The following is a 61468-nucleotide window of genomic DNA, read 5'->3' on the forward strand; positions in this document are numbered from 1 at the left end:
GGCCGGCCCGGGTGCGTTTCCCGCCTGGCTGTCCGAGGGAGGGCGGGTCACCCTGCGCGGCTCCCCATAGGGCACAGCCGAGCAGGCCATCAGGTCACCTCCTCTATGGGGTCCCTAACCCCTGGCTATGCAAGGTGCATCTTTACTTTGATTTAATAACTTCACTTGTCTTCAGTGGTCCAGGAAACCACATCGTATTTGTAATTTCTGGAGCTGTAGTTGAGTCCCGCTGTGTGGGAGAGCTCAGTGCAGTGCCATCCTCTCCCTGCTCCCTACGAGCGTGTGTCGTGTTCCCTGTGTTGCTCTGGTGAAGCTGCAAAATGTAACGGTACTTGTGCCACTTGTTCATGCTCTTGTGACCTGCTGCAGCTGGGCCACATAAACTGGCTGTGAGCCTTATCATAAAACAGAAATGCGTATCACTGTGGAGTTATTTAGTGAAAAATCATATTAATCTGCTCTCAAGGAAGAAGAACCTCTGCTCATTCTTGGCTAGGAAGTTCAAAATACATTTAGTTAATGTTGCACACTGAAAATCAGTGCACTGGTCGGTTTCTTCTTACTCTGTTCCTGATTTCTTGCTGCTACACAAGCTCACAAGCAATACATACTGCAAGGAAACAGCATTTTAATTACTATTGACCTGTTGAGGAGGAAGCCGGTGTTTTGTCCCAGGAACTGGGTCTTCTTGGTAGAGGCCCCAATGTAAGAGTCTGAGTTGGGCTCTCTGCTATGAGTGTACAGTTTCCTGAGCAGGCTTACCCTGGCTGGTAGGTAAAGTGAAGGTGGTGGATCTTGAATCTGTGTGTGTAGAGGTACCCATAGATAAGCTGGAAAGTTGCGCTGGGCTCTTCGTTTGGCATTTGTTAATTTATAGACGATAGCCCAAGTCACGGTTACATTCTAAGGGCCAGAGGCCTCGATCCTCTGGTTGTGGAGAATTCGGTTGATCAACATTGCTTCATGCCATTTACTATCCTTTATGTAAACTTATGTATATATTGTGAAACATATTTATATTTTGTGAATAATATTTATATTGTGAAACACAGGGATAATGACATATGTAAGTAGGTGTTGATTCTGCTGCATTCCTCTGCTCTGTGGCCTTTATGAATGTTCCAGACTGACAGCTTGCTGATAGTTACTTTTTTTCTGGAATTATACGAACACAAAACTACTGTATGTAGGCATCTCATGGCTTTCTTATTGAGAGTTCTGGTGTTTTTCACAGCAACTTCCTGCTAAACAAGCAAATTGTTGTAGAATATAGCAGTGACAGATCCAAATTAAGTATAGTGTAAGGAAAATGTGTGTTTGAAAAACTAGAAGCAGGAGGACAAAGTTCTGAAACAACTGGCTCTTTCCACACCGAAGTGTTTTTTCTCTGTTCCTTTTGCCTCCCCTTTGGGGCAGGTGCATGCTGCTTATACTAGTCTCAGACTCTTGTGTTAACAGTTGTACTATTAAGATGGTGCTTTGAGGGCATCAGAGCTGCTCAAGTACTTCTGGGCCCTCCGACAATTTAATAAGCTTAAAACAATAGCACCTCATGTTTTACCTGTCAGTCACAGGTTAAGTTGTGTTCATTTTCTTTTTATAAGTAAAGTAATATGTAGGCCTCTAGTAGAAAAATACTGTCAATGCTCCTCTATTTTTGCACAGCAGAAATGGTTGGTGCTTATTTTATTAATCTTGTACTTCCCTGGATACACAGATACTTACTGTGACTTAAGGTAGTACAAATCCTTGTTGCAGACCTGTCCCCTGAATCATTCTTTAAAACAGAATTATGATATTGCCTTGGTTTTCCCAAAAGTGAATCAGCGTCAAAAGCAGTTATCTGCCTTGAAAATAAAAAATACTTTTGCCAGTGGGTCGTGGCCTTCCTAGCTTGTCTGTATTATGTGCCAGTCCCAAACAGAAACTAAATAATGTCAAAATCACTGAATTTGTTCATATGGAAGATTTTTCTGGGGGGGGGGGAAGGTTTCTGGGATCTTGCCCCAGTACCTAGCACACTTCTAGATTTCCTGAGACATTGCACAGACGCAGAGAATATTTCATTCTGGTACCAAGAAGATATAAATGTCCCGCAAATGTAAGAATATTTGTGAGGACGAAAAATGGTGTATCTGCAAGGAAAAAATACCACTTAACAGTGACACTTGTTTTAGTAGTGTCTTATCCCCATATCTGTGGTTGTGAATACTGCCTTTCTGTTGCATATTTGTGGAAATGTCAGAACGATTGAGAATTTTTTCCATGTCCATAAAAATGAAATTTGATTGTCTTGTCATTGAGGGTCCTGTTCATGGAGATGGTCGATTTGTCATGGCAGTTGCAATGAACTACTGGTGCTCTAACATGTAACAGCTATAAAGCATGGGTCTTTGCATGTAGGTGTTTAAAGACAATCATCCCAGATTTTTCTAGAAATGTTTTAAAAGCTGAGAGGAGAGTTTTGGTAGAGAAGAGGGTTATAACTTTCTTTTACACACTGACTTGCTTGTATATGTATTATAATTTTTTTTTTTTTTTAATTACTACCTGTCTTCATCTTTCCTGCACCTCGTGCATTTGCTTCTGACATGCCTGTTCACTGTTTCGGCACAAACTGAAACACAGAGAATACCATCTGAACATAAGAAAAGCTTTTTTTTACTGTGAGGATGATGTAACATTGGACCAGGTTGCTCAGAGCAGTTGTGGTATCTCTGTCCTTGGAGGTGCTCAGCACTGAACTGGAGATGGCCCTGAGCAGCCCGCTGCAGCTGACCCTGGACTTCCAGAAGTGCCCTCCAACCTTGGCTGTGCTGTGACTGTCAGTTGCTCAGCCTGCTTGCACTGCTGCAGTAATTCAGTACCCTCTCTGTGCAACATGCATTCACCTGAACATGCTGAGCATAGCCTGCTGGTCTAATGTATTAATGATTAAATGCAAAATGATGACTAAATCACTTATGTGGAGTGAAACACTTGCTTTAGTGCCGTTCAACTGTTGGCTTATCCAGAAATATAAAGAGGTTAGTACTGTGTCTCAGGGAATAAAAAACAAATATTTCCATAGCTTTATGAATTGCAAGCATATTATGTCACCTTTTAAATAATCTATATCTGAACTGTAGAAAATATTAATTGGATAATATGGTAGAGAATTTGTTTAGAGTAGCTCAGCATCAATCACATATTAACAGGATAGGAAATGAGTGTTTATACTGTAAGAAGAATTAGAGTGCCAGCTTTCAAGTGGTCCAGAACATTAATCTTTCTAACTCTAGTAGTTTTGAGAAGCTGACTGCTCAAATCATCTACAAAAGATTGTTGAAAAGATGTTTAATTGATCACTAAATTACCCAATATGCTTTATTTTTTTTTCCCCCAAAACATTAGTTTTAGATCAGTGATCAAAAGGGAGAAAATAATATCCTCATTTGTCCTTTGATCTCTGGAAAATTACTTCTGTTTATTGCCGTTGAGTTACATCTGAGGGTCTTAGGCTAGTTTTAATACTAAGGGAAATTAATGCAGTTTGAAAACCAGATGCCCTTCTGCCTTTAGATATTTTACGTTCTTAGTGAGTCTACCTCCAATGTGACATGCCAGAGCAAAAATAAATCTCTGATGTGCATGTTTTATGTATTGAGACAAGCTGCAATTTGGCTGAGAACAAATCCTTCGGGAATGGAACCTGACCACCTAAATTGTTCCTGCACATAAAGACATAAAATTTAAACTGAGTATGCATTTTGTGCATCAAAATGTGCACAAGTGAATGTTAACATTTCCTGCATGTGTAAGGTGAAAAAAATAGTTATTCTTGCTTAATAATAGGTTGTCTGCAGCACAGATTGTTTAAGCCTGCTGCAGAGGTGCTTGTAGTCAAAAAGAGGTGATTTCAAAAACCAAATTTGTCATGCTGTATGATTTCATGTTGCAGTGTTCTTTTACGTGGCCTGCCTTTTTTTTTTTTTTTTGGTGATCAAACTAAAAGGAATCTCTTTAACTCTTGTTCGTTTTCAATAAACAAGCCTCTTACACTGCTCTTGCCAATTTGTGCTCAGACACATATGTTTTATGACTTGATTTGAACCAATCCTTTGGGTGGATTCCTGTCTCATCTTTTTTTAGGTTGGGAAAAATGACTTTCACAGTTATTATGGTACAACACACATTTCATTTTGAGATATTGTTATTGTTTTTAAGAAGCAATATAGTTACAGTTTATAATAGAGTATGCTTCTATAATTGTTTCTAGCTCCATTAAGGCTAAGCAGTGTTTCTCTAATCAGCATTTTATTGTTGCATGTTTTTTGCTAAAGTAATGTCGTCTTTTCTCATGCCAGAAATGAAATTGCCCTAGAAAGAACAGTAACAAAATTAGCAAATGAAAAGTAACACGTGTCTTGATATTGTCTGGTTTGAGTTGCAAGTGAGCTTTCACCAGTTGTAAAATGATTCAGACATGAGTGCTGTTTAGGAGCCTAACTGCTCAGCTTGCAAGAGGTCATAGAAGAACGTTGTTGGAGAGGAACCAGATTTTTCTTCTCTTATTCACTGCTTTTTTCTCTCTGATTCTTGGATGCTCTGTTCTCTGACTGTCCCCAGGCACTAACCTGGTCTCTTCCTGTAGATTTGGACCCTATGAATTGCTTCCTTTTCAGAACAAGAATGAACGGAAGAGCTTAGTTGCTGTCCTGCTTTGCTGTAGTTGAACAGGCATCGCACGTTGCTGTGTTGCTGGGCATTTTCAGCTGTCTCTTTTGAAAGTGAGTCAAAAACTGCAGGTGCACGCAAGCCATGGGGAGGACAGAGAAAAAGTCCACACCAGGTTGTGATATTTTTATTATTAGTTTTTAAAAATTCTGGTCTTTAGTTATTAAGAAGACAACATAAATGTCACGTGAACATGGATGTTTTCATACAAACTGGAAGAAGTTATATGTAGTAGTAAAACCTATGAAATGTGCAGGAAGGATTGGAAACATCAAAGGGAAAAATTACAATGGTGCTGCAAAGAATGCAGGAAAAATTTATACCAGTCTCATTTGGGAGGAAAAAGGTCAACCAAAAAACTGGAATGTGCATATGCAATTGGAAAGTAAAATTGCTGAGAGACGGTAATTTTTAACAGTTCTGCCTTCTAGCTCTTGTATAATGAAAATTAAGCCAATGTAATGCTTACATCCCTATCAGGAGCTTTCAGAGTCCAACTGCTTGTGTATTTTTTTTGCATTTGAATGCCGTATTGGAGAAACTGTATGCACTGGGATGAAAAGAAATGAGGAAGACTGTGAGGATATGATTAAGAGAACAGCATAAACATTTTCAGATTTTGAAGCAGGGAGTCTGCAGTGTTTCCTAGAGGTGAGGAAGAGCCCGATAAGTGCTATTGTAAATACCGCTCTCTCTTTTGGGCTGACTTCAAGACTGTGAGCCCTAAAGCAGCCTCTTCTCCCTTGCTCGTGGCAGTGCTTGGCTGGCTGACTGCACCAGTGCTAACTGCTTTTCCATCTTGCAGAGCTCTCCTGCCTAGAGATCTTGGCTCTTGACCCTTTTCAAGATTCGGGCACAGAGAGTCTCTGTTGTCATCATCCTGTATCTCTGGTACTCTGGGCTATGGGCAAGATAAGAAAGAGAGAATGAAGGGGAGCCTTAACGAAAGGACAGAGGGGCCAGGGCTGGGTGAGCAGGAATTGTGTGTGGGGAGCAGCTTTTGGAGCAGGTATGGGATATTTAGGTCCTGTCTGGTGAGACAGATGTGTAGGATCTCTGATGTGGATCAGAGTAGGGGTGCTGTGGATGAGAAAGTGATGAGTTCCTTGGGCAATTTGCAGAAGTGCTGTTTGGACTGCCTGCCAAATGTCCTTAGGGGAGGAAGAGTTCAGACTATTGCAGAAAAGAGGGGATATCAGTCTAAGAAAACTTTCAGAGGACTGATTTGAAGTACACAAATGTAGACAACATGGCTAAGAAATGTCCCAGTCCAGTAAGGCACTTAAGGCATTCATGAGTATCATACTTCCACTGTCCTGCTCTGCACAGCCTCTGCTTGAAGTTTCATTTCTTGAGTCAGGGCCAAAGCGGGGCAAGGGACTTCAGTAGCACAAAGGGAAGGGATTGATTTAGAGATCTGTAAAAAGCTATAATTAAGAATTACAGACCTTTTTTGAGATGGAGCGCTTACGCTGAACATCAGGAATAAGTAAAATAGCTCCAGCTTGTCAGGACTTTATAAATAAATCTTTTGAGATCACTTAGCTGGTGCACACTCTTGATTTTTGGAAGAAATCCAGATGTTGATTTAGGAACAACTTTTATTTATGGATTTGATTTTGTTGAGATTTTTTGGCCTCCTCTCCTGATGTGGAGGTGTGATTCTGTAAGCGTGGAGATGCTGAGCTCTTTCTCTCCTGTGGCTTCCCCTAGCAGTGAGAGCACTGAGCACTCTGGAGAATGAAACCGCCAATGTGTACGCTCTGGAAAGTCAACTCAAAGACAGTGATGGAATTGGACTAATGCTTAAATACTTGCAATTAATAGGTTTCTTGGAGGATGAAGAAGCAGATTGTGTCATGCTAAATGGCTGCTGCAGTGATGTCACACGTGGACTCTCTTAGTGGTGCAGCCACAGGAAACTCAAGTTTGAGAATTGCTGCTGAGATGGAGTCTTTACGTTGACAGTCTGCTGAACAGTCATGATTTATCTGACTTGTAATATCTGTATGAAGGAGGCCTGGGATGAATTTAAGCAAATGATGTAATTATTTGATAACATGATTTAATGCATACTGTTTAACTTGCATGAAAGTTGGTTTTCATTTGGCAAGGCACTATGAAGCATGTTTTGATCCTTTGTCAGCAGAGACAGGGAGTTGCTGATGCTTTCATTTTTTCTTGGCCCTTGTTAGTTTACAGGATCAGGCCAATTACGTGAAATTGATCTGTACTCAGTGTGGGTGGGTTGAACTGGTGGGTCTTAAGGCAGCTAATTCACAACTTTCTTCTACTTCCTTTATTGATCAGCGTTAATGTACGAGATGTATATTTTTAACTGCTTTGCTTACAAAGTGACTGCACCTTCACTATCAATCAAAATATACCCCTCCCTTATTTCCTGTAGTAAAGATGTAGAAACATATCAGTTGCTGGCATTTTCTTTTTAAACAATGTATTGCTACTTGAAAATATGACTAATTTGTATTATGAAAAGAGAATGAAGTGATCATCTGCTTCCTTTGGGTTCATCGCAATATTAAGTGGCTAATAATAATCTTTCCTTCAGGAGTCTGTGGGATAGCTTTCCGTGTGGTTTTCTTTGGGTTACTACATCTAGAACACAGTGAGCAGCAGGTCCCCTCATAGCACCAGTCCTGGGAAACCAAAAAGGGTAACTGTTTTCTTGCTAATTGTTATGATGTTTGCTGTATAATGTTTGGAGACTTGTAAGTAATGTTGTTGGATGTGGATGTTGCCAGATATAAGACTAAACTTCTTTCTAGTGTTTAGTCTTGTGAGAAAACAGTTTTGAGGTATCTCGTTATAATTTAATCAAGTTTGTACCTAGGAAGAGGCTGAAGGAAACTGTATGGAAATAATGTGTAAGTTAATCTCTCCAGCTGTAATATTGCAATACAGTGATTCAAATTAATGCCAGCTTTTTTTGTTTTTCATAGGGGTTATCTTGCCTCTTGGCTGTTTTAACAGGCCTTTAATGCCATGTGAACCAAATTGTTAAATGCAGATGTTTTAGTTTTCCTCCTTTTTATGCAAGTTTAATATCAAAGTGTTTAAGAAGAATATAAAAGAAAGGAAACTGATCCATGCAAATATGGTGACTTTAGAGAAGGAGTAGTCTTTATGCCTATACAATCCATAAACAACTTCTTAATGTTCCAGGAAATTGTTCTGTCTGAGAAGATCAAGTGTTCCTGGGCCAGGTCCTAGACTCACGTACACAACAGCACACAGTGAACTGCATGGGGGAGTTTAAGCCGACCGAGTACTTCATTTGCAGAAGCAGAAAGAAGATATCAAAGGATAAATTGCTGGCGTACCGAGAATTCAGTAAATTTTAGTTTATAGAGGATTTGGGGCAGAGATTGTCTTGATTTACTTCTCACTGTATATTTTCAGTACTTGAGAATTAATCAACAAGATAGTGACATTTGGTGTTAATTCTTTAGCCTAAATTCTTATTAGGCATAGGCTAGATTTATAACAAAACTATTTCTATCTGCATTGCCTTCCAAAATGTTTTTGCTCCACCAAAATTCTATGGTATTGCTAAGAGCTGAAAACAACCTAATTTCAAGTTGAGTGTTTTCCTACAAAAAACTTTTAACCTGTTGATAACTTCATTTCCTGTGCAGGAGGGAACATCTTGATGTGTGGATCTAGAGGTCTCTGGTGTTTGTCTGTGCCCGATATTAAAAAATGCTGCAGCTTGGAAACAAGTGCGCTAAATGAGTGGCAGACTAGCAGGGCAGACCACGCCACATACCTTACTGCTTGAAACTGGCTATTCATACTAGACTGCTGAAATTTCTAAATTGTTGTTTAGCATATTCCACAATTTCACATGCAAAGTATTTAGTGCCTTCTCATTTTCACTGAATCTTATTTTTTTTAAGTAACAGGGTTAAAGGCATAACTGTAAACAATTTATTTAATTACAACTCTTTCATCATCGTGAAGCTGCTTGGGGAAGGTGGATGAAAATGTCTGTTTCCTCCCATCCGTCCAGCCAGCTCTGACACAGGTTGAATAGTTTCCCAGTAATTCAGAGTGTAGGAGTTGAAACCAAGTTTTGTACGCTCATAAAAAGACTGAACAGCCTGGACAAAGAATTGGTGGGGCTGAGACACTGGAGAGTGTCTTGGGAATGTGGTGCTTCCTCTTGCACAGACTTCACTGGGGGAATGTTATTGCAACCTCTCATTCGTTGAACTAAAGTTCACCTCTGTGCAAGCATAATAATATGTCCTGTTTAGTTGGAGCTGAGATGTGCATAGGCCTCAGGTGAGCTGCTGATCCCCTGCTGATGGTGGGGTCCAGTGTTCTTAAGTATCTCACAGCATATGTGCATTCTTCTCTCTTGCTGTCCTGAAAGTATTTGGGTGGATAAAGTCTTATTGAAATGACAGTCTGAAACATCTGGAAATGTTGAAATCAAAATGCTAATTGAATATCTGTCTCTGGCCTTAATGTTTCTCAAGTAAAACATTTCACCACAAAATGTGAAAAATGCACCTAATGCAATACATTTTTGGTGTCAAAGAATTTGATGTGACTGTTATGCCTTATTCTGTGTTTTGGAATTTTTTCTTTTTGTAACTACGGAAATGATGTATTTCCTAAGTCTTTCTCTGACGTGACAGGTGAGGAGGCTAGGAATCTGTTGTAATAGATAGTTACAAACCTGAGTAATCAAAACTCCACTGGGAATGTGCAACACACCAGTTCACAGAATTTTCTTCTAAAAGTCTAATTTGACACCTAAGAACTCTGCAAACACTTTGAGAGCTGCATTTTGTATGCTGAACTGTTAATAAATAAACCACTTTGACTGACAGACCTGTTGAGCATAGTGAAATTTTCGTGCATTTTCAGTCATCCACAAAGCCAAATGTAGTTTGACCCTGGCTGGCAGCCAAACACCATACAGTCACTTGTGGGGGTGGGGGAGAGAATGAAAGGGGGTAAGGGAGAGAATGAAAGGGGTAAAGGGAAAAGAGACTCATGGGTTGAGATCAGAACAATTTAATAACTACAATAATATTGAAAATAATAATAGTAGTAGTATATACAAATATACAAATGAGTGATATGCAGTGCAGCTGCCCACCACCTGGTGACCAAAGTTCAGCGTGTTCTGGCCAGTGATCCCAGAGCAGAGAGAGTCCCGAAACCACAATCCTGGAAAAGAGGTAAGAACCCAAGTGTCTAAGAGACTGAGAGCTGACTGAGAGAGCAGGGTGACCCAGAGAGAAAGAGTACTTCCAGACAGACCCTCATCTATATACTAGGCATGATGTGCATGATATGGAATATGCCACTGGCCAGTTTGGGTCTCAGTCCTAAACCTAAGGTTGAACTCCAGGCTAGTAACTGGGGCTGTGCTTCCTCCCAGCTTCTGCACCTGCAGACACTGGCACAGCAGAGAAGCTGAAAAGTCCTCAACTGTCCTGGCAACAACTATAAACATAGGTATGTTGTCAGCTTTCTCCTCAGCAGAAATCCAAAACACAGACTCTTATTAGCTGCTATGAAGAAAGTTAATTCTGTCCAAGCTGAAACCAGGACACCAAAGAAGGTTTTATGTAAGTGGTCTCCTTGACAGTTAACTTCTCTGGTGGTTGTGGTGCTGCACCTGCCAAATACTTAGCTCCTAGGATAACAAGGCTTATGCAATGATGCTTTCTGTGTCCATCTCCCTTTAATTCTCACTTCCCAGTAACTTGTGAACTCAAAGCTCATTTCAGACAAATCTAACATGGAGGACTGTTCCTACAGATAGTTGTTTCCTGTAACTGGCATTAACACAAGCAGTGTGATAGGGGAGAAGCAGGGAGAGGCAACAGTATGAGGTTTGCCTGTCCTGAACAGCAGACAATCCATGTGAAAGACTAAATATTTGAATTCATTAAGTATGGGAAAAGTTTCAGTAGGTTGGGAAAACAACTTTTAGTAAAGACTGCAAGCCTCAGCAACAGACCCATTGAAAACCACACAATACTAATTCCTCTGATTATGGAAGTAGAAGAAAGAACCAAATATTTCCTTATTCCTAAGATGTGTACAGAAGCTGTTCCTGTAAGGCATACTTCCAGGCAGTTATTTCATCTTGTGAGCAGCTAATGGTAGAAATGTCTGTTGTGTAGGATGTAACATATAAATGTGATTCTGTGTTGAAAGCTTCTGAAACTGAATTGACATCACATTTGTTAATTGTTTTTTTATATACCTAGCACCACAGTAGCTGTGGTTAGCAGGGAAATGAACATCTACAGACCAGAAGATTATAGTTGCCGAAGGATAAACTGGATTTGACTTCATTAGTGCACAAATGATAAGTTTGTGAGGAGTTATTATAGCATTAATCAACTTGATGGATTGGAAATATGACAGAACTGAAGCAGCATGTAATATTAGTGCCTATTATTCTACAAATTATGTCTTCACCTACATTCATAAGGCAAGAGTCATTGTCGTACATTAAAGATGTTACACACTTTCTACTCTTGTGGAGGTATGTGATATCCCTTCAGTGATTCCTCTCTTCCCCCAACAGGGTTCTGGTCTCCCTTAGCTGCATGTTTTCACCTTGCAACTAATCAAAAATGTCTTGGGAGCTGATACTTGAGTTTAGCTTGCACCTTACAAACCTGAACTGCTCACGTAGCAGTGTGTATTTAAACTGCTTGCTCCATCAGAAAAAAGTACTTCATATTCTAAACATGGTGGAAGAAAAAGAACGAGTAGAAATTGAAAGATGTGGGACAGATAGTGACTAGGTATTTAATTGCATGATTCTAGAGAATTGCACAGGCTTTGTGTATGTTCCTCTGGTATCCTTGGAACACAATCTGCTGCGTGCAATTCTGAATGCATGCTGCAGAGTATTTTTTCTAGGATTTAAGTAATAATATGTGAATCTTAGTGTGAAGTTGTTTGTTTTAAAATCCAGCCTGTATAGCACTAGCAAAACCAATAATCTTTTATCTTTTAATTTGTCTCGAGGCTCGTGAGCATGTGTCCACCTTGTCCAAATGTGGACAAAATTGTGACCTCGCTCTGGAGACTGTCAGGTGCCAAGTGCAGGGGGTATTATTCATTCATTTTCTTAGAACTGCTGAAATTTGGAGTTAAGGTGTATGAATAATGAAGGCTGAGATTTTCATGTGGTTGGCTATCCTCGTTTCATTTACTTGTCAAAAGATGTATATTAGTACACAACAAAACTGAATGAGCGAATGCAAAGCTTTTAAACTGCCCTTGTCCTTTCCTTCCCTTAAGTTGGGTGTGGGGCAAAGACTTTGTATCATGAGTAATGAAATTAGGGTCAGCAGATAGGGTTTGTGAAAATCTGTATGTGATCAGTAGAATGTGGAAGGAAAATTTAAGCTGATAAGGGCAAACAAGTTACAAAAAATATTCTACTTGTGTTTTGGTTTATAACGTGGATATGGCATACCTTAGCAGTGGTGTAGTTTTGGATTCTGCGTGCCAAGAAGCTGTTTTTTATATATATATATCTTTTATATATGTATCTCTGTCTCTCCACAACTGCACATAGCTTAGAGCCATGATCAGACTGGAATTAGTATTTGAATTTCTTGAAATATACCTAGCAGTTTTGTTGGAAAATGAAAAGTTCACTTGATTTTTTTGGGCCTGAAATATTTCAGCCATGTGCTTGTGTAATAATAATCCACTTCTAGTTTGGGCTGGAATCCAGTAATTAGTTATACATCAGACATTTCAGTCTGAAGAGGTTCAGGCAAAAGTTTTGAGTAGAAATGTGCCCATGCAATTTGAAGTTCTCCGTACCACTTTGGGCATGTAAAAAAGATGTTTTCACTGGTTGTCTGGAGTATTTGCAAGATCAATGTACCTTTGTGACTTAGTTACTTCTGTAAGTATCTTGGAGGCCCCACTGATAAGTTTGCTGAAGTACAGTAATAACATTCTTAATTTCCTTATTCCAGTTTGCTCTTGCAAGACTTTAGTGGACCTGAAGAAATGTATGTTAGATAAATTATTTTAAACAGTTAAGGCTGTGGTACCGCCGACACTATCTTAGTCTGTTTTTTATTTAAAGAAGTAAATGTACTTCCACCTCAAGAATTTTAACTCCAGGGCAGAACTTTAACGGAGGGGTGTAAAACCAATAACTGCTACAATAAAATGTAAAACATTTTTTCATGACACTCCAATGTGATTAGTTGCTTTTTCATGCCCGTACTAGTAGAACTTTGGTAGACTTTGTGCCTTAATGTTAGAGGCAGTGACCTTTGCAAAACTGTGTACAGTGTCACAAGCTTTGCAGTTCTGTGACTTGTGTAAAGTTAATACTTCCTGAGTATCCAAAAAGAATAATAGAAAATTGTGCAATTTTTTTTTCTTTGAGTTCTGAGGGCAAAGACACAAAGAATGACGTTACTGAAGCCAGTAGCATATTTCTGTCTGAACGACACATAGTTATTTATAGATGTTATTGCTTTAAAAAAATTATTTATTTGATTAGAGCATTAATTTTGTTTACAAATAGCTGGTTTGGGTAGAACGCAAGGTTTAACTTGGTATTTGAAAACAGATTTTTAATCAGACATGAACAAGGAATGTAACGACAAAACAATGTGATGACCTGTTATTGTAATGCTGCTATTAACAGTAAATCAGTACTGATTATTGTTTTTACCTTCCCATAAATTCAAGTGGCTTATGATGATTAAGTGCAATGATTCTCAACTGGAAGATGTGATTGTCTTTTTTCTCCTTCCCCCCTCTTTTTTTTTTTTTTTTAACAGCTGTTCAACTGTTTTGAACAACTGATGATGCGGGTTTTTTAATGCGTATTGACATTCCCTTTTAGGGTTGACCAGTACATCATTTAAAGCAGTAGGTAGTCCCAGTTGTCCTGGTGGGTAGGTTTCTGACATGCCTGAGCACCTGGCTTTGTGGGTAATATATAGGACCAGTGAGGACACAACTGTAAAAGGCAGAAACCTTTTCCATTTCCCCAAAGCATTCTTCATGCTTGGTTGGGAGGTTTGTACCTCTCCTCTGTGTCTTGTTCTGTTCTTTCCAGAATTCTTTGTTTAGTACCTTAATAAATAGTTACTCTTGAGAGGGGACAGAATTGTGATGAGAATGTGCAGAAGGATGTCTTTATGCTGAAGGGAAAATAGCTGCTTCAGCTGCTTGAGAATTACAAGGCCATTCTGTAACATAGCTTGAACTTCACCTTTTCTTGCAATATTAAATTTTGGGATTTAGTTTTCTCTTCTGCATCGTCCGTCTGTGAGTGGGAGAGAAGTACAAGAGAAGAGAGTGACAGTGGGACATTTTTGGGGCAGGTTAAATCTTGCATCAGCATCGTTGTAGCTTGAGTTCCTGCTCTAGCTAAAGTTTGTGTTCATTTAGCATCTGCAAGCCCATTGTTTGGCTTGCTTAATTAATTCCTCTTCTTTCCACAGCCGCAGAGCCTTGGCCTGAAAATGCTGCATTGTATCAGCAACTGAAGGGTGGGTACACTGTTTTTTGCAATTAATAACTACTTTATTTTTAGAAAACACATTAAATATGCACTAAGATAATTAACTGCAAGGAAGCACAGAAACTGTTAAAAGAGTCCTTTGTGCTGTTTGTCTGGTCAGAGGTTTTAGCTACGCTTGCATCTGCCAATATAAACCAACTATTCGTGGCCTATAAGGTCCTTGGTTTATTATTGACTCATTATATTGGCTGCTGTAGGCAGTGTAAAATGATGTGGTTGCAGGCATGGTTGGCAGATTTACTGCACCAATAGCTGAGGCAGCAGATTTTTGAAGTCTTGTGGTAAAGTGGGCTCTCAGTAAAAAGGAACTGTTAAAATGTATAGGCTAGGATGGTTCAGGCTCCCTTTAGCAGCTCTTCATATATCATCAGATCACATTATGTCCCCCATTTGGGGCTCAGCAGCCTGCTACAGTTGTCAGAAGACTGCAAAGTAATGAAGACTAATAGGTAGCAGCCCTAGTCTTCTAAGCATGGAATTTTTATTGCAGTGAACTTGTCATCTTTCTTTTGTGTGACAGACCTAGACATAGTGTGCAATATTAACTGCAAGCTGCTTTCATAGGTTTCTGAATGCTTTTACTTTTTAGCCAGAGGAGTTATGAAGATGCGGTTTTATTTAACTTTGATTAGAAGAAGAGTAATTGGCATAAAACTCAAGCATTTGGTTTTTAGTTGTGAGCATTTTTTTTATTGTACGTTGTTGGTAATGTATGATAAAGGCAATTGCATTTGCAGGAGAAATATTCCTGGTATTCTTTCTTTTTCTCTTTTCTTTTTTTAATATTCATATCACAGGTTTTCTAGTCCAGCTGCATAATAATTATATATGTGCTCCTTGTTTTATGCATAAGAAATGCAACCCAGAATGGCTTACAGTTACAGGTCAGTAGCTAAATGGGCACTATTTTTTGTAATTGTGGTTTTTGTTTTTTTCAACAGAAGAACAAATTTTGCTTTCTGATAATGCATCTTCCCTTGCTGTTCAGGTAAAACATAATATTTTCTAAACTAAATATGCTAATTCCATTTTACATTTTGAATTATTATGTAGCTAAATTAACTGTATTTAGATAAATGAATAATTTAAGAATTATTTCTGTCAAAATCAATGACTTATTTCCTGTATCTGATGTGCTTTACATTGTCACTGAAGTGCCATAGCCTAGAGGACATGAGTGTTTTGAGAGTCCTATGTAGAGTGCTACTGCTTGTACTCATATTTATGTTGGTCTGTGTTTGTACAGTATGGGGTTGTCTACCTACTCTGGGAACTGTGCATGGTTCCCATCTTTTGTCACTTTGTATGTTAGTTCCTTTTATAACATCTTGCATGATGCTTGCTGGTTATTTCATTCTCAAAGCTAATACTGACACAAACTTGAGGCATATTTGCTTCATGCCGTAGGCATCAAATCTCTGTGTGTCTCTCATAGGTTTTCTCAATTTCATCATGTATACAGAGTTGAGATGCAATGTGGTTTTAAAAATAGTCCATATAATTGACAAGCTTGCATCTCTAATTGACTTAAAAGCACCTCTGTGGCTGTGAAGTCTGCGTAAACTCCATTAACCTGCTAGGTTCAGTAACCCCAAATCTCGAGGGGATGTTTTCCCCATTAGTAGAGAGGGCCTGGCTGTCAGAAGTGGTGGTGAGCAGCACGTCTATAAGGTTCCTGTGCTTCAAAGCAACTTTGCTGCTGCTTTGCGTAGTAGGGAGTTGCACTGTTCCCCTGCTTCTTGCTTTTTGTGTGTGGTCTAGCTCAGAGCAGCTAGAGCAAGCAGTCTTTTGAGGTCTATCCAAAAAGGTCACATCTCATTCAGCCAAAGTGGGACACTTAAAGACGGTAACGGACATTACCAGTAAAAAGGCTAGGATCATTTGATCATGGTTAACTACTTCCAGGATCTCTTAACTTTTTTCTGTCCAATATGGCCATCTAGGAAATACCTCTAAGAGTAAATTCTATCACAGCAAGGAGGTACCTTTATTCATTGCTGGAAAGATGAATCGTCTTTGATACACCAAATAAATGGGGCAGTATTTATTTGTTTGGGCAATGTGTTTTATATCGTGCCTCACAGTAATGCAAATAAGGGTTCTTGTTGCTCACTTGATCTCAGTGTTCCTTTTTACTCCAGCTTTTTACTTTATTTTTTGTGGTTCTCATGGATTTTCTTACCATCTAACAATACATGTAGGTATGGCTTGTATTTAAAACACAAAAAAAAGCAACAACAATGTAACCCTAAAATTTCCTTTTCTAATGCATCATTTTGCTTTATGTTTCCACTCCATTGTTATCCTACACATGTCATTTAGATGATAAATTAACTATAATATATTAAAAATCCTTGCTTTTCTTCAATATTCTCTAGCTGGACAGCTGATAGTAACTATGACTATAAATATGGCTCTGTCAGATATCTGATCTTAAACTTTATAGAACAATTTTGTATTGGGGAATCAGATCTATTTTGAAGAATCTGTGTAACATGGTTGTGGCTGCGAAAGAGTAGCTATCCTTGGTGTCTTTGGTCCATTTTGAAATGACACTAGGATCTGTAGTTATGTATCACCAGCTTAGTGATCAGAAAGCTTTAAATATATTGGTGTGTTTTGTGTAAGGAAATTGCTGAGTTCCTCTGTTTCACAGTTTACTTTTTATTTTGATGAGAGCCTGTGTATCTTTTTACTGGATATCTTTTTGCTTTTTTTTATTGCTTGAAGCAGGTTCTTTTCCTGAGGAAGAAATGGGAATGGGGGATAGGAGGAGAAACAGGAGCTGGTACCTGGGACTTTTTTCCCACCACTAGCATTCCATTTTCCCCTGTTACTGATTTGGGGCACATGAATATCACCAGAGCAGATACATGTCTTGTTCATGGCTTGTTGAACTTCCATGTGGTGAAAACATATCAGAATTTTGAGTCTCTCTGATCAAAAGAGCACGTAGTCAGTCGCCATTAAATCTTTAAGGAACATGGTTCATAACTAAATGTGCTGCAACTGATCTTTCAGGTCTTTCTTAAAATCTCCTTAGAGCACCTCTTCATAAGGCTGCTCTAGGATAGCTCTCAGAGGATATATATGCAGATAGCAACATATAAAATAATGAAATCCAGTGCCATAGTAAGTAATTACATTAAAAGTTGACTGTTTTAAAATTGACAACCCTGCAATACAGATGACATTTCACGTACCTCTTATCAACAGAGCAGACCAAGCAGACAGCAGGGCAAGTTACTCTCAGTGTAGGCGCAACAGACTGTTACGGGCATATTTTTTTAAAATTAATGAGTAGTGAGGGCTGCAGATTGAACATAGGAAGTTGGTTGAGTCTTGCTGTTTTAGTAATGATTGGACTTAACGACTTCTCATTGTGCAATGAAATCTGGACTCCTGACAAGAGACAGGAGAACAGAGTCTTCTGGGAATTGCTAAGTGACTGTGGTGGTGCCTTCAATAGTTAAAACCCAACCAAACCAACCAACAGAAAAATCCCTCTCATCTTGTGGAACCTCTATGCTGCTTCTGGTAGGGTTTTTTGTTGTTGTTTGTTTTTTAATTCCTCTTCTGACCATTGTTGTTCTTGGAAACAGACTAAATCAACAATTCCTTTGTCTTTTACTAGATTCAGATTCTTTATATTTGCTGAAAATGCAACATAGCTTCAAATGAGCTAGTGCATTATCCCTGGAACGTCTTGATGTTTACACTCCTTGTTTGTTAACTCAAAGTAGTGTATTATACAGTCCCGCTGAAACTGAAACCCATTTGATCTTAGGTTGAAGAATTTTGATATTGAATGACATTTTATTTTCACTGCAAAGGAATTAAAATCAAGGGAAAATACTAATCAGTAATGATTATCCGGCTACAGGAAAGAGAACATTGTACGTATAATGAAGGCTGTGTTCTTATTGTGAGATATTCAGCCCTGTTCCTGTTAATGTAAACACGTACACCTCCTGGGTAACACGACTCATGGTTAAAACCATTCTCTGCTCATTTATTGTACAGCTTCCATTATACAGAATCAGTCTTATCATGGTAAAAAAAGCCACCAAAAACCAGAAGCAAATACACAACTGTATTTCAATGACAAAACAACTCCACAACTTCAAGGAGGGAAAAATGGAGTTTTAAGTGGATTAAAACTGTATTACCACAGGAGAGTATATTTCAGTCTGAAGCAGAGAGCCTGTCCAGGCCCCGTCTCCCTTTTGACGCCCAGTGCAGGTAAAGCCCTTTTGTTCAGTGCCTGGGTGGAAGGGCTGTGGCTGAGTAGGAGGGAGGGGGTTAATACAGCTGCGCTGTGCCAGGCCTCTTGCTTCAAATGGCAGCGCTGAGCATCTCTGTGCACTGTTCCGACTTGTAGGGAGGAGGAATGTGGATGTTGAGACTGCCTCTGTTATTACAGGTTCTTCTGAAATCTTTATGCAGGTAGTTTCAGAGTCTTGCTTAAAAGGCTGTCTAAAGTGTTCAGGATTGTGGAAATTCTCATAGCTGTCTTGAGGTTATAGAGCCTGCAGCTCATTATGTGAAGATATGTATTAATTGCTTGTGCAATTGATGTCCTTGTAAATGGTCTTAACATATTCCAGGAAAGTGCATTTAGAATTGTCTGTTCTTAGTCCTGAATGACAGAAGGATGTTTGGGCAATTTAAAATTGTGTTACAGGGACCAACTGCTTATTTACTTCAACAAGTAATCAAATAAATGTGTAAATCACACATGATTAATTGCTCGTGACAGATTTTTTTTTTTTTGTAGGGGCGTGTATGAATTGTGGTTTGGTTTTTCTGTAGACAAAACGTTAGCAGAAATTTGAACTTGTTGCTGAGGCTTGAACAAAGGCTTAGTACTGAAATGAAAATCTGACAATATCTTCTTTTTTAAAGAGAATAAAAGCTGGAATTCCTCTTGATGAGAAATGCAGTATCAACATAATCAATCTAGCAGCATTGCATTGTAGCTGAAAACACGCTTAAATCCCAAGCCATACAGGTACTGTTTGTGAGTGAAACATCTTTCATATAGTTCTAAGATGAAATTACCCCTGAATGAATAGCATCTTCATTTATCTTCAAAACCTCTGTGCTACCAGTGAATCTACTCTTTCCGTATTCTACAACAAGAATTACATTATACCATTAGAGCAGTGTTGTGCTGCAGTGTAAAATAGATTGTTTTGGAGAATGAACGTGGCTTTGCTATAAATTACATTCACAGGTACAAAGGAATTTGTTATTTTGTTTAAAATAGTCACAAATATAATTAAGCTCTTAATTTATGTTAAAATACAAATGTGGTCATTACCATAACTGGATTAGGAATTTAATCTGTCACTCAAAGAATGATACTGAACAGTTTTCATTTATAACCTTAGACACACTATTTCAGTTACAGGGTCTGCAGCTGTTTGATATGAAAACTGAATTATTCTGTAGATTTTTTCATGGTTTTTAATTTTAAAATGTGTTCCTGCAATAAAGTAGACAATAACTCTTTAGTTTTCATCACATATTGTCCTTTGTATGCTCATGAAATAATGTAAAAATGAAAACAGAAAGCGCCTTTCACTCTTTCTTCATGACAGCATTGTACGAGTGCTTTTAGAAGTGCTGCTGAATAAGAGATGGCTTGGAATGGCTTGTTCTTTATTAAAAACTAATCATGAATGTGTCTTCTTCAAATGAAGCCTGGAGTGTGCCATCTGAAAATAGTATTCCTCATGTGGGGATGTAAGTTGTGAACTATTTGAGTCTTGGCATAAGTAATTTCATTCTTGCCTCTGATCCCAGAAACTGAAATCTGGATATGATTTACATCAAGTTGTAACTCATTTTTAATGAGTATATGTGTTTGCTCATATGTATTCTGAGAGGGGACTGGAGGGGAAGAGGAGAGCATTGTCATGGAGCTCTGACAGAGTGATTCGCTGCCTGATGTGTGTTATGTTTCCAACTGATGGTGTCCAAACAGCCCTTCCTTAGCTGGGGAGGACAAAGAGGAAGGGAGAATGAGAGTAAAAATGGCACTTAAAACAATTAACTGCAGGAATAAATACAAAACTCCCCTGTCTGTTCTCATATTCTTTCCCATTGTATTTCATGCACATTCATTTTCCATCCTTGTCATCACAGGAAGACGCAATGGCATCATTTTCTTGTATTGTTTTGAGGGCGGCAACAGCAGTGGAGATGAGAATGTCAGTTGTGTGAGGAGGGAGAGGGTGGGCTGAGTTGCCCCATGGCTGGCTATGGTTTCTGGGCTCGGGGCTTTTGAACTGTGCTAAAGCAGCACAAAGGTGACTGATTATTTTTTTTTAGATAATTGCAATCCAACATACTACCTACATTTTGAATTTGAAATTGGGCAGGCTATAAGAAAACAACACAAGCCTTAAGTTGATTGTGTTCTTTAAGCAATGCTGTTGTTATAAATGTACTCGGTAATTCTGGCAGGGGGTGTCACCTGCCATGATTAAAATGAATGATAGGCATAAGATTGTTGATTAATTTTGTAACAAGTGTCACCTCAAAGCTTCCTATCAGCCCTTTTTTACATAGTTCCTCATACTTTGTTCTCTCGCAGGAAAAATATGACCTGTCTTGTTCTGTTCTGACTTTGCAAACAGAGTGGCTCTTGCTGCTCTCTGGGAAGAGAAGGCAGTGCAATGCAAATCGTAGTCCTGTGTGGATCCACGTGCAGTAGCACATGAAAGGCACCAAGAGGCTTCTCCATGTTGTTTCTTCAATTTGTTGTCCTCACTCTCACAACTCATCTATAACAGTAAATATCGGGAGGTCAGGGAAGGCCAGACATAATTCATCTGGTGGCACCTTTTTTCCTCCCTCTTCTCTGTTTCTACTTATGGACTTGCAGCAACTCTCCACCTCCCTGTCTACAGCAAAGTCTCCCCTTAAAAAGGTGCACAGAGGCAGTAGCAACTTTGTAGCCTCGGTGCTTTCAGTCTGGAAGAAGAGAGGTAGCATTACTAAAAATATGTTGTTCACATTTCTCGATTCCCTTCCCGGTTCCGTGCCGGCAGAGTAGGTGGTGCTAGAGGTAGAGGGGCTAGAAGAGCATGAGAGGGGAGACTGTTAGCCTGCAGGGAAGAGAGGTAGAGAGCCTGCATGGGAGAGAAGCTGACAGACCCTATTAAGCACAATCTTTCATTTGTTAATACCTTTATCTGTTTCTCACATAAACCTCATTGAAAGGCCAGACTTTGTTCCAGAAATAACTTAGAGAAAAGTGTTTGTAGCAGACATTACATTGAACATAAGTTACTAAACTGGACAGATTTCCAGGAGTCTGCTTTAGTCATTAACCAGTGCTGATACTGCACAACAAATTGGGCCCCTGTTTTTAAAATTACAGAAATGCAAATAACCAGTGGAACATATGGATAAAGGAGGCACTCCTGCTGATGCCAGGGGAATAAACTTAGTTTTTCCCAATCTGAGATTTCATTACCCTTGTTTTATGCTGCATTAACTAGTATGAGCCATGAACTTACTCCTTTTAAAAGCCTGAGTGTTTTGGTTTGACATCCTTCAGTTGTAGTGAATTCTGTATATTTATGCTTGCATAAAGTTTCCTTTATTTGTGTAAAGTCTATTGGGCAGTCATGTCATGATCTATTGTAACATGGGCAAGAGGAAATAAGAATGTGAATCCCTCCTCTTTATGAATAGATCCAAATAGTTAACTCTTTGGATAGGTGTTAAGGATAAAAAAATGTTTATCATTTCCAAAAAAACTCCTTTCTGTGCTTAGAGTTTGTTTGGAAGAGTTGTTTTTAAAGTATCAATAAACATTCTCAGTGAACATCTTTACAATTACTTTGGACCGGAAAACTTTAGATGAAGTAACGTGTATCAGTTTTACTGCAGACATGAGAGCTATTTTTTTCTTTTTTTCCTGTTCTGAAGAACTGCAGCTGCTGTAGTGTTATTGCATGAGAATCCTAGGTGCTGGAGGAGATCCAGGTTGTGGCCTACAATAGTCACTCTGTTCGTTCTGTGCTAGTATATTTTTTTCTTTCCAGAGGAGAAGAGAGCAGGAAATTTAATGCTGTTCTTTGGTATTAAAAGCATCTTTGCAAGGTATGACAGGCCGTGCCCGGTTAAGTGTCTTGTTTCTAGTTCCACTGTTACTGTCTTGCTTACCATTTTCCGGTGAATTTTCACAAGGGCTTGATTAACTGTCTTATGTGTCTCTTGGAATTAAATTGGCCCCTTTCAGTCCCTTTTTAAGTTGGCCAGCCAAATTTATGATGTTAACAATAATCTCTGATGTACTAGAATAAGACTAGGCCCTTGATCTTTCAGACTGGTCAGCTTTTGATGCCGTGTCTTTGAAGGAGTGTTGATATCTTCATAAATCTCAGCAGAACTGCACTGGGGTGGTTTCAGCCTTCAGTCTCTTGCCCTTCACTCCAAAAGCACTCAAGAGGAGCTGAGCTCACTCCCATTTGCTGATGGTTACTCTCACAAGAAAAGCAAGGGTTTACTTGCCTGCTCAGATTATGTATGTGAGGTACCAAAAGGGAAATGAGATGCTCTGAGATAGAATAATCAGTGTTCCACTGCATCTTTTATCAGAGTTGGAAGCCATGGTGATCTGATACCATCTGCATGACAAACGTGCTGGTTCTTGACATTCTCCATGAGTGGTCAAAAAGGGAACAAATCCTCCCTTGATCACTGAACTAAAGTGTTAAATGAGATAAAGACTCTCAAAAATTGCTGCTTTGTCCTATATTCTTTCTCTCTGTAATATTTCTTTGATCTGTGCTAATTTCAACTATTGTGGTAGTGGTTCATGCCACTTACTGTCTAACGTCAGTTATTGTCTAAAATCTAATTTATCTAGTTGAATGCATCAGAAAAAAAAATTGAGGTTTTCTGGCAGTGGGTATTTATAAGAATGCATTGGTCACGATACTTGTCCATCTCTTTTCTAAAATAAACCATAATTTCCATAAATATGAAATGCATTCACTGTGCTCGAAAAGTAAAATCACCTGTGTTGTTACTACTAATAATTTCCAGTGCCTGTCAGTTACATCAATGAAAGAATCTAAGTACTCTTCATAGCAATGTAAATTGTAAGGCTTATTTCTTAGGCTGAGCCCTCATAGTTTGAGATAGCACTCTCTCCTCTTACTAACTGACATGTATTTTTTAGTCAAGTTGAAGGCTATCCAGTGGACCATTAGTTTAAGCTAAATCAAGAAATGGATACTGGCCTACTTCTCTAGGTAGTGATTAGTTCATCAGTGTGGATCTAATAAGGATTAAACTTCTCTCATGTTGTGGAGCTTTCCTTCATTTTCCTGCAAAATAATATATAAGGAGCATTTAAAATGGAATAGGTCATGCTTTGGATACAAGTTACAGCTCAGCATATTGGTCTTTTACTTCCTTGGGCTTCTACCTTTTTAAAGATGTAATAGCAGTTTTTAATTTTTTAAAATATTATTTTTAGGTTTATTGTGTGGCGTTTAAGAATTTTGTCATCAACTCTTTCACTATTCTGTTTTCTCATGTTTTTGTATTTCATGACTATTTCACCACTCATCTTAAAGCCGATCCTAAATATGGACAAAGATTGAAGTGGTATAGGTGTTGGCATGATGTTGAAGGGGTTTGCTGGAACAGGCCTTGTAAGGCTGCTGGAGAGGCAGCTCCAGTGGCCAGTGTTTCTAAACCTCGTAGGAGGACCACTGGGGTGAACGCAGAACCAGATGGATCTGCCCTATTTTAATCCTGAATCTCTCTTTGGTTTCTCAAGCTCAGTTGTGGTCTCCCATCTACAAAATGTTCATCAGATCTGGAGACGACTATTCCAACCAGGTTTTTGGTTTGGTGTGTACTTTAGGGTCTTTATTTTTTTTATTTTTTAACCTCAGTGAGGGTAGACTTGACTTCTAAGCTTGGTAGAATCTGTGCCTTATTACGCAGAGTAGAGAGCATTTTTATTTAGTTAATATTTGCTCCCACATAAGAACTCAGTTCTAGTTCAACCTCCTCTCTCCTCTTTTATTTATGAAGTGCAAAAAGGCACACAGACCCAGCGTGGTTGCACTTCCGAGATGGCAAAATGGCAACATGTTCTCAATCCCATTTGCACTAGGCCAGAGGCTAAGGTAGAATTTCCCTGCCAAATGTAATGTAGTTTGATATTCCTTGGTCTGCAGATGTCTATTGAGGAGAAGGGGAGACAGAAAGGTGAGAATCAGATTTTTTATGGAAAAGTGGCTGAACTCTTTACATTGAAAAGATTTTATTTATTTATAGTTCAGCCTCTGCTGAGGACTGTTTTTCACTGTCACAAACTGTGGTTTTGGTAGAAACCTTGTATTATGTAGGAGTCAATGTACAATACGATGTACAGTAGGTGCCAGTGGGTCTTGGTTTTGACATGCTGATGTGAAAAAGTAAAAATAGTTCTCTGATTTACCTCCTTTTGCTTAAATGTGTCTCTGCACTTGCAAGCTCCTGAGTTATTCATGCGTTGCCCTAACTCCAGTGCAGTTCAGACTTTTTTTCTTCTGAACTTGCAGTGAGAATAGTACATGGCAGTTACAAAATTAATCTCTAGCTTAATGCAGAATTGCAGAGTTAATTTAGTGCCTTACTGTGAAAGAAATTCATTTGGTAAGCCTAGACCAAATGAAACGTCACATATTTTTGAGATGAAATTCAACAGCTAAGGATTAAGTAGTATGGTAGAAGTTCACTCCTTCCACCCAAAGATGAAGTTCTTTGGAGCTGTTGTTTGATGCCATCTGTTCCGCTGCAGCACGGTACTGTTGAGATGATGTTGTTAGCTACTGGTAGAGCTTTCAGAAGAACGAAGTCCGTGTACCAGTTGAGTCTGTGTTTTTCGTGGGTTAGATTGTGTCCAGCAATGCAATAGGACCATGTATTTAATCCCTATTAAAGTCTCTGCATTCTTGTCTCTTAACTATTTCCAAAGAAGTTGCGTATGAAGCCCCAATTTGGGCAGAAGACATGATGCATGTAACAGTACCTGGAACAGCCTGGATATTGCTAGGTCCTGCAGAGCCAGCAGGCAAAGGAAGAGTTTTAGGACCGAGACACACCAATGCCTTAAATTCCTGTTTAAGAATTAGTCCTTTGGGTATTCTTACTGTTTGCATGGAGTTTGGGATGCTAAGACAGGAAGAGTGTCAATTTTTGATGGACTCTGGTGGATGCACAGTCTTAGAAAGTGGGGTGGTATCAAATGCAGTCAGTGCCTTGTATTTTCTTTGGGTGATAGTTGCACCCTTAAGCAGTAATAGAGGTTCTAATTGGGGTGAAGAGGCCAGTTTATTGCTAAATAGTGCAGGACCTGCAGTATTTGGCTTATGTTGACCATGACTAGTACCCTCTCTTTATGTATCTGTTTATCTATCTCTCTGTCTGCATGTTTATGTATAGTAATTGGCTCCCAAGCAGTGCTTTAAGTTCGAGTTAGGCTGGGGAAATAAAAAGATACGGAAACCCACGTTTCAGCTGGCTTTTGCAGAGCCTCCACCATTCTGAGGTGGCCTCTTGTCAGCCGTATTCAATGTCTTGTGTAGCAACTTGTGACTGTAGTTCCTCACTTTAAATTGAGATTTGGATTTGAGTTAGGTCATCTAAACCTGCAAGAGCCAAATGTTATAAAGGACTGTGCAATTCTTGTGTTTGGTTGGGAAAGGACCAAAGCTTTTGGCTTTTTCTCCCTGGATTGGGTTAGGGTTTGGGAATAAAGGACTTGAAGAGCGCAGGGAGACGAGAGGGGTTGTTGAGGTTGGTTTTGTTTACTTGATGGATACTACAGAAGCTGTAAAGTTAGGAACAGGGCTGATGCCAGTGTTAGTTCATGCTTTATGGTCTCATTTAGTGCAGAGGTGTGCAATCTCAAGGATAAGGTTTAGGTTACTTTGATGTCTGTGATGTCTGAGCATCTAAAGCTGTGAGAGTGCAGTTTACTGCCAAATCTTTCAACCTAAAGAGCTAGAAGGAGGCTCATGTTACAGCAGCATTTTTCTTCATGGTGGCAGCCTTCTTGGTGTAGACTTTTTTCACCTTAAGCCACTGTGGATAAATAGGTGTAATTCTGGCATCTGGAATTGTGACCTGTTTAATTGCAAAAACAAAATGAGTGATAGGACTTAGCTGAGTTGAGAGAGACTCTAGAGATCAAGAGGTTCATTATTTGCCATGTTCTGTCCAAATTGCAAGTATTTTTCTTGGTATCTTGGTATTCAACAGAAACATACTGAGGATTTTGTAGTGATGGCAGGTGGAGACAAAAATCGCTATCCTACTGCAAATGCTTTGAATCTAAGGTTACAGATAGAAAGATATGGGAAGTCGATCACTTATGCTCTCCATGATTCACAAGCACATCCTCCCAAAGTAGACTTGTACTCTGACAGTATCATAGAGTGAAACTTCTGGCAGCTAATGTAAATATGATGTGGAAAGGGGCTGTATGCGTTTGCCATGTTACAAAACATGAACTTGGTCAGCCAGCTTTAGCCAGAAGAAGTACTATGATTTTTAGGAGGGGCAAAATCACTTTATCTTGTACAGCCACAGCACTAGTTATGTCTGTCAGATAATGCTTCTTTGCTCATCTTGAAAAAGAGGTAAAAATAGATGAAGTTTCATTAGAAGAATTCCAGTAAATGACTGGATGATAAATAGTTGTCCAACAGAGTTTAAAAAACCTTCTTTTTCTTTTACCTACCCCTCTTTCTGCCTAAAAGCAGGATGCAGGGCGCTATACTTTATAAGTGTGTGCTAGGAACTAGCTAAAATGTAGTCAAATGTATTGAGAAGAACACATTTGTTTGTCACTGGTGTATTAATGCTTTTTAAATGTGACTCTTTGTTTCCAGGCCTTTTTGCAAATGTGCAATCTGCCAATCCGGGTGGTTTGCAGGGCAAATGCCGAGTACATGTCCCCATCTGGTAAGTGTGGCCTTCATTTAGATTACTACGTTTACCTCCATTTTGATACCATGGCAACTGCACCTTGTCTGGCTGATAACAGTTGGTCAGTGCTGCTGTGTGTGGGTTGCCTTCCCCCCTCCTCTCCAGTGCAGTTTCTCCTCTGCAAACAATTAAAACAGTCAAATGCAAAGTAACATTGGCACAACGTGTAACTGTGCCCGTGAATGCAGCAGCTATATAAAGCGTTCAGACAGTTCAAATGCCTGGTGTGAATGTTCTCTAAAATGCCTGAGAGCGGTTGTATCCTGAAGCAGAAAGACATACGTTTCCAAAAGTAGCTTTATTCTGCATCCAGGGAATATTCCAGTGAATGCTGTTATATTTTCCCATTGCTGCGGTGAGACAACACTGGAGAAAGATTGTCTTTTGTTACCCTGTCTGGGAGGTGATTGCCAGGATGTTGATATAGGAGAAGACTGAAGGGTGCATTGTCACTGTTAAGGGTGACAGGTGATTTTGAATCTTCCTCTGATCCACGAGACTGTCTGGGAAAAAATCCAAACCCGCCAACAATAAATTATTAGAACGGTACAGAACCTACCCTTTGCTAGAGATAACTGGCTGCCTAAAAACGTCCAGAGGCCAGCTTCAGAAGGTTGCCTAAAAATCAGAGAGAATTGCTGAATGCAGGGCGCAAAAGTCTGGCAGTCCTTGCACTCTGCCCCAGATTTTTTGTTGTGTGAGGAGGTACTGACTTATCAGTTACCTGTCTCTGGCTGATGACTGCCTCATGGAAGCGCCTGTCAGTATATGTCTACCAGCGGTGTGGGTTCTTCTGCTGCTACTGATATTTTGGTCAAAGCAGTGGAATTTTGCTATTAAAAAAAAAAAACCCAGTTGCTTTGCAGCAGTGAAAAAAACAGCAAAATCTGGAGATATATAAATTATTTGTTAGTAAATAAAGGTAGCTTTGAAATGCTGAATCCATGCACAGAGGAGTGTCTTGCATGCGCAGGAATAGGGCTGGTGACAGTTGCATGCTCTCGCTTCTCTGCCACTTGCACCCCACATCCATGCTTGCTGGCATCTGATGTTGTAATTTGGGTCTGAACACTTCCTTAGTCTGCTGAAAACAAGGAGCAAAAGAGGGAGAGTGATACTGCTTCAATTTTAAATGTAGGTAGAAGTACATGTATTTTTTTTGCCGTTATTCCTGGATTCATTATCTTTATTTGCCTGCCCCATTTCCTTGCTTTATATTGGTTCTTTGACGATAATTCAGACAAGGTTTTCATTTGTTCCCTTCTTCCTGCCCACCACCCTCTGTCTCACAGCAGCAGCAGCAGGCAAAGATTTGCATCTCATTGTTTTGGGGGGAAGGTTATTTATCTCATAGTCATAATGGCAAAACCCATTCTGAAGGAGTCAAAAGTATGATACCAAAGGATTGTCTTAGTGTGAAGTACAGTCTGACTGAAACCGCTGAATCCTGCAGCACAGAGGGGTCTGCGTTTCCTTCCGCAACGTGCAGCGTGTGGATGCAGATGAAGCCTTTGTTGGTGTGATGCACTTCATTTATTACCCCTAGGCTGACTGAGCCAGTGAGAAGCGAATCTCATGAAAAAGACCATTAATAAATCTGCATGAACTGTGTTTGAGCTAGGCCAAACGGTGGGTTTTTTGTGTTCTGTGAATGTATTAATAATAACATATTTGGAGTCAGGCAGGTACTGATCTTGCCCGTTGGGCTGTCTGTCAAGAGCAGAGTTTGCCCACAGCAAGAATGGGAAAGTAAAAGGGTGCTGTGCCCCACTGCACTGGGCAGGCTCGTTTACTGCCTTTGGGCTTGAGGATGCTGTCAGTAATACAAAACATCCAGCATTTTTCTCCATTCTGTGGATTCTTTCAATCATGTAAATAATCCTAAAAGATTGAGTCTTAAATATAAGGTTGATGTTTGTCAGTTGGACTTGGATGAAGATTCGTAGGACAAGCAACCCTGAGTAAAACTCAGCTTCACACGTTGATGGCTGGGAAAAGGGGCATAAGGCAACTTCTGTTGTGCTTCATGGCCTGCTGTGTGTAACAGGGTTCCTCTTCTGTCTCTGCCTGCCTTAAAGCTTTGGCTCAGTTCCGCGTCTAAGGAAAGTTGCCAAGCAGAGAAGGTGGTGCGTACAGACTCGGGAGCCCTTCACACCCTGACAGGTTCCACCAGCGACACAGTCGTTTCCCAGTCTCCTTTTGAGGAGTGACCATTTTTAGCCCTGTTCCATACTGGTCCCTCGGGGCTCAGCTTTGCAGACTGAACGTTGAGCCTTACTTGTATTAAGCTTTAACCTCATTTTGCTTCTGTGATGATGTAAAAACTCCTTCCCCGTCCTAGCCCCACAGATGGTGAAGCTGTGGGTCTCATACCAAGAACCTCTTCCTGACTCCAGGACAATGGGAAATTGAAAATGCCAGCTGATGGCTAGGGAGTGAGGACTGGGGCAGCCAGCAGGAGCTGCCTGGCCCAGTTGTTGGAAATCTGAAGTACCAGAGGAGGGAGAGCCAGGACCCTGCCTTGCTGAGTGTGCATTTGGTCTTACTTCGCCCTGCTTGCTCTCCTGGGCACAGTGCCACATCTCCCATCATCCTTTCAGCAGCCCTTTCCCTGCTGGTGGGTTAGAAAGGGAGGGTGGGAACGCGTCAGGTTGTAAAACTAGCCAAGGGCTCTGTCTGCTTCCCTGGGATTTCCCAGCTGTACTTCAGAGGAACACTGAATTAAGTCTTTCCAGCAAAGCAAAATCCATTTTTAAAATACAAGTCAATAGATCTCACCCAATAACTTTGAAATACACAATTGCAAGTATTGCATGTAGAAGAGGTTCAGGAGGAGGAAGATCACGAGGAAGATGTTACTACAAACAGTTGCTGGGTACACTTTGTATGTTGGAGGTTTACCTGTGCTCATTTGAAAAAAAAATAAAAACAACCCACTTCTGTTCAGATGTGCCTGCAATATTTAATTGCTTTGAAAATTGTAAATGATGTTTTACAGGTATAAAAAGCTCTACTAAAATACATTTCTCATTTTACAGGCAAAGTACCATTTATTCATGTGGGAAATCAAGTAGTTTCTGAACTTGGGCCCATAGTCCAGTTTGTAAAAGCCAAGGTAATAGTACATTGTTTTCATCAATTAGTGAATAGCATGTTAATCCTGTTTAGCATTGTGCTGATTTGGTGTGCTCTGCTGGAATGTTACTTAATTTGTTAAAACAGTGTAGAAATCTAGTGCCATTTTAAAAGAAAGATATCCTGGAATAGGAGTTTGTTGAGGTGGAAATGTTTTTCTTTGTCATTTACTCAAATTCTGGAAGTAAATTCTATGCGGGATAGCTGCATAGCAGTGCCAGTTTCTGAGACTGTCTTACTACATGCCCTGTCTGTGGGTCTCAGAGTTCTTAAACCCAGAACTGACTGGTTTAAATCCTGAAGTGTCAGATACTGTTCAAATTTGCCTTTGCTTCTCTCCCACCAACCCTCTCCTATATTTTAAATAGTATTGTCCTTTCACCGAGCAGTTGATAAAGCTGTATCACAGATGTAAATTTGTGTTTACTTCTTGCCAAAGGAAGCCTGTGTGCTCAAGCTGTGTTCATCTATAACTGATAATAGTCTACATTTCTTGTAGATTAGCTATGTTACATTACAAAGGTTTCTTTTTAATTCTAAAGGACACTGTATATAAAAATTGCATATGTAATTTGTTATCGAGCTATGTAAGAGATCCAGATCTGAGCCAAAGCTCATTGACTTCGGAGGTCCTTGGGTCAGGCATTGCTGAATATTCCAATATCCTTTCTTACTTGTGTGTCTTTTTTTTCTTTTCCCCATAAGGGCCATTCTCTCAGTGATGGGTTGGATGAAGTCCAAAAAGCTGAGATGAAAGCCTACATGGAATTAGTCAATAATATGCTCTTGACAGCAGAGGTACAGCAAACCATATAACTCCACACACTTACACAAGTGACTGTAAGCAAGAAAGCTTTAGGATTTTCCCCTATATTGGAAATACTGCTTGTTCTTAAATTAGGTCGCCAACTTTTGAGGTGAAAGGAGGCAGGAGTAACTCAGTACCCTGTGCATTGCTTGCTGAAATATTCTTGTACACGCAAGCCACACGTATGAGTGCCCTGACTGAAGTGTGTCACGTAGCTGTAGAAGTAACCGACTGGAAAATGCCAGTGGTTCCTGGGATCCTGCCCCATCCTGCAGCTGGTCAGGCACCCCACCATCACCTTCCACAGCACGCGTGCTCATGCACCTAGTGGGAGGCTGGGATCCCCTGCCGTGTGCGCCCGTGGCCAGCTAATGTGACGCGGTCCCAGTGTGGGAACAGTGTTGGAAACGCTGGGGAGCTGAGGGCTGGTAACCTGTGTGCTGAGTTGTGGGCAGTGGGGGTGGGCCTTCTGTCTCAGCTTGGTCCTGGCACTGGTGAAGTAAGGACTAGCAACTGGGCTTTTGCCTTCCAGTTTTAATTTATTTTCTGCATTCAGAGGTGTAACAGGAGGAATGAAATGGAAATTTAATCTAATATAGAATAGAAATTTCTACGAGCGAGAAATGATTGTCGCTGTATTCTCCTTTATTAGGAAGTTTCAGTAAGTGTTCTTTCTGTTCCCAGCTCTATCTCCAATGGTGTGATGATGTTACAGTAGAGGAGGTGAGTGGTTCTGCAGCATTTATCTTAATTAAAATTTAATGAGAAAACACTTTTGCTCACAATTGCAAGTCCCTACTCATAAATGAAACATATTGAGGTTTATACCATTAATGATACAGTCTTTTCACTTCAATTTTGCTTGCATATACATTTTAGGGAAGTTGTGTCATTACTGGAGGTAGCTGACTGCAGAATAGATACTGGTTTGTATATATTTCTGAAGTAAAAGTTTTAAATGGTCATGCTGCAAACTATAAATTCTGTGCAAATAATTACAGCATATCACACAACTCCGTTTCTCTTTTACAGTTCTTTTTCTGATAGAAATATTTGAATATTAGCTATTGTGCATGGAGGTATCTGTATTTTCTTATATGATAACACCATGCCTTTCCATTTCTAAACCCAGATTACTCACCCAAGGTATGGCTCTCCTTACCCATGGCCTCTTAACCGCATTTTGTCCTATCAGAAGCAATGGGAGGTAAGGCGAAAGATGAAAGCCATTGGATGGGCTGGAAAGACGCTTGAACAGGTCAGTATGAGAAGTGAAGCGTATTTCTTTACCTTGTTTTATTTTTTCTTTTCTTTTTTTTTTTTTTTTTTAAAAAAAAAAGGCTTTGGAGAGTAACACTTTTGTGAAACAGATGTAGTAAAAATTATATTCTGTACTTAAAACATTATCTGGAGTCAGGTATTTGCCTTCAGCAGCAATAGATCTTAAATTATGTGCAACCTGATGGGGTGGGAAGGAAGGATGTTTCACCAGGAGTGTATGTCTCTGGTGATGTTAGTTTAGGCTGCAGTCCTGAAAATAGGTTGTAAGTTATGGCCACACTTCCTGTATGGCATTAATAGGCATGCTTTGCAGGATTGCGGCTTCCCTTGTCAGAGGTCTTGGGGGGGGACAATTTTTAGGTATAAGTTAGTACCTTTAATTAAGCTAAGTATAAATGTTCTGGGAAGCACTTAATCAGAATCACTTTACATCAAATGTTAGATACAGTAACTCTTAGCTACCTGCCTACTGTGTAGGTCTGACTGACTTTAACACCTTTTGGTGTTCCAACGTTGTATGTTCCTTGTTCTGACCACCAGTGCAAATACAGTAAGGAGGTTATTTTTTGCAATGTTGGTATCTCATGACAATACGGATCTTTTATCTCTTGTGTGTTTTGATAGGTGCTTGAAGACGTAGATCAGTGTTGTCAGGCTCTCTCCCAGAGATTAGGAACACAACCATATTTCTTCAATAAGCAGTAAGTTACTCTTTACTGAAATACTACGTCCAGGAATGTGAGATGCAGATATACATCCACACACACACACATATATATATATATGTATGGAAAACTCCTGTTTTATTTTAAACCTACGTGATTAGTTGAGGAAATACAAATGTGTGACTGGAATATAAGCGAGATAAGTAATTAAAGGTTTTAAAAGGAAAGTTTCTGTAAGTTTCTGTTGTGGTGGGTTTTTTTGGTTTTGTTTTTTTTTTTTTTTTTTTCTGTTTAAGATTTAGTTTTACTCCTGCTTGTTTTCTCTACAGAGTCTACCACAACTTATGTAGACTACAAATGTACACCTTCATACAGCTAGTTTCTTATTAAAAATGACACATTTAAAGCTTTGCCTGTATTTCTTGGGTAACATTCTCTAAGAGGTACAGGGGAATGAATGTACGTCATGCCGGCCTGACCAGGACAGCTTCCCTTGCCCTTGTTAACACCAGGGACAGCTCTGAGCTATGAACTGAATTAGCGTGAGGGTGCTGTGAGTTGTAAGAACTAAAGGAGGAGTTAGCCTCTTATCAACAAAGAATCAGTTGCAAAGTGAAAACTAAGATTCACATTCCCAGGGAAGAAAAAAGGAACAGCTTGGCCTTCATGAGATGTCCTCTGCTTTTACTCGTTTCTCCCAATTGCAAAATGCATTTTTTCTTTATTTTTTTTTCTCTCCCGTAATTCAATATTTTTGAAATGTTATGGATTTAAATAACATCACATTAGGTCTCTTGTCTCCTGTGCATAGACCAGACTAGAAATGCTCAGGTCTGCACTTGAGTTAACTACATTTGGACAGGGAGATGTCTTCAAAAGGCAGCATATGGTCTTGGTTACTTTTCTGCATGTGTCTTTGCCCTTTAATCTTTTCCAAGCTGAGACTAGGTGGGTAGTGTAAATTGAGTGGATACAGAAATACGCATTATAGAAGACAAGTTTGAATTGCATCTTCTCAAAACATTCTTAAACATAGGATCTCTTAAATTTTCTTTTAGTATCTGTGAAGTTTTGTAGCTTGGGGATTTTGTTCTTGCTGTTTGTTAACCAGGCCTTGGTAAAGTTTCAACCTTTAAGCTTTTTAGCTGAAATATTACTAAGAAAGTATGTGTTCTTAGTCCAGTATTTTTCAGGCAGTGACTTCTGGGAGTCTGTAGGAGGTAAATAAGAAAAGTAGCCTGTTGCTGCCAGATTTAAGTTTGTTATACAAGGGTCCACATCTCCACTGGAGAGTTCTTAGTGATCCACAAATAGAAAGGCAAATTTATCAGTTAAAAACCCCTCATGCTGCTTACCTTGAACACTAGTGAAGAAGGACTCTTCAGTTATTAATATATTTGAAAAAAAATTATTTGCACAGGGGCTACTATATACAAAGGTCCAAGGTGACAAATCAGAAGGGTTCTACCTAAATTAAGGTAGGACTGCAAACGTTCAACAGACCACTGTTTCCCAAAATACCTGTTTCCTTCTGTGTAGTCCCCTTTCAAAAAGAGATGTTTCTAGCTTCTGTTACCTTGGAGTTTCTTTTCTTACTGGTTGAATAGTTCCTGACTATTGAAAAGCACAAAAAGAGAATAGGGGATTTATGCTTTCCCCCCGACTCCTCTTTTTCTTTTTTTTTTTTTTTTTGTGAGATAATAGCTGGGTTTTTTTTATATACATCTGGAGAGGAAAAAGAAAAACCCCCAGAAGACTGATAAGCATTTACCCTTGTTACAGGACTAAAGGGCATGATTTGATACTGGATCAGTAACTCTGCCCCTTCTAAAAAGTGTTATTTCCATATTTCCAAGCTACCAAAAGCAAAGAAAGATGCCATACTAAGAAACTAGCAGTCTGCTTATATACTGTCTACACAGTTTTCATACATTTGGCAAGTTCAGTGTTGTCCGATTTCTTCCCAATTCTTAGGTTGTGTGGCTGTCTAAAAGTTATTCAGAACAGCGGGGTTTTTCTTGATCCAAAATACCTGTTCTTTTTTCTGTTTGTTTCAGACCAACTGAATTGGATGCTCTGGTATTTGGACATCTCTTCACAATCCTTACTACTCAACTAATCACTGATGAACTCTCTGAAAAAGTGAAAAACTACAGTAACCTCACAGCCTTTTGTAGGCGAATAGAGCAGCAGTACTTTGAGGGTCATGATAAGGACAGCTCTACGTCTGGTGCAGCCCGATCTGCTAAGAGGTCCTTACTGAGATAAGCACCTTGTTTGGTGCTTGGCGTGGATTGCATTTCAGTTTTGAGTTTTGTTGCTCAGTGGATTTATTCTGAGAATGGAAATGTGTGTTGGCTTTTTGAAGATGCCAAATCATGCTGTAGCAAGAAAAACCTCTAAATGCAGTTTTTGTGTTATAGAATATACTGTGCACATTTAACCTGAAACAACTGCATGGGCACTTCCCTTTTAATAGCCTGTATGCCACTTACTCAAAAGTGACCTTGGAAAAATATTGTATATGGATTAAAAAAAATAAAATACGTAAAAAAGTTTCTCTCTGATATTTCTAAAGGCTTTTCTTACTAAGTTTTATGTCTATGTGATTAACATCTGTGTAGCTAATGAGAGTGGGATCCTGTTGGCAGGACACCTGGAAGATAGTTGTATGGTAAACTAGTTAGAATTATTAAGCTGGAAATGAATGAAAGTACTCATTAGAGATCTTAAGTTTGCCTGCCTCAGCCAAAATTCATTTGGGAACTGGGTGACAAAAATGTCTTGGAGCTGAGCTCCATGGCAGACAAGTGATGTGATTTTATTCAGTTCTTCTTTTATGTCAAAGTAGCTCCTGGCTGGCATTACTTTGTCTTACGTGTGTCCGGCCTCTGCTTTTATTTCTTGTTCACCTTTGGTTTTTGGATTTACATTTTTTTTCTTCCTATGATTTCCCAGTTTTAATCACCAGCTTGTCTTGCTCTTTAATAAATGGATTTGCTACATAAGCGTCTATCTCACCGCTTCCACTTCCAGTATGTTAACGTTGCTTCTGAACTTTGATGTACTTGCTGGGGTGGTTCTCACAGCAAAAGGACCTGGTATGAGCCTGTGGCTGGCACGTCTTGGTCCTCCTGCCTCTCGTATCCTGTGGTACATGTTGGCACAGTAATACAGCAGCAAACAAAGAAGTACCATTGTGGTGCTCCAAAAACCCTGATGATGTGGAACTTTTCAAGGAAGAGTTCCTGTCTGTGTAGTCAAGGACTCAATCTGAGTAGTATTTCTTCAAACACATTAAATGGCACCACTCTGTTTTGTTTTCTCAGTTGCATTTGACACTTTTCCAGAACCCCAGGAATGTGCTGGTGACAAACACAGTCCTTGTGCACTCGGGAAGTCCTGAGCACAAGTGGGAAACAGCTCAGGCTCTTTGACTAGCTGGAACCATTGCGTTTTCTTACTATGAAATACATTATTTTGACTGTGCTCCTTGGTGTCAGAATACTTACTGGCTTGAACTAGTTATGCAGTGGTCATGAGATTTTTGTCTGCCATTTCCTTCTCAAAAAACAGAAGGCTGCTGCATACCTTGGACTCGCTGGGTCTCTCTTGACTCCGTGGCTCATGAATCACTACTGCTTACGCATCCCTACTGCAGGGAACCACTCTTGTCAGCTCAACTGGAAAATGGAGCTGAATCCTTACTGCCTGCTTTTTGATATAGGAGCCCTACTGGAGTCAAATCCACAGAAGTATCTATGAGTAAGGGGGGGTCTTGGCCTTTATTCAAATCAGTCTTACTAGGAGATGAAAACTGCCCTTGTCCTGTATCTCAGTCTTAAAATTTCACACATGTATGTTGAATATCTTTTCAAACTAAACCCCATCAACTCTTGACTGCTTAGTGACAATTTCTGTTACCAAAGCAGTCAGTAGCTGAGAACTCATATTTCTTTTGAACCTGCTTTCCTGCATTAATGCAACGTCTGGAAAAACTGGAAAAGAATTTGTGGTGGGGTTTTTCTTAGTTTGGAGAGAATATTATAATATATACTACTTTAAGAGGAAAAACACTCTAATAGTCTCTACAGGAAGCAGTGCCACAGTGATGGGGACATCCTGTGTGAAAATTGAAGTATCTTAATCCAGAGCAATTAAATTTACCTTTTACCTCCTACTGTTTACACCATTCATGAGTAAAGATTTTAACCTAGTTTCTGTGGTTTTGGCAGTTCTGCTACCAGTAGACTGAACTACAGGAGTAATTTACTTAATGGATTTCCAAACCCAACTATGCACAGGCATTAACTTATATACAGTCTGAAAAAGTGCAAGTGGGCATATATTCCTCCTCTTTCAAGGCTGCAGTGGCAATTAGACAACTTGTAACCAAATTTTAGCAATTGCTTTGAAACAGCATTGAATTAAACCATGTTTTTATATTTTTAGCAAGGTTTCTGTGAGGCATAGCAAGCACTGGTAATACAACACTTTGAATGCTGAACAGCTAGTTACTGCAAATTTTGTGTGGTAACATATAGCAAGCTTTTTAACTTCAGAGGATAAAAAAAACCCCACTGAGGTAGCCATATGCATTAACCCACTTTGAATGTCTCATCTAGAAAATACACTCAAATGCTGTGAAAGTGGTTCGGCAAAAGATACTGATCTGTTACAAACAAAGTTTGTGTAAATCCATCTGAGCTACTCAGACTGCACTTAAGGATGCAGAGACAGGCAAATTACACGGAGTTTTCAATATTGAAATAAGAGGACAAGCAGAGACTGAGCTCTGGAAGCTAAAATGAATAGTTTCTTAAAGTTTAACCACCCCCTCATTCCTTGTGACTTTGGTAACTTGATTAGTGAAACAAAATTTAAATGGGAAAAAGCATTCCTTACTTCTTTGACTGAAGAGCATACCTTCTATACGTCATGTTTGCCACAGGGCTGGTTTTTAGTTCAGGCTGCACCTCATTCTAGGCAATATCTGAACTTAAAACTACAAGGAAAATGTCTTTGCTACCAGTGTTGAGAATAGCTATTGAAATCCTAGACAAAGGACATAACTTTGTGTTTCATAAATGCAAGAAACCATTATGCTTTTTAAAAACGCCATTGCTGGCAGGGCAGACAGAGCTGAGCACTGAGGACCACAGCTTGTAAGCCAGGCTTTAACTCTTGGGAAGCTGCAATCCTATAAAGGAGACTGGTGCTGCAAGGACACTGATACTGAGTGCTCCTGAACTGCTGTGCACAGTTTAAGAAAAAGAATGAAAAGTTGAAACTAAACCAGCAATAAAACCAGCTAAGGGTGGAAAAAACCAAAACCAAAACCAACTCAAACACAGTAACCTTTATAGCAAAGCAGCTGAACAAGTCAACAACCTGCGTCAACCAAGGCCACGAGGGCTTTCTGTTAGTGTGAGCAGCCCTCTAGTAGACAATGCTGTGCAAGTGCAGTCTGTGTGTACTCTTGGGTTGTGTTTTTCTCGCTGTCCCATGACTGAAGCACAACTGTTGCACCAGAGGCAGGAATCAGGCCAGGAAGGCCTATGGTCCATTTCATCTACCAGGACAGTGTGGATGCTGATGTTCTTTCCTAGCTTTTCAAGCTCAAAAATCCCAAGCTCCCAGAGGACATTTTGGGTGAAGAAAGCAGACAGCTGGAACTTCTTAAGTTTCCCAAAATTAAGACAAAAATTAGATTTCTAACAGAAAGACTGTCAGGAGCAGCTGTGCCATGGCTTAACATACATCCTCTGAATATGTCCCACCAGGGACTCTAGGAGTCACTCAACCAAAACAGTACACAAAGTCGTAAGAGCACCGGTAACTATGAGTGCATAGACATTACTGAGTCTGAACAACATGTAAAGCACTTGACCATGGTGGCTTGCTTCTCACAGTCATATGGAGATGCTCAAGTTGTGCTAAATACTAGTTAGAAAGTAGCAGAAACTTTCCTTACCTGATGAGCTAAAAAAATTGGGGAAAGTCCTGGTGAAAACAGGGCTGCTCCTCCATTCCCGAGATGCTTCCTTGGGGGTTGTGGCAGGGACTAATCTTGCTCAGCACAGATCCTGCTCAGCGCAGCTACTGGGTTGTGTGCTTGCTGGATTCTGGTGTCTGCTCCTATCAGAAACACGTGGTGCTAATTCCAGATGTTGTGGAGGTCTCGTTCTCCTGACCAGCACAGCACTGTGTACCCAGCTGAACTGTGGATCCAGGGTATCCTGCACCACTGCACGTACAGCACAGAAAGATGCAGCAACTGTCCTGCTCCACCACAGGCCATGGCAAACTAGCTTGTGATTTGAAAAGTGTCCAGGATTTCTGCCACAGGCTAATTTGTAGTATTGGCTCATTGTTTCCAGCTGACAGCCCTTCCTGAGCTCCTGGTTTTCCTGTTCCTCGCCTTAACTGGGAAGTCTCTGATGCTACATTTTATGATGCTGGGAGGACATTTCAAAACAGACATGTGAAGGCGCTTCAGTGGTAGCAGCTTTTGTTTGGATCTATCACTCTTCACGTATCAGTTAGTAAAAATTCTAGTATTGAGTGGTGTTAATGAGATTGTCATCTGCTATTTTCTCTGCCTTTCCCCTCTTCCTCCCCAAGGAAAGAAGAATAACCTGGCAATCTCCTACTTCTCAAACGTGCTTAAAGCTCAGTGTTGCAGAAAAAAAGAGCCTAGAACAGGCCTGCACATGGAGAATGCTGCTGAGCTGCACTTGATAATTCCTCTTAGGATCTGCTGTGCTGCTAGAAAATGCTTAATTTCCTGTGGCTTTCTTCCTTTACAATCAGAGTGCAGCTCCAATGGCTCTCACAACAATTAGCACCCACTTGTTCTGCAGGTTTGAAGTTTTTTGCATTAGTCAGGTTGAGAAATTAATGGTATTAATCATGACTGAAGTTGTTATTTATCACCTGCTGGGCGAGAAATAATAATTTTGGCACTACTGGGGCAGCAGGCCAGAAGTACCAAATTAAGTAAAACATCTAAACACTAGCAAGGATCATTTCTCTGATTAATGAATTGTTACAAAGAAAAAGTGCTACTCGTTATCTGATCTTAGGATAAAAGTAGGAGTTGGAATTAGAAAGCATTAGCAAAGTCAGGCTATACCCTGACGTAGTTTGAAACTTTCCGGGCTGATCTCCTGTCATTCAGTAACTGCTGACACGCACTGATCTGAGTCACAGGTTTGCAGTACTTGGCTCACACCCCCATTGCTATCTTTGTAAAAAAAGTAGCATTTGGCAGGGAGCTCAAGGGCCATTGTGTAATCACCTCGAAAGAAACACTGAAATCACTTTAACCTTCTAGGGCTTGTCTAGGCTGGAAGGTTTTGCCATAGGAACAGTTACCAGCCTGGCAAAACACCATTGTGTGAAGGTAATAACAGGGGCCAGGGAAACAAAGGCAGCAACATCAGTAGAATTAAGTTTACACCCAGGTAACTGTATCCATACTGGGGCCATTAGTCACCTACAGGATTAAAAGAGCCCACAAATGCCAGACTGGATTAAAAGAGCAATTCCAGCCGTCTGATCTGAAGTATTTCACATGTAATATGAAAAGGGTTGGCCTACACAGAAGTGGTTACATTGAAATGAGGTCTGTGTGTGCTCTTACAGCCCTAAGCCACCAAGTCACAGTGACATACCATGTCCTCGCCCCGCCAAGACCATTGTGGGGAGCTGAGGAGCTGATTGCGTAGCAATGCCCACAGAAATGCTATTTTCTGACTTCATAAATGAGACATAAAATATGACAGTTAGACTTGAATACGGTCAAAGAACTTGGCCTGGGAGAGAAGCACCACCACTGAAAGCAAGCAGAAACTTTGGGTGCAATTTTGTTTGCTTGTTGAGGCTTACAAAAAAAAAAAAAAAAAAAAAAAAAAAAAAAAAAAAGTGAGAGTTTGAGAGACCCTTTTTGTCTCCAACTCATTAATTTGCTGGAAAGAAGGCTCAGGCTTTTTCCATAGAGAGCATCAACCATTCCCATCTATTGCAAATTCGGTACCAGTTGAGGTGAAGAACTTCCTGCTGTTGACAGACAGACTGCCCCCACTGATGTCTGTGGCAGCCAAAGTAACTCCTTGTCTACCCCGCCCGTGTGGCCAGAGGCTGACTTGAAATAGTGAGCTGACATGAGAGGTCAACTCGAGCTCACGCCTCTTCTATTTGGCTTCATGTTGACAGCAACCCAGTTTGTCAATAGAGACAGTTTTTGTAAGTAAGCTTTATGTCAGATAAATGCTCTCTCATCTAGTTTGTTTTTTTTAACCTAAAAGTTTATTCTGCCTTTAAGAAGAAAACTAGAGATCTTAAGGTTGTAGGGCATGATGGTCACCTTTCCTACAAGCACTGCTCAAATCATCAGTCTTTCAGGGCTTGTGATCTCAGTTCAGCAACAAAGACTTGAAACAAGAAAGAAAAGGATGACTGTTCACAGAAAATAAAAGCAGCAGCAAAGGGCTTGTTGCAAGCCAAAGACCATGCTCCTAGGCTAAGCAGGCAGCCATCAGAGGGTATCTGAACGAACTTTGTTGCAGGTGCTGTGGGGAGGAACCAGTGCAGCTTACCTGTGACAAATTCTGTAGAGCTGGAAAGACCAGCTATCATCCAGCTGGTCTGGTCAAACTATGGTATGACCCAGTCCCCAGAGCATCCTCTTCTTCCAAGTTTGTCTTCTCTCAGCATTAATTCACACTTTTTACCACTTCTTCCTGCCAATGATTTGTCAGCAGCAAGTCCACATCCCTAGTCATACATTTCAGGCTGCCTCTGTCATCCTCTCATGGCTGGTGATGCCCCCTCTCTTGTTTTAGCTACAAAGTACAATTTTGGCCAGGTTTTCCTGACTTTGAAGCTATCTGTTGCTGGTCACACCATTCTCTCATTGCTGAGACCAACAGTTTTGTCACTGATGGACAGGATTATTGCCTGAGATTATTTTGTGAAAATTACCCTTCACCTCTCAGATGCTGTCACTTGGACTGTTAGATTAAGAACTGCTCACTTTCTTTTCTTGTCAAGACAATAAAAACTTCCCTTAGGTCCACTGCTGTTTCTGTCATGACTCCTGTAAATTCCTCTCTAAAAATCCCTTTGCAGTTTCTGTCTGCTCTTTCCCTCAGAAGCACGTAACATCTTGATCTGCGGCTCCTCCTAGCCAAGAAGTATATAGCTGAGATAACTATCTCCACGGTCTCTTTCATTTGCAGATTTAAGTCTGTGTTGTGACATGTTTAAAGAACCAGTTGAAGAAGATCAGTAGTTTGGGGGCATTATGGGAAGGGTATGTTTTTATCTACTTAAATAAACTTCTCTCCAGCATATTTTGATGTAGGTTATAATGTTTTGTAAAAGGCAGGTAGGTGCCTTCTGCATGTGTGTGTAATGATCACAGATCTGACTGTGACTTGTATATTAAATGCAAGTGTGAGAGCAAAGGTCTTGCTGTTATGCCAAAGCACAGTTGTAGCAAAGCCCAAAAAGCCTGCTGTGGAAAATGCTGCCCGTCATCTGATGGAAATGCTTTTGATGCACACAGGACAGCTCCTGCAGTCCTGTTTCTATGGAGGCGCTTTCATTTGGTTCAGTGCATCTTCCTGGGGCCTGTCCTGCTGCCCCTTCTCCCTGACATCCTTTCGTGACCCCCCCTGCCCTTGCTGCTGCTTCAGGGTCTTCCTGCACTGGGAGAGGGAAGGGGCTCACCCTTAGGAAAGGTTTTCACTCCTGCGGATTGCATTCCACCCTCTGCTTTGAAAGACATTCCTTGTGCCAGTAAAATTGCCTTAGTGCAAATGGAGAAACCAGCATGCTTTCCAGGATTTGTTAAGGCTGAGAGAAGCATCCTGCAAACCTGCCACCTTCTGCTTCGTGTATCTATAGTGAGTCCAAATGCTACTGCCACAGGAAACACATTGTGTTTTCATAAACTATGATGCCTATCATCTGCTTTCCTAATTCACTAATCACAAATAATTCCAATAACAAGGTAGTTGGTTTTAATTTTTTTTTTTGACGAAATTCAACATTGGAAAAATGGAAAGTAAGATTGAAACTTATGTGGATAATGCAGTTCTTTCAAATTTATTTCACATTTTGTATTATAATGATAAAAAATTATCAGTGTGATTTACTGAGAAGTAGGCTGAGAAAAGCTTGGAAAGGCAAGGAGCAGATTCCTTAGTCCTGAGGGGATAAATGTGCAACACGTTTAAATGAGGCTTCCAAAAGAGGGAAAACTGGTAGCAATAAGAGAATGGAGTTCCCTTTCCTTCCTTAAATCAGCTCAGTGAGTTTCTCAGTATATTGTCCTACTCACCACAGTGAATTGGAGCCATCTCTTGCACTGAAGCCAGCAGAAGTTGTTTGATGCATCCCACTTGAGATGTCACTGATCTACAATCAAAGGAGTGATTTCTAGCCAAAGATTATGAAATACTTGGCAAACCTAGCCAAGTGGATGAGTCAGACAGAAAAACCTGCTTGACAGAAGAGTAAGTCAAGCCACAGCAGTTGTAAGTAATTTGTCCCAAATGTGAGCAGGGCAAAATCTAGAGCAGGAGGCTGGAAGCTGGTTTCCCAGCTCCACGCTCCAACCACCGCACTGCATTCTTTGCTGCTTTTTAAACCACAACAGCCTCTGAAAATCGCCCTTCAAAGGCATTTCTTGGTAGTAATAAATGAACCATCAAAACCTAAACAAAGAAACCAGCAGTTGAGATGATCCAATTTAACAAATAGAAATTACTAAGATTGCCTTGTCCTCTGCTTATTTCCAAAAGACTGAAGCCCAGGTCATTTATAAAGCCCTCCTCCTTTCCCTTTCCTTTATAGCCCCTTGGGAGTCATCCAGGAGATAGCACCACTTTCCTCTGCTTCCCTATCTTTAAAATATATTCATTCCAGTTTTCAAATTGCTATTTTGTAGTGCTAAATCTCTACCCACACTAATTTCTCCAGGTCAGAATCTGACCCTGATTTGAACAAAATCTGGAGTCAAATATTCACACCAGAATGCTTTTGCCTTGCTGCATGTCAGATGCCATCTCCCTGCAAATGTTTCACACACCTTGGAGTGCAGCTTGTGGAACTGATGAGGTGAAGAGCACTGCAGAGCAGCTCTGTGCTGGTAATCACAGGACTGAAGAAACACATACATCATCTGCCACATAGGTTGGCATTTCAAGTAAAAAAACCTTCACAACGTGTAAGATGTTGGACAAATGATGGCCATATGCATGTTTGTCTCTGTGCAGATGTCTTTGCATTCCCAGCTAGGAAAAAGCTGAGGTAGGCTTTTTTTGCCGACAGTTTAATATTAGTGACACAGTTTATATCCTCTGCAAAAACAATAATGGAGGATAAGGTGACATAAATTATTTGCAAATCGTTTGACATATGCAGGGCATTGTCCTTGCAATAATCACCATCAGTCTGTCAGTTTAAGATATGAACGGTGCCACTGCCATTTTATATCATTGTGTTAAGCTTTCACATGTTGTAATTTTACAGATTTGTTCTTTGGAGAACACTGTAACACAAATCAAATTGTATTATGTTTAGTCATATGCTGTGGGGAGCACCTCCCTGCAATTAGGGGTGGGGGAGATAAAGAGCAAACAAACAGTCCTAGATCAGAGGCAGCTCCTCAAAAGTTAGGATATTTCCTAGATACCATTACTCAACTTTCATGGTCATTATTCAAGGCAAGAGGAATTATTTAAATTCATGCTAACATCAGTTGCTGGCTGCATGAACAAAGTGAGCACTGGAAAGCACCATACTGACAGACCAATTTAAAACACCCTTGTCTGTTTTGTTTCTCCATAAAAGTCAGGCACAACATTTGATTCTTATGAATAATGTGGGTTTTTCTAAAGTAAATATACTGATTTCTTTTCAACTCACAAAAGATTCCTTCAAGACCTCGTAGGTGCCTCTAGTATTAACTCTGCTTTCCACAGACATGCAGAATGGTTCTGGAATAGCAATGAACTCAGCATTGTCTCCTTTATTCCAGGCAAATTAATTCCTGTGGTATAGTTTAAAAAAGACCTAAAGTCAACCGCTTATTGTTAGTATTTTTTTTTTAATTTGAACAGCATATTACTGTCAAAGTCATTCACAAGTGTATTCTAAGTGTATTCAGTGCCAGATACCTTATATTAACTGTTTGAGAAACGTATTAGTATGTAAGTGTGCCTAAATTGGTAAAGGAGTCAGGAAATACTGTAATATACATTCTGGAGTACCACATTTCACTGACTTCTTACTATATTTTGAATAGAGAAACATGATTTGTTTTCCCCTGAGAAAGTTCCCCACATTCAGCTGTCAGCAGAATAGAATCTTTCTGCTTCCAGTGAGCCCTTAAACTAGAAAGATTTATTGCACTTACACCCTTGAAAGAACATATCTTTTTCTTTGAAGGCAGCCATTATCACCATCCCATTTTATATCTTTTCTGATAAGTGCAGGCAGTAAAGCAGATAAACTCCTTGCATACCAATTAAAGACACATGCACACTAAGACACTGTATACTATCAGAGATGCTCAGAGTAATATTCTTCCTAGCACAGTAGATATATCTAAGGAGTTTGACTTTTATTATTCTCAGCTTTACACCTCTGACATTTCTAAAAACATGGAGGAAATTAATGAATTCTCACCCAAGACTCTATTGTCTAATCTTGCCCCAGTGCTCATGAATTATGGAAAATGACAGATCAGGTGATGACGTGCAACGGGCTATTTTAAAACTACCCTTTTAACAAAACCCGGGCCATGAAAGGCTCACCACTGAATTTCATGCACTCACCTGACAAAATATTGGTCTCATGTTAATTGCTCCTTCAGACAATTGCCTCTCTTCCTTGCATCCAAGATGCTGTGATCATCTTTATGCACAAAAGGCATGAAAGCCAGACCCCTGAAACTCAGGAAGCCTCTTTTTTTCTTCTCAGGTAGGATGCTGAAGTGCTGTCCTAACTGTTGGCACCTGCCTTGGATTTTTCCATTTTGAGATCCCCACAGGCTAAATGAGGGCTCAGTAACCCTTTAAGGTTCTGAAGCACAATCTCCTCCACCTACCTATATAACTGCTTCTTCTTCTAGTGCCTTTTCCCAGGCAGAAAAGAGGCCTTTGCTCACCCTGAATGGTGAGACCAAGAGGATTTGTACAAGAAGGCCCTCCCAGCTGAGACAGTTGCAATGACCAGGCTGTAATGACCAAGAGCCATATTAGCAGCTGCAAGCCCAAGGGTTGTTGTCTGACCTGTCACGTTTGACCAGTCAGTAAGAGGCCCCACTGCCTATGAAGCCTTTGGCTAGGACATCTCCCACACCCTTTCTGTCCCCGTTAGCATGCAAATTCACTGGGGCAGAAGCCACTCTCTTGTGTTTCTTTCCAAATAATTAAAAGCCCCTGAGCATTACCACCAGCAGACAGTGTCAGTAACGCCAGCTCTCTCAGAGGAGCTGTTTGGGCAGCCCTGCGGAGTTGGGCAGCCATCCAGAGAGGACCTGCCCTGCTCTCCCCCCACAGCTGGGACCACTGCAAGTTCTGGGCGGCTTCCCAACCACCACATGCCCAAGGAGTCCCACACACTCAGCTCCTTCTTCCTTCTGCACTCCAATTTAAAATAAACTAGTATATTTACTCATGACATTATTGGGTAGAAAATCACCTGTCTGCACTATTATCTGTGAACTTATTTTTACCTCTCCAAGAATTTCACCTAGGGTTTTTCCTGAAGTACAGCATCTGAGCACATCCGTGACTTCCTTGAGCATGGTGGCTGAGATACCAGTTTTCTGTTAGGGTTCCCTTTAGACAAGAAACTATAGAGAGCAATACATCTCATTCAAAACATCTGAAAGAGATGAAGATACAGAAAGCACTAATCAGTAATTAATACAAATAAAAGAAACAATCTTTCATGTAGGTGGCAATAATAACACTCCGGAGTTTGTTCTAATCCATCTTTTTGTCAAATGAAGCACCAGGGAATTTGTCGGCAACAATCAGACTATTTTCAAAGCCTCTGCTTTGATTTGCAATATGAGGTTTAGTCCTTTGTTAACACAGGAGCCAGAACAAATAATCAAAGGGAATGGTTTTAAAACTGATAAGCTAGGCTTTAACATGCAGAGGAATTCTGCTATACTTTTATACCCAGTTTACAAACCAATTTTCCAAACAAAGAAGCCCCCTTTTCACTTCATATAGGAATTGCAAAAGTGCAACAATCTCTCATTGCACAAATCTTCTGCATGAAACCACTGAGAGCAGCTGGAATAAGGGGCTTCTACCCTTCCTCTCCAGAGAAACAGCATCTTCCAGAACATTAGATAATCCTGAAATCCTTTAAATAGCCCTGTATTCGTTATATTTAGTGACAATTACACAAGTGTCTTCCTGACTGCAAATATGATTCATTACTCTGCAGCAGAAGTAATACCTCTAATAGACTATGCATTGAGTTGACCCAAAATAGCTGCTGAAGAACAGTTGTTCCTGAACTACTCCATGGATAGATTTTTTAAATGATTAAGAACATATATAAGAAGAACAGATTATGCTGCCATGTAATTATTTAGCACTACCTCTAAATCTTTATGTAAACTAAATTTCAAATATGGAAAACAATAAGTAGTGTTTAATAGGGAGTTTTTAGGAACAATTTGTCTAGAACTTGCTGGGAGGTATAAGCCCTATTTTAGTCACGCTTTAGCTCCACTATTACCATCCCTCTTCAAGACAAAAAAAAAAAAAAAAAAAAAAAAAAAAAAGAGAGAAAGAGAAATATAAAAGTATTTTTTCTTCTGAGTAAAGGGAGTAGAAATTCAGTATTTCCAACCCTGCTAGACCTGAGGATGCAGCTCCAGCTCCCTCCACTCTCTGGAATAACGCAGACAACTTAACCCTGCTGAGGACAGCGCGACCCTGGGGCCTGCAAGCCCCTCTTCAACAGGACGGTGCTGCCCTGCTACTGAGTTTGATGCCTACACAGTGCTGAGCATCAGAGTTTCACCACAAACACAATTTGGGAAGCCTGGGAATGATCTCAGAAGATTACCATGTGTCCGCTCCCCTACTGCATAGCCCTGCACTGTGAAGACAGCCTGATTTTGCTTGTGCACTAGCACGGTCTTCCTAGGAAGGGATTGCTCACAGGCCTGCACTGACCATCTGCAGGTTATCCTGGGCGTTCAAGGCAGACCTCAGCACTGCTGTGTGCCACGCCTGCTCCAGCTCGCTGACACGGGGCTCCTCAGCACAGCCCTTTCCTAAACTTGTGGCTGCAGAGTGAGGCAGGCAGCAGGGCTGCAGCTGCCCAGCTAGTGTGGGTGCCCCTTGCCAAGGAGATTTTTGTGTGGCCAGATCCCTGCCTTTGCTTCCAGGGCAGGCAGAAAGTAAAGACCAGGGGAAAACTGGAGTCTCACCCCCCTCCCTCTCACTGACGCCAACTGCAGTTTATCTGAACTTCAGAGGCCGAAATTTCATCTGTATTCCGGATTTCTGCAGGCAAGGCAGCCAGGTACGCTCAAGGGTAAACCCAACCCTATCCGCTTTCAAAAGAAGCCACAGAATACTCCATTGCCTTTACACAGATGATACTAAACACATGTGCAGTAATCTTCTTTCAGCTCCCTTTTTATTCCTTTTCATAGCAGCCTCTCGGCATAACCCTCCAGACAGCAGCTGCTGTCAGAGAGGAAGGCTGGAAGGTCTGAGCTGGGCTCAATATGAAATTATCCAGGTGGGTGCTCTCAGCTCAGCTTTAAAATTTTTATTAATTTTTTCAGCTTCCTGTCGAAGTGTTGTGCCTGCTCCCTTGATTAGAGCAACTGCAATTTAAACTAAACCTCACACCATGCAATGGCTGATGCTACTGCAGAAAAACCTCACTGCTGAGGCCTCCGAGTAATCCCAGTGTCCCAGTTTACTGTGCATCTCTCTGTTCTAGCTTGTAAAACGGCATTCTACAATGCTGGTATGTAATATAAAAAACACCATAAGTAATAATTAAACATTAAATCAGATTAATTCCAGGCTTGTTTGCCCTTGATAATACTATTAATTCCCTAGAGACAAAAGTAAGACAATTGTGTGAAAACAAAGCACAAATAAAGTTCATAAAAAGCAGAGGAAATATTTCCAATATTAATTTTGTAATACGGAGTATTCATTTTGTAATATAGTGGTGACACAAAATACGCAGCAGCAACAAACAGAGGAAAGTTGATGGACTGCCAAAGCTGTTTCTCCTTAAAATGCAGATTGCTCTGGAGCAGTTAAGCTTGGCGCTGAGACGAGACTGCCTACACAGGCATTTTCAAAGGGCTCTTTCAAGGCCGACATGCCATTTTCAGCTCTGACATGGGATCAAAATTAAAGCTTGGGAATCACATGAAAATGCAGCCAGACTGTGTGGGACAGCCTCAGAGAGGAAGACTACAAGAACTATATTTGTGGTCCCACAGGGTGTTCCCATGCTCACTGTCTTCATATCAGAAGTGCTCTGTTCACAGACAGCAGTCTGTTGGTGCCAGGCAGCAACAGCCGAGTGATATACGGCCATTGGCAAAATGAGCCTGTCCATGGGTTATCACCGGCTCTAATTAAAGGAAGACAGGCTACCGAGTCAGGGTCCCTTTCACTGCAGCTGAGAGGACACCAATCTCCTCAAGAGCCACAAAGGAGGACAGGTTCATTTGACTGATTGCATGATGTCTGAATTAATGGTCAGGAAAAGAGCTATTATTGTGCCCGCGCTGGTATGCTGCTTCAGAGAGCTTCTGCTGCACTGTCTGCTTGTGCGTGGAAGCAAAAGCAATGCACTGCTCAACACACAACCAGCAAGTCAGGAGCCTGGCTGATGCGGGGAGCCTTTCCTGGATCAATTTTACAAGGCTGAGTGTCTGATACATAATGAACGTTCAATAAGCTCAAATACAAATACTTTGCAAGGAACAGGCTGTTAGTCAAACCAGTGCTGCTCTAACTTTTAGAACAGTTTGTTTTGTTTTATTGACAATGCAGGCAGCGGAGACAAAGCAAAGCAGGGCACAGGATAAACCACAGCACCAAGCAACTTTGGCTTCTGGTCCTCCTTGTGTCTCCTGATTTCTGGGGCTTGGAAAAACTCACTAATTAAATCCTTGCAGCTAAGCTGGGGCTGCTGGGAGGAAAGGGGTGGGGAGTAATTGCTATCAAATAGCAATGGCCCAGCATGTTTGACAGATGGGAAAACCTGGTTCAAGCCCTTGGTGTCGGGGGGCTCTTATCTGGGAGGGGCTTAATTGTTAAGACAACACTGTCATGCTATTCTTGGTGCATGTAAGAAATTTGGCTTCTTTCAGGATTTCAGTAAACTTACAAAACTGGAGCAAGTTCCAGAGCTAAAATTAAATTCACAAGCTGTAGCAAGCTTGCAGGCTGGAACAAACTTGCAAGCAACAACCTGCTTCCAACATCACATTTGAATGTAATGCTTACATTTCTAAGCTCTTCAGGATCACAACAGACTTCTAGTTAAATGGCATTAACTCCAGACTAGAACCTGCTCTACATGGCTAACATCATCTCTTGCCAGGTGATGCTGGATCAAGCTGCAGAGGTACTTCAGTGTGACCCTCTAAATACAAGCAAGACTGGTGAGTCTCATCCCATTACAAGTGCAGTGTTTAGATTTGCTTCTGTGGCAAGCATTTTTGCTTTTGGGAGACCTCCACTAGTAAGGGAAAGTCTCAGAAAAGACAAACCCAAGGCAATAAAAATGACAAGCCAGCCTCATGCCTGGTTTCCAATTTGCTGCTTCTCTGTGTGATCCAGTAGACAATTTTAATATAAATATATTACAAACCTCCATTAAACTACCTGACAGTGACCTCCTTGGGCCTTTGGCTGCAGCTGAGCGCACTGCTGAATACTGGCACCGCTACATTGCCCCTGGAGGTGGTGCAGCACTGGAGCAGCTCATCCAGGGAGGTTGTCAAATCTTCATCCTTGGAGGTCTTGCGACTTGACTATACAAAGGTATGGCTTGCCTGATCAGGAGCTGGCGATAGTCCTGATCTGAGTGGGAGGCTGGACTAGAGACCCTTGCCTCCTGCCAGCAGCTCTGAAGCTGTGACTCTCTGTTGGTCCTTCTTTGCTTCAGCTATCTGGAAATGTAGAAGGCAAACTTATTGGTCATGCATCTCTTAAGAAATTCTCCCCAGGGTACATGTGCACTTCCACATTTCCCCAGGAAGAAACATGGCTACTTAGCCAGCAAAAGAAACCCCCTCACTGAGATCTTGTTCTCAGGAGTTCAGACAATAGCCTCTCTAAGTGGATATATGAGAGCTGATACAGATAAGTACACTGAGGAACTTAATCATATCATATTTCTGTGTGATCAAGATAACCTATATGAAACTGTTGGCAGTCATTTAAATATTGAAACCAGTAGATCATACAAAGAAAATGGAAAGATAAGTTTAATCATGTCTCAGTTCCACTGAATAGATCTGTAAAGGGGTATTTCTGGTTATTTGTGAGTGAAAAAGGATTTACTTACTAAATTGTTTCTCACTTATAGGCATCATAGGCTTAGAACTCGGTGATTTGTATGGCCAAAAAAATGAGATAATCTGTCCGACTGCGGAACATGCAGAGAATCTCAACTGCCAAACATTTTCTCAAGCCCATAGGATACATCTTGCTGTTATGGATCATTGCAAGTGCAGAAATGGTACCTGTGTATATAACTTTAAAGTAATTGCTTTGTTTATATTTAAGGGAATGCAAGTAAACTTGACTGAACTACTCCTTGAATATCTATTCGTACTTGTCAAAACATTCAAAGTACACTTTTAAAAATTCTCTTTAACTTCCATGGAAGTTACTTACACACATAAAATTAAACACACACTGTAGTGTTTTGCTAGTTGAGGACGATACGTATACACAATTTTGAGCACTATTTATAGAGAATTAAGCCATAAACAGTATGATATCATATTCCTCAGTTTTGAGAATAAAAATTTAAAATCCTCAAATTATTGTGACAAATTTCTTTATCAAAAGACATACTTTTCTAAATAATTTATAGCTTGGATAAAATGCATCTGCACCACAGGGTTTGGGCCACATGGCCACTGTGCTCGCTTGCATTCTGGAACTGATGCTTTTGCCAAAACACAGGTGACGTGAGTGACTAGTGGAGTGGCATCTGCAGAGGTTGCATTACTAAACACTACTGAATCTCTAAGCTCATACAAACTGAATTGCTTTACTGGTTTACTGTGGAGGTTTTCTTTACCTTGTTTTTGTTGGAGGCTTTGCTGAGTGTGGTAGATTTTTTCACAAGAACAGGAACAGACAAGATATCAGAATAGCAGAAAAAGTATCCTGACAATGTGACAATGCATGCTTTTCAGAGTCTGTTTGATTTTTTTTTTAACAGGAACAAGCCAAATTATTTTTCTCTCAACTTGTTATCAGAAACAGTTAAATGTTTTTATTTGATTTAAGAAAATAATTTTGAGCCACAGCAAATCTCAGCTGTTCTAAGATTTCAGAGAACAATAAACAATTCAAACCACAGTCTTGTAATTACAAATGTGAGATGATTTTAACCATGTCAATGCCTATATGAGAAGAGCAGAAATAAGATGCTATATCTTTCTGTGTATTAGAAACAGTATCAAAATGCTTCTGAAATGTCCCTTCTTATGAACTTCTTAAAAGAACACAGAATTATTTAACAAATTAGGAATTATTTAATAAGAAACTTCCTCTGTTTTTATAGTGTGCCTTTGTTGAGACTTACCAAGCACTCCTGAGATACTTACTCATGAGCCAAAGTGAGTCCAATCAGCTTAAGGACAGTATGTGTGTATGTGAATGTTTGTACACAGACTCTGTCAATATATGAGGAGTTCATACTGCTGTAACAAACTGAAATAGCAAGAAGAAAACACAATGAAAGATCCTTCAGAAGATAGAGGTAAATAGGGAGGAATTACACAAATGCAATGTGTTACAAAAGGTATTTTCCCATTATTCACTTAGTGCCGATTCATTTTCACTAAATGGTAAAATCAACTTTGACATCACAACTCAAAACCAGTGTGGTATTACAGCTAAATGCTACTTCACCAGTAATCTGTTATTATAAAATGAACTTTTATATTGGAATATTCAAATATTTATATTGGAATAAGTACATGCTGATTTGGCTCTTCCATGAATACAAATGCCTTCCTAGCAAGTGGGGACACCATGCTACAGTGAAGAAATATTTAAAACTATTTATTTACAGCATTTATTTTACTGGCTTCTGGAAAAAAACCCCTACATATTTAAACTGTCAGCATTAGGACATGGAATTTATCTTCTCTGTGCCAATTTAAAAGTCTTTTTTTCCCTTTTTTTTTATGTGTCATGGCTCTAGGGCTCTTCACAGCAGGGCTCTGCAGAGTCAGAAAAAAATTATTTGCAGCCCGCGTACTCAGAGGTCTTATTCCTATTAACTCTGGCTTAAGAACGAGGTCCAATTCCAGAGCTGCATTTTGATCATCTTCTTCCAGCTGGTGCTCCAAGACTATCTGAGACTCCCTGCAATCACCATATACTCCCTGATTTAGACTGTTAATTTACATAATGATACAGAGCTGGTGCTGAACATTCTTCCATTTCCAGAAACTCTTACTACATGCTCCCCTGGCTACAAAAAATGTTGTGCATACTTTAAAGCAATCTGGGGCTGATTTATTCAGTGCACCTGCATGAGGCTTGAGGGAACATACTGCACCGCCCATTGCCTCCCAGGCACACACATTCCCTCTCAGACTTCTTGGTCATGACCCCATCTTCTTCTCCCTCAGCTCTGCATTGCATATCTGAAATGTTTTGCAGAGAAACATGTCCAAAGGGTGTTGGTTAAGCAGCGGCAAGACAGGGCCAGGACACATGGCTGGGTCTGGTGAAATCTGCTGTCATTTATGTTGGCTGTCCCTTTGGTGTGCTTTCCTGGCCCGGGTACTATGCAGAGAGGGGTGAAAGTGCCTTATGACTTTCACAGCACATCAGAAGACAGATATTGTGATATGTCTTCAGGGAGGAGGTATGAAAGGGGCAGCTTTGGGGAGAAGGAGGAATACAGCAGTCATTACTGTTCCCTGAAATGAAAGTGGCTCTTTCCATGATATCTTCAAAAAAGTAGAAGTGCCTTGGAATCTTACACATCCAGCACGTGGCTCTTAGTGCAACCTTTCTTTCCTTCATCAGGACTTCTCTTGGTTTGGTTAAGTCAGAGAGGAAGTCCCCTTGAGTTAGACAGCAAGCCAGATAAAATGGGAGGCTGCTGGTCTCCCCATATGGATTGCACTTCAGCTAATGTACACATGCACAAGATCAGTGCTCCAACAAAGGAAGCTTAAAAGATCTGTCAGGTCTTCTCCAGCTAACCTATTGAGGAATTAATCATATCAATGTTTGCTCCACGAAGTTGTGTGCACATCAGGCACTGTTCTCTCTCCTCCAACTCTTTAGACAAGGAAACACTTCTTTCCTTTCAGGGGTCAAGTTTGGTCCCCTTTTGACATCTCAAATCCTTTCAATTTGCCTGCTGCTGCTAAGCTAAATGGTGGCATGAGGTAATTTATTTGGTATCAGGGTTAAAGTGTTAATGAGAACACCACATTTCTCTGAAGCTCAGCAGAACTGAGAGCAGCATTCTCAGCTGAGAGACAGAAAAAAAAAATCCTTAGCACATACTGGAGCCAAGAACCATATGGAGCCATTTTATTCCATGGTCGCATAGCTTCTTCTCAGGTTTCAATGAAGTAAATCTGAAGGGCAGTTTGAATCCTAATATATGTGCAGGAGGTCCATGCGTTCAGGATTACTATAAGCGTAGGCTAATTGAAGGCCTTCTCCAGTGAGGTGCTGAGAGTCTTCAGCTCCACTTGGAGTTAAGAGGACTGGTATATTTAGCACCTTGAAGGATTAGGCTTCTAAATGTTCCTACTGCCGATAGCACATTTGCTAGGAGGATTGATTTGACAAGGGTAGCGATGTATGGCCATTAAATTGTTTGCAGATTTGACCTATCTATCCATAATAAGAAATAATATGTGAAGTGCCATAACTCTGTCAAACATTTCAAAGGAATACTTGTTTAAAGATCGAATGCATTATGTAATCTCATATTGTCAGATTAGGACATAAAACTATGGAACATGACACAGAGCAGCATTACAAGACATACTGTGTCAGAAATTTTATAAACAATTTCTTCTGGACCTCTCACATGTTATCAGTTTGAGTAGTGACTATGATGCATTCAAATTTCTTCTGGCAGCTGGAGACAAAATGACGTGGCAAAAATGTGACTGGAAATATCATTCAGGGGCTCTTGAAAAATAATTTTTCCATAGCAAAACAGTACAGACCTGCAGATTTTGTCCTCATGTGAGGGAACCTGTGGGGAGAATAGGAAAAGAGAAAGAGCAGAACAATCAAAATCAAGGGAAGTAACAGAGCGTAGACATATGTGTCACTAAACTGAACCTCAGCTCTCTGTTAACAGCCACAAAAAATTAATAACAAAGTAAATGTAAAAATCTGTTACCTACAGCCAGCACATGGGCTTAGAGTTACCCAATGCTTATGCCTACGATTTTAAAAGCATAATTTTTCTCCATATGGATTTATTTTTATTACATGTTATTTGCCTGAGTACGAGACTACCTAGGCAAGATAAATATCTTTCACCTTGGAAGAATCTATGTGATTTCTTTTATGTATAAAGTGCCTTGGAATTTGGGGAAATAGAAAAGCAAAATAAATTCCCACAAACTAAATCTAAAATCAAGACAGGTATAAAAAAACAGATCTGAGAGCAGAGAATGAAATAAACCAGCAATGAAATAAACAGTGATCATTTTTTATGAGACTCATAATAAAGAAAAATTATTTTAACTTTCCTTAAGTGACAACTAGTGGAAAAACAGGAAGCAGCTAAAAAAGTAGCATTGAGCATGCTAGGCTGGTGAACATCAGCTGGAGTTGCCTTTTCTGTGATTTGCCTTTTATGTCTAATCTTCATCATTTTTATGACATTATTCAATTCAAAGTATGTATAAATGTATAAATGTATATATGTATATAAAATATATATAAATGTCATATGGAACATTTTTGTGAATTGAAATTTAATCAAGCAGAAGCATATGGTGGGCCCCTTCAGCAACATCTGCCTTGGCCAGTACAGAATAACAGAGCCCACGAATCAGTGCTGTGATTGCAAAAGTTGTAATTTTCACTCTCATGTGCACCACTGGCAACAGAAGAGGGGTTAAAATGAAGCTATGCCAGGGTGGGGATCAGCTCCCACTCAGTTCCTGTTTTTCCTGTGCAAAGCAGTGTGTAGTGAAGGGACTGCAGCCCTGCAAAAGATTTTTGGGAATTGAGTTCAGGCCTGTCAAAGCAGCACTAAAGCTCTCTGGGATGTGCCACCCCTTCCTGGAGGAGCCTGGAATGCAGCGGGGCAGAGAAGCCCCAGATACTGCCTCTCTGGCCTTGCTGTGATGCTGTGCCTTGGGGAAAGGGGGACAGAAGAATGATGGCAAGATACAGCTCTGATGGGGACCAGTTGAGCAGACTCCAGGTTTTTGTCTTGCTTGCCTTGGCACAGTGAGTGGCAAGCTGGTCCTGCACCCCAGGAGCCAAGTTTTAGTGAGAAATGTGCAAGTGCTGCTCCACTTGGCACAGCAGATTTTGAATGAGTTTGTCTCCCTCTGTGAGCCATGTGGACATGCGCAGCATTGGTGCACATCGTGCACGATGAGTGGAGGAGCCAGGAGCTTTCTGTGCTTCTCCACTCTCAGCCCAAGTTTTGCCCCTTGGCTGCTCCTGTCCCGGCTGGCTGTGAGCCTGCACCCTTGCTCTTCACACAGGTAGCATCTTGCAGGCTGAACTTTGCTTCTGCCCCAGGACAAACTGCAGACACCTTCTCCTGAGACAGCAAGGAGGCTACAAGCCTGGGACCGGTGCTTCTCTCAAGGGTCGGGTGGTCCCCTCCACCTTTCCCTGTCCATGTCTCTCCATGCAGGAATCATGCAGAGCAGGGCTGTCAAGAAACTGGGACCGAACCACATTGAGCAGCATTAGCCTTGGTAGCAATGCCTGCGGGATGTACCACCCACCAGAAATGTCAGTGCTCAGTCACAATTCCCCATGGACAGCTGCTCTCTGAAACCTGTCAGTTAGCCAGCACCTCCACATTAGCAGATGCTAACTGGGTCAGTATTACTCTGTGGTAGATGTAATCATGCTTTGCTCCCTCCTTTTTCTTGCTAATAAGTAGCGGTTTCCTTACATCCCTTCTGGTCAGCCCTGCCTGTCAAATGACATGTCTGTCAAAATACACATTATTTAAAAATGGACCTGTTGCCAGCTCTGTGAGGCTGGGGGATGGGTTCATGTATCATATCACTCTTCCCTTCCATACATCTCAATTTCCTGCTTTCTGCATGATTAATGCACATTTGCTTCCCTCTACATAATGTGGACAGCAAAGGATGAATTATGCCACTTCATTACATTAACTGGTAACATGTCTTTCCTTACCTATATAGGCTAATCACTGTTTCCTTGTGCCTTATGTTTGTAAATGAACTAGATAGAAAGAGTAAATAGAGGATAATGGTGTGTTACGCTCCTCTAATGTAACAGAAATCAAAGAGGGGGACAAGAAGGTGTTTCTCCTGCTACAGAATTAGTTTATCAGTTTTTCATAATTTTAAAGTCATCACTGTCCTTGTAACACCTACATTTGATCTTTGATGTTGAGCTTCAGTAGTTTTTACTAAATTCAAGGAACAGAAGATAGACTTTTTCTGCAGTTGATAGAAAAGGGATACAAGTGACTGAAAAGAACATATACATCAGAAACATAGAGTACAAGATATTGTTCACATACTGAGTGCTTAATCTCTGCTTAAACTTAACACTAAATAAAACAAGCCAATATTGGCACTCTCAGACAAACTCCAGTATTGCATCTGGAAATAACAATATTATGCAGACTTGAACATATTAGTAGCTTGAAAACAGAGAGCAATAGCAGATGCTATGAAATACACAGAATCAATCCTGCTTGGACATTTATTGCATTAATACTATTTTCAATTTATTTAGCAGTAAAGTGGTTTTATTACTGAATACTATGTATGAGCGAGAATGTGTGTGGTTGTGGGTGGTGTACACACACACATGTGCATGTTAGCTGCTCTGCCTGGCATAAACAATCCCTAAGAGGACAGCAATAAAATGTTTTAGCAACACATAGCAGCATCATACAATACGCCATAAAGACACAGCACAAGAGAATACTGATGCCACAGATCCACTCATACTTTAGACACAGGGGATAAAAACATTATTAACCAAACAAAATTTGATTAGAAAATAAGCACTATCAGCTTATCACTGAGAAATGCCATGGGATCCTTAATCAGAAGTAAGAAACCAGCTGTTGGTTGTTGTTTGCCTTTTTCCCCCTCTTTTACTTCACAGAGCCTCCAGAACCTTATGTAGAAAGAAAATCAATTAAATAAAAATGGACAATGATGAAGAAGTCAAGAGAGCAATTTTAAAATCAATACATTGCTTCAAAAGAAGCTCACAAGGTGGCTGCAGAGTATGGAACAGAAGCCTGACATAACAAGCAGACGAAATGTTAAGAACCAGAGGAGGATCCCACAATACTTTTATATTTATCAGAAAGGATGTCATGGAAAGATTTGTAGGAAGCCAAGGCTGTGCTATTATAAGCACATCAAACCAATCCTCTGTTGCCTATCCTGACTCCTAGAGGATAGCTAGTGAAGTTTCAGACACTAGGTCATGTCTTTAAGTGGACAATGTTTGGGTTTGAAGAACCCAAAACTTCCAACAGTCAGCCAAGAATGAGCTTTTGCAGTAGCAAACATCAGCACAAATATCAAACTTCTGCCCTAAGAACAAGACATAATTCTTCAATTTTCAAATAAACACATGCCATGGGCTTTAAAAAAAAGTAACAATTAAACAATAAAACCCTGACAAAACAAAATGTTACATTATGTATGTAATTTTCTCCCCAAGGAGAGGACTGAAGAAAGAACAAACCACATGTGAAATGTTAGTCATGTTGTTTGACGCACTTTTGGGTGGTTCTCAGCGTGGTAAGGACAGTACAAGAGTTTATCTGGACTAGTGGAGAACTCAAGGAAAAAAAACACCAACAAACAAATGAACTTCATCTTAATGCTTGCATACAAACTGATGTGGGCAACTTTACAAAACCATCAGAGATTAAAGTCACCTGAATAATCATAAAGTATGGTGATCTCAAATTATTTACGGGGAAACATGATTGGCAGAAAAGGGTCTTAAAATAGGGAATAGCTTGCTACAGCTAGCTGTGTTTCAGTGCTGCTTCTAAAATGACAAACGGTAAAACTCAGCCCAGAAAATTTCTTGACCTCTTTTGCTGTGTCAAAATTAAGGCAAAATTAAATATGATTCAAGTAGTCAGTCAGACTATTGAGTCAAGAAATTCTTAGCCATATTCACTTTTTACTTCATATCTATTTCTGTTTTATTGCAAGCCTGTGATTCTGAAAACATAGTTCAAAATGATTACTTTAAAGAAATGCCATGTTTTTGCATGCAAAACATCTGTGTAGTGATATACCATGATGAGCATGAGGCGTGCAAATACAACTCAGAGCAACTGGCACTTCTGTCAACACAGCACTGAAAACACTGATGTCATTTGGTATTTGTGGTAAGCCCCAAAGATTCCTTTTGCAGCAGAACATTTGTTCTCTTCTTCCCATGGAATTTCTGAGCTGGAATCAGGACCAGCTCTATGGTATTCTATTTCTTCCCTTACACAAGGTTTTCTTTTTTGAATTCTTCAGTATCAAATGCACACAAGTTCACATCTGAACTTGAATGTTTGGAAGTCCTACTTCTCCCTGAAAACAGACTTGTTGGTTTTTCTTTCAGCTGTTATTATTTGCAGCCATTTCATCCATCCTCACGTTGATGAAACAACACAATTCAACTAGTACAGTATTTTCATTAATTTCAGTCACAAAAGCATTTGTAATGAGATATTTTCTTAAATTCTTATTTTTTTTCTGAAAGGTGTGCTTATAGATCATTAATACTGAACCTTTAATACCGTCACTATGCTTTTAGAAATTGACATAATCAACATTTTTCCATAGGTATTGGCCAAATTCTACCGCCATAGCAGAGCGATACTGTACCTCCAGCCCTCCTGTGGTTAATATCCTAGGATTCTCAGAGATTATCGTAATAAAAGCAGTGGCAGCAGCTGAAGGACAAATCTACAGTCTGTTTTCTGTCACTACTACCCTGAGATTGAGGATGGTCTTGGTTGCCTCTGGACCAGGAAAAGCTGGTATAAGAACACGAACAGGAAAACTGGAATAAAAGATTGAGTGGTATATGTCAGATGCCTAGGTTGTGTTCGGAGGAGGTGTATGCTACTGGCTAGGCATCAATAAGTGTGTTAAACCAGCACTGTCACTACCAGGAAAACTTCAGGAGACACCTGACTTCCTCCATAGCAGCCACACACTGAAGAGTGACGTACTGCTGCTGCTCGTAAGAGCACACAGGGCTGACGGTCACAGCCATTGCTGCTGCCCTGCACACTGCTCCTCCTTTCATTCTGCACAGAGATCCAGACTGCTTCCTATGGGGACAGAGTAAAGGACAATCAAGCAGCTAAGTTGTCACATACTGCTTCCTTTGAAATAGACTGGTAGCACGGGGGCCATGACATATAAGGCCCCAAGTGAGTACGTGCAAAGACTTGCGTCTCTGCTTTGAAGAGCTAAGAGTCTGGGGAAAAAGGGTCTCGCAGTGCTGGAGACTGAGCGAAATACAAGACTGACAGAACATGCTGGGCTGCGATTTATCCCCACACATCATCTCTGTTTTCACCAAAGGCGCCTGTTCTAGCAACGAGCCCTGTGGCAATGAGGCCATAGGCATACGTGAGGCAAACCTGGGGTCGCTCTACTCTTGTCTATAGCTTTGACAGGTGTCACAGATTTGGAAGTATAACGACTATATCAGATACAACTCCATAAGACACTGGAGGTCTTTATTGGCTGCTTGTCAGCTGAAGTCCTATCAGGACTTAAATTTGCCACACTAAATCACCAAAAATATTTTC

The 61468-nt window shown here is 40.3% G+C and overlaps 1 protein-coding gene across 1 annotated transcript; it reads left to right on the forward strand.

The window, feature by feature from the left end:
- The first annotated feature begins 14204 nt into the window (after nt 1-14204).
- MTX2 (metaxin 2) lies at nt 14205-35748 on the forward strand. Its single transcript, XM_010073967.1, has 9 exons — nt 14205-14249; nt 15223-15269; nt 27196-27268; nt 30331-30407; nt 31133-31225; nt 31920-31958; nt 32368-32493; nt 33141-33217; nt 35239-35748. The coding sequence occupies exons 3-9, from the start codon at nt 27208-27210 to the stop codon at nt 35447-35449; spliced, it is 684 nt and encodes a 227-aa protein (XP_010072269.1). The 5' UTR covers nt 14205-14249; nt 15223-15269; nt 27196-27207; the 3' UTR covers nt 35450-35748.
- Nucleotides 35749-61468: the final 25720 nt, after the last annotated feature.

The sequence above is a fragment of the Pterocles gutturalis genome, unplaced genomic scaffold (assembly GCF_000699245.1).
Source record: "Pterocles gutturalis isolate BGI_N339 unplaced genomic scaffold, ASM69924v1 scaffold197, whole genome shotgun sequence".
Lineage (NCBI taxonomy): Eukaryota > Metazoa > Chordata > Aves > Pterocliformes > Pteroclidae > Pterocles > Pterocles gutturalis.

Bases quoted from the DNA above. Each gene is read 5' to 3' on its own strand.
- MTX2 (XM_010073967.1), top strand. From the start codon at position 27,208: ATGTGCAATCTGCCAATCCGGGTGGTTTGCAGGGCAAATGCCGAGTAC. The intron at 31,226-31,919 runs GTACAGCAAACC...TTCTGTTCCCAG, and splicing joins ATATGCTCTTGACAGCAGAG to CTCTATCTCCAATGGTGTGA. The intron at 31,959-32,367 runs GTGAGTGGTTCT...TTCTAAACCCAG, and splicing joins ATGATGTTACAGTAGAGGAG to ATTACTCACCCAAGGTATGG.